The sequence below is a fragment of the Harpia harpyja genome, chromosome Z (genome assembly GCF_026419915.1).
Source record: "Harpia harpyja isolate bHarHar1 chromosome Z, bHarHar1 primary haplotype, whole genome shotgun sequence".
Taxonomy (NCBI): Eukaryota; Metazoa; Chordata; class Aves; order Accipitriformes; family Accipitridae; genus Harpia; species Harpia harpyja.
The window spans coordinates 23,357,967-23,430,055 of record NC_068969.1 but is presented as its reverse complement, the minus strand read 5'-3'; the positions used below and the strand labels follow the sequence as shown (position 1 = coordinate 23,430,055).

The following is a 72,089-nucleotide window of genomic DNA, read 5'->3' as shown; positions in this document are numbered from 1 at the left end:
CATTGATATCACTGGCTGTAGGACATAGATGACACCTAGTTTCTGCAAACAGAAGTGGGGCGTACCTGGGGAGAGACCCACGGGAAAGGTGCTAAGGGGATGTCGGAGTCTGATAAGGGAGGGTTTGCTCTCAGAGGAGGAAGATTAAGAAGTTACAGCAGCAGTGCTGTGAGCATCAGTTGAGATGACTTCAGGAACAGAGACCAGCTGGAGAGGATGACCTTACAGTGAAATGCAAATTTAAAAAGATCGGCTCAGATGTTTTTCACAGGAAAGTGAGACTGTCTGAAAGCAGAATGTCTTCAGCAATTTGTAACTCAAAAATTTAAAACGTATTCTAATAGGAATGAACATATGAATGCAAATAACAAAATGAAGCATATTTAGCTGTAAATAAGCTTCCAGTATTTGCGTTGTACTACCCAGCTAGATATTTTATTACTAAGCATATAACAGATTTAATACTGCTTTTTTTTGGCAAAGAATGCAGCCCAACTCCCACCAAAAAAGTACTGGAGCACCCAGTAGCATAGAGTGTGATGCCCCACTCAGAACCTTGCAGACTCACAACAGGTCCAAGGTGAAATGCCCATCTGCTCGGCATCCACAGACAGAAGTTGTTTTTGAAGTGGGATAAGCACTTTTTTCTCTTTGAAATAAGTGAGCAGTATTTATCCAGCTCATCAGAAACAGCCAGAGAAGACAGTGATGGTGCAGTTGTCAAAGCAGCACAAGTGCTTATACTCTCCCAAAAGCCTTTTCCAAGAGTGCTGGCATCCTACTGGATCCTGTCCTTGGCCATGCATATACAAACCTTGACTGTCGGGCAAGAAGTCCTTGCAGGATAAGGACTTCATGTGTTTTCTTTACAGATTCTGAACTGCAGGAGAGGGAAGCGATCACCTGAAATGGAACATGAATCATTAATAAGGGAGATTCCTCTCCCTGTGTGCTTTGGTGCACAATTAAATTGGAAAGTGTTTGTTCCATGCTCTCTGCCATGTTTTCTCATGTCAAAAGTTACTTAAACTGAATTAGCAGCCAGGTACCTTTGTTTTCTTCCCTAGTAACAATCCAAAGCATTTTTTGTTTAAGATTCAAGCTTTGTCTTTTGTAAGCTCTAGAAAGACTTTGGAGAATCCACACCCAAGCCTTCGTATTACATTTTAATACTTAAGGAGCCCTGATGCAAGAAGGATTAAAGCTCAGAGCAATTCCAAAATGAAGAATCCTATTTGTTCCCAAATAGGCAGTCCAAGGCTTTGGACTGCATTATCTCTAATGACAATATGAGGACAGAGTATCAAATATTATAGGGTAAGCTGAGGATATGCTGAGCGTATAGGGGAATTGAAAAAAACCTAATCTCTAAGCAATTTAATACTAATTTGAAAATTAAATCCTAAAACAATTACCTAGTAATGGAATATTTCTAATGAATTATCTTGTATGTCTATAAAGATTGTGAACCTCCTAGGTATAATTCATTTTACCAGTGTTGTTTTCACAGCAACTCATTTATCTCAGTAAATGAACCTCAAACCATTTGAAAACAGTGCTTACCTTAACCTCTCAACTACATGGGTAGGCAAGCCTGTTTTACAAAGGTAACTGAGGCACAGGAAGGATCCAAGAGCTTTATGATCCCAGATTTGAGTTGTCCATACAGACAGTAGTTTGTGGACTTTGAGATTCACTACTAACTTATTTACACAGCAAAACAGTACGCGTTTCTGCAGACCCAGAATTAAAATCTGCTGTTTATGGGAGAAAAACCTGTAAAAGGCAACAAAACAGCACAAGTTTAAAAATCTCAAATTGCCTCCAACCTATAGACCAGGAACTGTTTGGAGAACATCACATCTAGCAAAGCAACCATGTGCAGTCATAAACTGAAGAGAGATGAAATAGCTAAGCAAGATTTTGCACAAATTATTTGTCTATTTTACTTCTGCAGAAATATTGCTATTTGTAGATCCAAATTTGTGTAAAGAGTGAAATGACAAATATGGTTGAGATGCAGCCACCCGAGCTGCTGGCCTTCTGCAGTACATTTGGAGAAAACTGCGGTTCCCTCCCCACATCCCTTTTCCCCCCACCCCGTCTTATGATGACAGATTTGTGAAGCCTGTCCCATTGCTTTGCAGGGATGTAACAAAGCCTGAAGATCAGCCAAAAATTCTAATAAAAGTAACACAAACAACTAAGAGTACTCAAACAGAATTCAGTGGGTTTGTTTATGGGGATAATATCTTTTCACCAGAGAGGTAAAAGCACAGTTGTTGGCGATTCTGGCTGTTTTTTCAAAAAAAGAAAGAAAAACAAATAGCAACTAATTCAGCACCGTCTGATCTGCCACATACTGAGGGTCATGGTACAAACACAAACCTCGCGCTTCTTTCCTGGCTTATGTTTCTCTTCAAATAAGATCACTGGTGATAAAGTCTGGCTTAGTCTATGCTTTGTTGGGGAAAAAGCTCACACAAAGGAGGGAAGTTGTGCTTTGTATGATGGTGAACACCAGGCACGTATACAGCCCCAAATCTCCTCCTGTACGAGGAAACCAGTCCCGAACCTGGCTGCTGCCCTGTTCCAAGGGGAGAACAGGGGGCTGAAGCCTCTGTCTTCCAAAAAACCACTACTGCCTTCATGGAGAGCTCGTGCTGTGGCCCACCACAAGTATACTGAAGCCAAGATCTTATCCCATAGCTCCAGGGGACTGGTCATTCTGACTTACATTCTGACTTTTTAATCGGTTTTCTAAATGTCAGCTTGGTCCAGGATAAGAAATTCAGCATTTCAGCAGCAGCAGTCCCTCCCATACTTATCAAAAAAGTACTTGCAGCACTCAAGCAGGGCAAGATTTAATACCAGTGCAAAGGACCTGGTGAATGGACACATCTGAAATTCCTGGATGGACCCCCCACTCCTGTACCGCATCAATTCTACATTCACATCCCACTCATCCATGCACCACCTCTCCTATCGCATCCCCTGCCAGCAGATAGCAGCCCATCTCTACCTGGAAGGATCCATTCCCATTCTGGCACTGGTGTAGATTCTCTGTAAATGCTTCTGCAGATACTGATGGCCCAGCACACTCACCTCCCCACTACCCTCTTCTCAGTCAGAACTTTGAAAGATGTTTAGATCCTTTATGCCATGCAAGTAGTTAGTTTAACTTACTGATAACATCCTTGAGAATAATTTCCTGATAAAAAAAAAAGAGGTCCTAGAAATTATTTTATGAGGCATCTGTTAACTAGTTATAGCAGGGGTCTTTTCTTTTCCTCTTCATGCGCAGATTTTTCAGGAAAATGTATTTCTTACCAAATCACAAGAGATACAATTTCTGTGATTTCCCTGAAGAAAGAGCAGGTGCTAATCTAACAACGGATATCATACTGAGCCGGGAGAATTCATATCCATTCATGAATTTGCATAGGATAACTGTGAGTATTGGTGAATAACAATGAGAAAATTTGTTTCTAAAAAGTACAATTAAAAGGGCTCAAATGTTGTCTCAGTAGGCAAGAGCTTCATATATCCTGCAGCACAGCTAATTTGAAGCAACGTGAGTAGCATTGAACCATATTTTGTAATTATGGACAAATGGAATTCATAATTGCATTTAGTTGCCAGCAATATGCCCAACTCCCTGCATATTAGTTCAAGACTAAATAAAGCAAAAATTATTGTTGATATTACTTTTATGCAATGTAACTGCTCATTCTTCTAGACACCAAGTATTCACCTATTACAGCTACACCTTTGGTTCTGTTCTGTCCTTGGAAGAGCTCAACTCCAGATTCACATCTCCTTCAAAAGGCAGGTGCATGCACACAAACAAGAAACCACAGGTGACACGGGTTTATAGCAAAGGAACTAGAGAATAAAAAAGTTCCAGAACAACATGAGTTATGTTCTTTAGACTTATACAACACACCACTAATTTTATAGACACGTCTCAAACAATCTAACACAGGGTATCCATAAGACGACAAGTTCGGTTTCACTGACACGTCACATCAGGTACAGAGGAGAATTAAAAAGTCTGAGTAACTTCCTTTATGATACCTATAGAATCTTCCCTTTCTTTTCAACTACTTTTCAAATAAAACCTCTTATAAGAGATATAACTAGTTAATTATTTTTTTTTACTTTTGCAGGATTTGCCACTCTTATTTATAATTAAAAGGTATGTGAAATACCAAGAGATAATTTGTTCTTTCAGAAGGGATTTAAAGAACTATCACAATAAATCAATGAAAGGGTCAGTATAAACACAGGGAGAGAAAGGGATGCTGTCTATATGAAACAGCAGTGAACTGTAAAAATCAGAATTAGGGTGCTGAGCTCTTTCTCAAGCATGTGAAAGCAATGGCAGGTCAAGCAAGAAATTCTATGTATGCACAGCGATTCAAAGCACCCTTGTAGCACACTTCATCCTGCAACAGAAGTTACAGAAAATGCATCCCCTACCCCTTTAGAACCAGAATTCTTGGGTTACTCCAGCAAGTTCCCAAGCACAGAACCTGGGCAGCAGCTGACACCCACATTTTTAACTCCGAGTTCCCAGTTCAAACTTAAAACATGGGTTCACATGCAAGTAAAATCCGCTGCATGCTACAAACATGGCTTTTTACACTGTGACAGAAAAACTAAACACATACCTGGTAAGCTGACTGTGTATGTTAGAAGACCTTTGGGAAAAATTATCCATTGCTTTTACCACAACCTGTGCAGGAATTCATTTCTCATCAAATTTCCCTGATGTCACAAGAATGACAGGGTGACAGACCCTGCACAAGTTGGAGCCTCACAGCGTGTGGGGCTGCGTAGCCTCTGTAATCAACTTCCAAGAAGTAATAGTGGGTATATCCACATGTAGCGTTATCATCACCTGTATTGCAGTAGCACTAAGAGACCACAATTGAAATCAAAGATCCATTGTTGGAGACTTAATAGATATCTATGTATCCATATTACAAGGAAAAAATGCCATTTCAAAGAGTTTACAACCTAAATGTACAAATAAAGAAAATAGCAGCATCCATTTCACAAAGGGTCAAAAGAAAAAAGTACAGGAAGATTAAGATCTAAGTACAGTTTGCTGGATTTCACCTTAAATGCTCTGACCAGTTCACAGGGAAAGATTGACACAGCTGGGAACAAAACATTGCTCTTCCCAATCTAGTACTACAGATGCAGAGCAACAGATGATGCTTTGCTGGAGGATATGGAAAGCCCAAAATACTTATGAACAATAGAAGTTTAAATTCCTTTCCTAACTTGCAATCTGCAATATTCTATTGAGCAGAAATTAAGCAAAACACCTTCTCCCATCCCTCTTTCAATGTAATTTTCCACTATAGCTGTGAAAAGCCATTTATTGTGATCTCCAGGGAGCTGCACAGACTGCACCTTCTCCATAGCACACAACCACTTTATTTCCTTCTCTATTTTTATTTTTTCAGACAACCTTTTAAAACTGGCAGCAAGCCAATAAATAAAAGCAGGCAGTTCAAAGAAGTAGGGGTTGACTTGTGCCAGCCCTGACATAAACCTTTATTTCAAGACAATTCCCCACAATGGTCATTCAAAAGGGCCACCAAAATGGGAAACGTGCTTGCTGACAGGCTGGTCCAGGGAAGGGCTAAGGGAATTAATGCATTTTCAGAGTATCTGTATCTGCTGCTTTCAGACTCATTGCAAAATCTTGCTTAATAATACTCTGTATTTAGACACAGTTATTCAGCCAAGAACCTCGACGTGCTGCCATCTCACAGATAGCAGCTATAATTCCCCACGTTCCCGTAAGACTGCTATGTACTATTACTCTCTTTTCACAGATGAATTCATCAAGAACCAATTAAGCGATTTGCCCAGGTGCTTCCCAAGGCAGAGGTGCATTCAGGTCTTGAGTCAGGAGTTTGCCTCACATGGCTTAACCTCACACATTTTCACCAGCATCCTCACGCAGCCACAGCAAGGTCTTGGCATCAGGCCAGTGGGTGCTGGAAAACACCACACCTCAGCCGAGTGGGATAAAAGCAGACAGCAAGGCTGAATATAATGAGTACTTAAACCAAACAAACTGTGCCTTCAGTTCGTACCTATCCACTGAGTTTGGTCACAGACAGGTAACTTCTGTAAAACGACTCATTTCGGCGACTGAGCACTTCTGAGCAGAACGTCACGACCGCGGGAGCAGCCGGGTGCACAGGTCCCCCCCTGTCCCGAGGGGTTTGCATGCTACCTCGTTGGGCTCATTTCTCCGTGCATGGGTTGGCAGGAACAGCAATGCCAATATTAGACAACCAAGAGAAGAACAGGCTGTAGGAAATCACTACAGTGATCCAGGAAACCAGTCTTCTCCATTACAGTCATATATAGAAGGATGCATAACTGCACGCTAAGTGTTTTCTAGGGGTCATATTTTTACCAAAGGAGACTGTGTCCACTGGCTTAGACTTCAACCATGTTCACAAATCACATCTGAATAGCAGGTCTTACTGGTCACAAGGTCTAAAGAGATGAAGAAAATTCCTACAATACATATCAGAAGCATTCACTATTTGCCAAAGACATTTCACACCACGTAGGATGGAACCACAGTTAACTACTCTTTTAGTCCTTCCTAAATGATTTTCTCATCATTTTAATAAAAGCCATAATTTTTTTCCTCTAAGTCAATCCAGAAGCTAGTATATTAGTTTATTTTGATCTGCTTCCAAATATAGAAAGCCAGTGAAACCTGAAGTGCTGCAAGAATTTATAACTTTAGAAAACTATGTAAATGAGCACACTCATATGCATATATACAATATTTAAAGTATTCTCCCTGCCATCTGTGGCAATGACTTTACGATGACGCATTTTGAACAGGTATAGATTTATATGGACTTTCTGCTTAATATTTCAGATCTATTCTCTAAACTGTTTTCCTTCCTGTGACAGCAATACCACATTGCTATCACATGGGGTTTTGCTCTTAGCATTTATCACTTTTCACATCCTTTGATGCAAATGAGAAAGAAGGGGCAAGAATGATGGCAAATTCACAGGCATTTGCTACTGTCAAAAAAGGCTTATTTTATTGCCACAGGACCATCCACCCCAAAATCCTGGAGATCATGGGGGATGTCAGATTGCTCTACATTGTACCATGTACAATGTCAAACCAGCCTGCACTCAGAATAAAAGATTATGCCAGGCAGGAGTATCAGGAAGCCTCCCAGAAAGGGCCGCTCTGAAGAAATACAAGAAGATTCATAGGCATGTAACAAAGCATACGGGCATTTCAGGAAAGTCACAATTCTTAACAGGCAATAAAAAAAAAGATGCCTTCACATGTGAAGAAAACTTCCTTTTGTTTTTAAGCAACTGAAAAAGAAATTTGCAGTAAGATACTTTATTCAAATTTCTTTATGCATATACAAGCAAAAGTATTTTGTCTTTTCTGAGAACCATAAGACAAATGTAAATCACTCCACAAAAATTCATTCCATTCCTTCACAGTTTACAGATTATCCCATATTATTTCTTTTCAAAGTCCTTGAGAGAAAGTACCACATACTATTTAAACATGCATAATTCAACAATAGCTCTAGATGTTTAACAGAATCTTTCATTTCCTTTTTTACTCACAATTAGACTTTATACTTATTACTGTAGCCCTCAATTATGAACACAGTTTGACTACATACCTGAAAGAATTTCAGAGACATTTTATCTCCTGATGTAGACCCTGAAAAAAATCCATAATTGCTTGTCATTCAAAGAAAATTAAAAATCATTTTGGGAAAGATATGAATCAAATTGCAATTAATCTCAATAATTTTAACATTGCAAGGAAGAACCCTGCGTATGTGTGTATCAGGGGCCTTCACAAGACAGGTGAAGGACAGCAACCATTCTGTGTATCATTAGTCCCACGGTGTTAACTAACAGGCAGAGAAGGAACCCGCCCTGCTCTTTGGGAGGAGGAGGACCTGAGGTCTGTCACCAGGCATTTGAATTCACTGCAACCCAGAGCATGTCATGAAACTTACCACGTCATGGACTGGTTATATGACTTTAGAAATTAAATTTTACCCTCTTGTGGACCCCATATGACCTGTACCTATTCCCCCCCTTTTCCTTTTTCTTTTTTCTTCTCCCCCATCCTCCTTTTTTAAAAAAAAAAAAAAAATTATTCTCACACAGCAGGAGCACCAGCCCCAAGCCCTGGCAGCTTGGCCAGCTCAGCCTTACATAAATGCTTGGACAAAGCTGCCCTTAGCTTGCAGCTCCTGCAGAAGCCCAAGAGACATCAGTAGATCACAAACAACAGGAAAGATTCTGGACAAAAAACCAACAGTGTTGGACAAGAGTGACAAGTTACCAGGAACCTACATGTTGTATATAATGAAGCTGTTACTATTTTACATAAAAACTGAAAAAAGTACCTGGGTAATATTTTAATTCACCCCACGTATTTAAGATCTCCGCAGTGAAGGGAAGATTATCCTGCTGTGATCAGCAGGGCAGGGCTCAAAGGGGGTCAGACATCCAGCTGGGAGAAAGTCAGCAAAGCATGAGTATGGTCTTTTGGAATTCTGAGAAACATGTCAGCATCTTCCTCAGTGGAGGGTGGAACATGATTAAGGGCACCAATGTGTCTCAGTAAGGAAGCTCAAACGTGTATGAAGACCTTTCTAGTAGAAGAGGGAGTGGGGAAAAAGATATTTGAAATTATTTGGTTGAGAACAGACACATCCAAGCAATGACAGTACCTTCATGCCTCAGCCTCTGAGCTTAAGAGCTGCCTAAGGAAATCCACCAACCACCGCAGCAGCTCTCCGAAGGACGAACAGTTAGGGTCTCCGAGCCCTGTGTATTATTATTCAAAAGTCTTCCATAATACACAGCCGAATTCTGTAGTCTCTTGAAAGGTCGCAGATTTCCCTCAACTGACATTTTGGCTGCCTTTAGACTATATATCAATATAACTATTGTCTTGACTACAAGTTGGGAGCTTTCTAATCCAATTCACCCCAGTTTATTGCTTAGGAAATCACCCAGTCGTGAACTCCCTGCTCTCATGAAGCATGCAGTTGGTTTAGGTTAACACAGCTAAACAGGTGAACAGATAGCTGCAGACTTTCTGTACGAGGACATTATTGAAGCCTGACCTGGAAGAGAGTGCTGGGGCAGGGTAGTAGTAAATATTTAATATGTGGTTTGTATTTCCTCTAAAACATAAAAGAACTCAAACATGCACTAGTTACATTTTCTTAAGCAAGCTTCACTTCAAGCTTCGTCTCAGCCTCAGCAAACCAATATATTGAGATTTCTTACAGTAAAATCTCAATGAAGTTGTTATCTGCCTGTAGATGCTCTAGCAGCCAATAAAAGTAATGAATTAATATATGTGGTAGCCACTCATCCCATCACCTCCCGACTGCCAAAATCCTTCTGGAAGCGCCAGAGCACAGAATATCATTTCCCTGATGTCACTGACACAAAATTGTATGCATGGCAAAACTAATTCATCCTGAAGCGTGTAGCTTTTCAGGCATGTCAAGGGAACCTTCTTGTATTAATAAAAAAAAAAAAAACCAACCAAAAAACTGAACTTTAATGCCTGTCTACATTTCTTTTTTTCTTTAAAGGTTAAATCCAGAAGAAATTGTATATTTTTTCCCTCATAGGATATCTGACCCTGTAATCATAACAAATTTTCCTGTCAGAAGTTACTCAGAAGCAATAATATATTCATTTTCACAGGGAAATATATTTCTAATTGAAGTTGAAGTGGTCAGTGTTTTTAATAAAAGTGTTTATGTTTTAAAGTCATATCAATACAAGTACAGAAAACCCAGAAGCAACATCTAGTTTAAGGCACCCAAAGATTACAGAAATGCGTGACATGACATAACATTGCCTCTGCACTCTCAGCTCCACCATCTTGTGCACCTTCTTTATTTACATGTTTAATTACATCATCAGCATTTTCCCATGTGCTTCTGCCTCCCTGAGCACATGGGATGAATCCTTTTTACTTAATGAGCATGTATTTAATATTTTGGCTTTGCCTCATTTTTCAGTGTGTGTCTGAGGCCTTATCTCCTGCCTACTGTCCAAACACTGCTCTGAATAAAGAATTTTTCATTTCCTTTGGGTTTTTCTCTGCTGTTTGTCACTATCTGTATGCTTCACAACATTAATTAAACTGACAAGGTAAGGCAGCAGTATTATCTGCATTTTACACATGGGGTACTGAGGCACAGAGAAGTTAAAGTCAAAAGTAAAGCTAGCCATAAACTTCACAAAAAATATTATAGTTGAAATACAAATTACAAAAGAAAGCATTGCCTTTAAATGAAAGCATTTAATGAAGACCTGAACAAGAACCACAGGTTTCGGGTGAATGAAGTACAGAGAGTAAAAAGCCAGTCATTCCAGTCCGAAAACAGAAAATGGCATTTCCATTTAGCAAATATCTTTGGAAGTTTGAATTTACAGTTGCAGCCTGAAAACTCTGAGAGTTAGAAACTTTTAAGGTTTTTTGGCTCGATTGCAGTTAAAAATAGCTCCTCGTGTTAGATGTTCAATGTTGGGCTTAGCTATGCAAATGTATTAAAGGAATTTGAAGTGAACCAGCACAAAGGCAGTGTTAAGGGATCTAAACTAAAGGTTTCTAAACCCCAGTGTTGATAAAGAAGCAAACTTCACTCTCTGTAAGTTCAGATAACTAAAGGATTGATTTAGCACACGTTTCTGTACGTGCCTCTGGAGCGGTGCAAACAGCTCCATTTTGGAGCACCGATGCTTTGATGGGATCTTCACTCTTCACTCCACTGTTCAGTTTTCAATATTTTTCATTACCAGAATAAAAAGTCCGATTTAACCTTCATAGCCCTAGAACAATTGAGAGAATGGCACATGCAGCATCTGACAGGTCTGTGACAGACCCCAACATTATTGGCAAAGTAAAAGCAATTTTTTGTGCAGATTGCAAATTTTCAGAAGCCTGCATCTTCACCCAACATGGACAAGAACTACTCAGAGAATAACCTGTAGGACCTAGAAAAATCATGCCAAAGATGACTGAGGGGGTTTTGCATTTTTTTTCAGCTATAAACAGCCACAGAGTGTTATTATAAATTACCTGAGTCTGTTACCAAATATGATTCTGTTCCTTCTTGATGCTGTGAGTGTCTACTCACATAAAAATTCACTGAAACAGATGAATCTAATAAAAGTTGTCCCAATTAGGGGTAAATGTAGGTGTCTGATTGTGGTTTTGCAAGTAACAGAGATTTCTGAACACTCCGGTAACTGTGATCTCCTCTTGACAAGACAGAGCTATGTGACTTTGTCCCAGTATGTGCCTGCATCTGATCTTTTGAAAATACAGTTTCTCAAGGTAATTTACAGACTTCAAAAGCCAAAAACATTTTCAAAAATAAATGACAAAATATGAAGGCAAAAATCTTTAAAATTCGTGCAGAAAGTGGTGGTTTAAGGACTCAAATTGCCAAAGAAATGTCATAACAATTTCTCTGAAAATATTTTCACCTTATTATCCATAACCTTCTAATCAGTTCCAGAATCCTCTACTTTCCCTCTCTACAAACTGTTATTAAAAAATAGCAAGTTACTGATTACAAGAATACACCTCAACTAAATCCCTTAACAGCATGTCAAGTGCACAAATAATTTAACAGCTAATGGCAAATTCCACAGCAATACATATATATTTATTAATTTCAATCATTCAGGCCAGGGAGGTATGAAGAAGGGCACTGTCATTTAGGGCTGTAATTAATCATCTTGGACACTTCATTGTCAGTTAACATAAATCAAGAAGCAAGTGTTTCTCCTATCTGAGTGATATGTAACCAGCATTAACACAGTGACAAAATCTGATGCTTGTCAGTAACTGATATATATTTTATCTACCTTTGACACCTAAGATGCAGGGCTGTTTCATATGAGTGCCCTCCACCTCTGAATTTATTTTCTGGATGTAGAGGACATACTTTAAAAATATTAACAGAGTATAACAACAAGGCTGAAGAAAGAATTTGCCAAACACCAAGATATAAAGTTTCTGAAGAAAAAAAAAAAAATCAATACAAGGCATAACAAATACATGTCAAAAATGGGATGGGACAAATGACCATTTGCAGGACAGTGTAAGGCAATTCCTAAGTTGTAAAACATTTGTAAACCAGCGACCAGTTTAGCTCCATGTATGCCTTCCTTTGTTAAATACCCACTGGGTCGTTAAGAGAAACATGGAAGTACAAACTAGGCTTAAAGCACTGCTTTAGGCTCTGGCTTAAAGCACTGCTAAAAAAAGGAAGAAAACATGAAGAACCAAAGCTCGTTTTCAAAAAAGGTTTCTATGAAGCTGTAGGTATCCTGACCATCCCCATGGTCAGGATATTCCAGGTGCCAGTATAACTGGGCACATGAATCTGGAAGCATAGAAGGCAATGTTTTTAACTGTGTGTGGTCACGAAGACAATTCACCCAAAGAAAGTCAGGAAGCTGAGTTCAGGCCGACACCATTGTCCACCGGAGTTCACAGCATTGACTGCAGGTGGACCTGGATCAGGGGGTGACCACCAGTGACAACTGAGCACCTCCAGCACAACTGTAACGGCGATAATAGTCACTGCGGCTCACGACCCACCACCGAAAGCTGCCATCCCACCCTCTGTCTCACTCTTCAGCCAACACAGCTGTATCCACCTGGCACTGGGAGGCAAAAGCCCTAAATCTTCCCAGGACAGGTATGAAGATGAAGCATCTTAACACTGCACTGGAGCCATCCTACATAAATCTTGCTGAACTGGTGAACTGAATTCAATTTACCGGCAGCAGAGAGACTTAAAATTGTTGAAATACAATGAAGTGTTTAGTTAAACAAAGCAGAGAAGAATAGAGTTACCATATAGCGTCTTTTAAAAAAAAAGTTCTCAAAGCTACCAAGGCCTGGCTCTGAGCCGTGGGGCTCAGGTACCCCTCCGGTTCATGGCAGAGGTCACCATCATTCTCTTGGTATGACGTTGCCTGTATGCCACTCTCAGTCACATGAGAAACACAAAATATGAATGACTAAAATTTCAAATCTTCACTCCTTTGAAAGATTATTTTAAAATGTAGATATACAGGAGCATTTATTATCTTTAATATTTGCTTCGAGCTACCACAAACACACTACCCAAAACATCCATGCACAACCAGGCTTATGAGAGATCTGCATTTGAAGAGATACAAGTCTTGCCCAAACAGCTTATTTGAAGCTCATTCAAAAGCTTGAACTTCTTAAAAAAATCTTGTTAGATTCTGGAAATAACTGTCAATGTCATTTTATGGACAGTACTTCCATCTCCAGCTACCACCACATGCTCCTCGTATTATTCAAAGCATCTCCTACCAGTAACACTATCATTCATCCAAACACAAATTACTTGGGTATTACTCTGATCTACAGTTAGAAGCTGGACCAGGTTTGTGACTGTTACAAGTATCTAAAGCACCTGAGAGAGAAATAACAGTAGTGGCAGGTGTCTCAAAACTCAGACACTTGAGTTTTTTGAAGGGCCAAGATGAACACAGCCCAGTCTATCTGCTCTGAAATAAAACAGTCATAAACACAGCTCATCACCCAAGATTAAACACAGTTCAAGACTCCCAAAGACAGCATTAATCCTTTGGCTTTTAAATATTTGAGATCTCAGCACTTAAATTCTGCCAGTAATGATTCAACCTGTAACTTATTTCTTAGCCTACTTATTCTCAGACTACACAGTTTATATCCCAAATCAAACCTGAATATACTGATTGCAATCTACCACAGAAAAAAATAGAATTGTGTGATTAAATAAGAAATTTTACTATCAACAATATGTAGAGCAGAAAAATATATTTACAACTGTATTACTGTCTATACTCTAAGTGCTAAGGTGGAATTTTGCCCACAGGCAATAACTATAAACCTAGGTCTGAGATAATCCATTTGTAAAATACTAAGCATACAAGACATGCTTTCAGTCTTTGATGGAAGTGTTCTTCTCCAAAGCACAATTTACATTTAAATTCATATTGTAGGGAATCAAATACTAAAAATAAGTGTCAAGGTTTTCTTCTTCATTGAATTGTTTCTTAATCAGACTCAAGTGTTTTGTCTGACCATTTCATGTTCTTATTTCTTTCCCCAAAATTACAAAAATTTCTTTAATTATTCATGATATTTAACTAATGGGAAGTGCCTCAACTTGCTTTTGTTAAGAAAATAAGAACAGGCTGTTTACATTTAACTGTTGGGATACAGAAAATAAAAGGAAAGAAATTCCTACTGATGCAGTAAGTACCAGATAGTTCTGATGAAACCGAGCAAAACCATACACACTCCACATCACGTATTACTCTCCTGGACTTCTCCCCACTCCAGAAGGAAGAGAGCACTCAGGACCTTCCTCCACGGGAACGTGGTGCTGGAGGCAGTGACCCACCTGCCTTTGGCCAGTCACATTTCTCTTAACATCGACCCCAATAAATTCTTTGGCTTAGAAACCCAAACACTCTGGACTCCTTACAGAGGATAACTACAACATTTAAGAAATTCCTGACCACCTAAATGAAAAGAGCTTCTTCAGTGATAAAGTAGCATTTCCCAAAAAGGAATACCTTCTAAATAAACTACATAACTAAAGAGTTTGAGGACTGTCAAGGACCTAGATCAGTCTGGCAGCCGAAGGTGCAGCATGCAAAGCGCGCAGTGGTGACAGGGAGGAGCAGGACCACAACCTGCTCAGGGAGGAGAAGCAGAGGTGCTGCCGGGCATGCCTTTCCAAGGCAAGTCCTGACAGACAAAACAGGCACCTAGAGCACTCATGGCCGTGAAGAACTACTGCATGGTCCAAGCCACTAGATTTCAAAGCATTTTTGCCAAGGTAAGTAAGGAACAGGCAACTATTTTATTCCTTCCTTTGATGGCTGCTAGGACAAAAGATAGGTATTGCCACGGGCTGTTATATGCACACACTGAACAAATATTTTAAGCAGTACAGAAAACTGTTCAGTAGTTCCCTAGCAATATTTTGTTTTGTTCTGGCAAAAGACATAGTAAGAACAAAGTTAACTAACTTCTTTGCAGTTAATGTAGAAAAACAATCAAGTAAAAAGATTTCACTGAGAAGCCATGCAGTCCCTGATGGCTGCACTTGAAAATTGCTCAAGTTAACAAAGCACTTCATACCACAACCCAAATTCCTTCATTACTGTCCCAAGTACCACAAACGAAAAGGTATCAAAGACTGTTTGCGCTCACCAAGCTCAGCTGCAGCTCCAAGCTATTTCAAAACCAGATGTGTTAAGATCTCCCAAACTGATCAGGTTCATTTTTAATTCAGAAAAATCTATTTCTGCACCTGGGCTTTATATCCTATTATGCTTCTAAAAGAACTTAAGACTGCATAGGTTTAACCAACTTACTCTGCCAAGCACATGCTGGTATAATTCCATTCCAGCTAATATCATTAAACAGAGTAATTTGACTCATTGTATCTCATTAGAGTTAAATGTGCTGCTAATTTGTGAAATATTTTGCCTGACCTGTCAAATCAACTGAATACTTTCATGCCCTTTCTTCTTTTTAGCATGATAACTAATTCAAAGTCATTTATTCCACTTCATTAAAACTAAAAGTTGATCTGAAAAACAATACCTGTTAGAGCTTGTATTGGATCAAGCATCGCCTCCTCTGTGAAGCCACCAAATGACAGCAAAAATCAGAATGTCATTTATTTCTAAATGATCACCTCCTTCGCATTGATTTATTTTTCAGATAGTTTACATGTCTTTTCCTGGTTTTACATTTGATCCAAAATGCCCCGCTCAGCAGCCCAGTGCAATGACAGCAAGCCTCCAACAGACACTCTCACCAAACACGGGAGGATGCTCAGCAGGAAAACTGGCTGGGAAGGGGACATCCCATCTCTCCCTGCACAGCAGATTGAGAAGCCTTATCTAGAGGATCATCAGCTATGAACATACAACTCTGTTCAAATTTAGCACACCTTAAAAGCAACCAGAAGCCATTACAACCGCGTTTCCTCATTCAGCCACTCATCCCGATTCACCCGTTTTAGTCCAAAAGCTCAAAGTTATCTTCCCAAAACTTCCAACTCTCAAGGAAGAAAAGAAATAATGACAGATTTTGAGAAAACTCAACGGGCATAGCAAACTACTAAATACAATTCCTAAATTAAGCAGTGTAAAGGTGAAAGGAATAAGAAGACATTGACTTTTCTTGGCACAAGCACATATTTTTCCCTTAACCAAAAAGACAACAGCTGGGTGAAGGATTTTAGGTTTTTTTCCCTTATATTCACTAGTAAGACTTTAATTTGGGAAATATCTGTATTTTCAGCCCAAATTCCTACCTAACAATTTTTCCTCAAATTATTAAAACCTTGGTATGTAGATAACAACATCAAGAAAGAAGAAAAGTTTAGGACTTCTTTTGACGTCATCTCTGGTACTTGGGTAACTGGCTGATGCAATCTGAGCCCTTAGCAATTACCTTTGGAAACTCATGAAGACTGGTCAAGGTCCTCAGTTATGGGGAAAAGGCAAACAAGATCCCAATTCAGAAAAGAAAAGAGCAGCAGGAGGTAGGAAGCTATATATTAGCCAGCTCTACCTCTGTCCCTGAAAACAGCTGGGAACAATCAGGCAGTGAGCAAAACCAAGGAGATGTGTAACAGCTGACATAGTTTTGTCAAGAGCAAATCACGCCAAGCCCATTTCGTTTCCTTCTGCAGCAAGGTCATAGGATCAGTGGATAAAGCAGCCTTAGGTGTGTTAAGGATTTTGACCCTGTCCCACATGATATTGTCATAGGCTAGCAGTAGAAACCCTCGTCTTCGGGACGCTGAACTGCTTGTATAACCCCCTGGGAAACACGAAGAGCAATTACGGATGGCTCACTGTCAAACCACGCGCACGTATCGAGGGAAGCCTACAGGGGTTTGCCCAGCGTCCAGCACTACTCAAAATTTTCACTAATGATTTGGGTGATGGACTAGAGAGTACGCTGATTAAATCTCCTGATGACAGCAAACTCAGAGTGACAACAAATACACGGGAAGGCAAGAGCAGAATTCGAAATGACCTCGCCAAACTTGAAAACCAGCCTGGAGGGGGAAAAACACCCCAGCACCCCAAAGGATGCAATTTGATCAAAACAAGTGCAAAACCATACACTCCGGTGCTCATACGGGGCAGTACCCCCCGCTTGCCAATAAAACCTCGAGGAGCTGATCACACACCCGCTGACTTCGACGACCCTGAGGCTGGCACTAGCAGTGCTTGTCGTTCCAGATGGACTTGTTTCCCATATGATAGAGCCTGAAAGAGCCGACATTTTCCTAGTTTTCACCTCCATCACAAAAGCTGCTGGTTAAAATAACTTTACCTCACAGGAAATAAACTGTGCAGCCACTGTCATTAGCGTTAATGCAATCTTGATTACCAAGCCCTGCCCTGTGGGATGCCTGCTGTTTCTCAATATTTCTGTCTCGTAATGCCATCCCAGGAAAAGTTTGCCTTAATAAATGCTTACTATGACAGTTAAGAATAAGAAATCATACCTCTCATCTCCCTCAGCCTCACACATGCATTGATTACAATCTAATGAAGTTTATAAAAATCAAGTGATCTCCTTACAAATACCGACTAGGAAAACTCTGGAGTAATGATAAATCACGCCTCTAATGTCCTCATTTGCAAAAAAGAAATTATGCCATTAGTGGGGTAGTTCAATCCTGAGCAGTCGAAGCTTCAGTAACAAAATCTGAAACACTTGAAGGCAAGGAAATTCTCTACTTTTTAACAGTTATGCTGGTAAAACCAAGCTTAACCTTAGAAGAGAAATGATTAATAAAAAAAAGCAATGTTCTGTATTTTTTCCACAGATATTTGCCAAAACATTTCTCCAACCTTTAATCCCTATGTCACAAAGCTAAGAAATAGAATTGCTATTTAATTAAAGCTATATTAGGAAGGGAAGACCTGCTTTCAAATTAAAACTGGGGTATGCACCGGTAACTAAAATACGTATCCTGAAGCAGATGTACAGCTGGATCGTGGTTTGCTTGAACAGGCTCATAAACTTATGTTGGCGACATGATGCTTTTCAATTTCAGGTGGCATCACAATAAAAGCAGCTAAGCATGAGGAAAAATCATCATTGCATCAAGCCTCGCTAGAGCACAGGGAACGCTGACGTTGCCTCAAGCGCTCTCCCCCAGCATGTTTTGTCTATGAGCCTTGTGCACACTCCAGGTACCACTCAGACAACCAGAGCCACAGGAGCCCTACATATGTCACCCGGAGCCTCTGCCAGAAGGTGCTGCTCCGTAACAGAGCTGCAAAAACAGAAATCTGAGAAACACTGCCAAGTATTGCTGAGAATGAGTGGAAATGAAGGAAGGTTTGCAAAGCCTAAACAGTGATTTCGAAAGTGCCAGAAAAGGAGGTGATGGAAGAGGTGACTAATTGAGTATCTTACCTGGAAAAATATGAGAATAAATAATAAAATAGTGATAGAGGCATGTTCAGAGTCAGGGAACAGATAAGAAGCACCTCACATAAAATGTTTAAAATTAAATTAGAAAGCATGATAGCAAATGTATTTTACATTAAGAATGGAAAAAACATGGATTATTGAGGACCACATAACTAATTATGTGTTTGTATGATACATGATTTTCTAATACAAGTTTTATAAAATATTGCAGTTATGAACTTTTGTACTGCATCAGATGATAGTCTGCTTATTTCTAACACTGATGATAGCCAACAGAGGATATTCAGAGAGGGGGGGAAATCCTTTTAAAAAAAAAAAAAAAGCAAATATAATTTGGGGTGCTACCTCTTTAATCTTTGGTATTAAGCCAAAAAAGGAATCACAGGGGTGAGCAGTATCTCAGGGAGATGGCTGACTCCCTTCTCTCTCTCTCTCTGCTGTTTCTCACCTGAGCTGGTCTCGCTCGGGAGCCAGGACCCGCACCCAGCATCCTTCCCTGCGGCGGAGGGTGACCGATGCACACGGAGCAAGGGAGTCCCTCGTTCCTCCAGTGGTTCCCATTTGGCCAGACAACCCATATACACGTGCTTTTGGCTGGGGAGGAAAACGGCAAGATCATTCCTCATCCCCTCTAGACCACTAAAGAGAAAATGACACCGACCTAACGCTTCCCGTGAGAGGCAGACCCACCTGCTGCTGAAGACCCCTACCTGTGCAAACCGTAACGCCGGAGGCATAGACAGGAGGGCCAGGGCTGGCTGCCACAAATGTCGAGTAATGCAGGTGACACAAATAAAGGTCCTGAGCAATAAAATCTTTAAACACCACTGGAATGCCACCAACGTTTTTCCTCCTCTAGGTAAGAGGAAGACAACCCATGACTATGGTAGGATTTTCCTTCCCGCTTTAGAGTTACATCACTGCGGGGAATTTTCATTGACATTTACTTGGACAACTTCACAGCAGAAAGATCTCGGGAGCTCTCTCCTGCGCTTTTTATGAAATCGCCTCCTGCTGTACTCATCACAACCAATTGTATATCACTTCCCCATGAGTAATAAAAGCAATTCACTTCAGCCAGGCTTCCAAATTATATGGGAATCATGTTTATAACAGGTTTCTATTATTTGCATGCTTTTATTAGCACAAGAATATCCCCAATGACGAACACAGTGTTCCTTTAAAATCCTGCTTTCAGAGCAGAAAACTTTGAAGGCAATCTCTGAAATATGTAATTTACAAAATTACTGTAATTGATGTAACTGTTATATTGAGAAGTGTATAAGTTCAGAAGCTTCCTATACAATGCATTTCTGTTTTAAAAATGCTATCTTCTTGTGAATAATGGAGCATAGATAATAACCTGTCTTTCACCAATAACCCAAGTCAAGCAAGTGGCAGGGCCAAGTTGCAGAGCTTGGGGAACGTGTCATTTTCTCATTTGACAAGTAGATAGATGAAATAATTCAAATTAAATAAAAATTAGACCAAACCTTTATGCAGTCACCAACCTTTTCAGAGGTGTGAAATTTCATTTGCCTTGGAGTAAAATGTTATGTCTCAGCTACCTGAAAGACCAAATAACTGCTACAAATGGATAGGCATTTTCTGTGGTCAGGTGATAAAAATTTCTTCCTTTTAAGGAGGAAGCTCAGTACTCTTTCCATTATGCCTCTGGGAAGTGTGAAGACCAGAGAGACCTCAGTTGTTACTACATTACTCTTAAATGGTTAAGATCTAACAAATGTTAGTATGTGTCAGTAAAGAGGTGGCCACCATTATAATAAAAATTATACCAGGCATGTGGCATACACACATAACAATATTTTTATTCAATTTTATTGGAAACTACAGTCATACCTTTAAAACAGTTAGTGAACTGGCATATTTCTACAGTCAGCGCTGTCTTAAAGATTGTTCAGAAACCTCTGCTGTTTGAAATGGCTGTTGTTCATTGACTTGCATAAAGTAATTGGCACTATAATTTTATACCTGTCAAAAATCCAATACACAGCATTGACTAATTGCTATTTTGTGTGCTCAGAAAGGTATAAAATCAATTTAACCACTCTGGAAATCAACAAATTCTTTTGTGAAGCTGCAGAACAGTAAACATAATTATATTTACTACTGCCAGTCTTTGTTTTTAGTCTTTGGGGGGAGGCAGATTTGCTTATATCATATATAATCTTATAACAATTCTGAGACCAATCTGATAAAGTGCTTAAACCACTCCTACATTGCCAAGAGCCCTCGAAGCCCATTAGCTTCTACATGAGTTTATGATTTGCACAACTTCTGAAATGATGCAAACTCTCATTCTGCTGAATCCCCAGTGATTTCCATTTTCCTCTCCTGGCCTTCACATCCTATGCCTAAATCAAGGAACTTCAAAAAACAGTAAGCTTTTTAGGATTTGTAAGTGAGTATGTGGCAAGGCACATACAAATTGTGTGATTTGACAGCCTATTGGAAGAGATGTAAAAAATACTGGGAAATACTCCCTATTTCTTGTGCCTCATATTAAACAGCCTTATTCAGTCTCATCATTTGGCATGTGCAGAGCAAGAAATAATGTTATTTTCTTCTTCTTGCGCCTCCTGCTACCATGCTCTAATACTGCTCCCACTGAAACAAGTAACAATGTTTTCCTTTAATGCCACTTCATCAGAGCCTGGAAAGAAATTAATGAAGCTTGAAATGCTACCATCAAATTTCATGTCTGTGTATTTCAAAAACCAATGCATCTGTCCTAATTTTACAATGTGTTTGGGCAGAATATTTTCTTCTGTGAAAATAATGTTCCCAACACTATTGACTGCAGGGTTTATTGGCAATTGAAGTGGATTCTTGTAGATGCAAGAAATAAAGGCAAAGCAAAAATAGTTACAAAGTGAAATAAAAATGTTATTATCAACAGGTAAAAAGAGGAAGGATGCCATTCACTGCAGAAAACAGTGGCACTGAGCAAACGTGCAAGCACAGATTTCCACAGCTTGCAATAATAGCTTTGCAATAAAAGAAAAAAACAAGGGCACTAACGATCTGATAGCTGAGGAAAATAAATGTTATGTACATTCTTAAATAAGTTTCTGTCTCTGATATATCAGTAAGTTATCACATATCCAGCAGAAGTTTAAGTCAGCATCAGTCATAAAAAGAAATAACCCAGAGAGCCGCTGGCGCCCGCAACGTCCCGGAGGGATGAGGCTCAGCCATCGCACGGCTCGTGGGTGCAGATCAGCTGCTGAGCTACGGCAGCACTTGCGGCGTGTGCAACCAGAATTGTGAAAAGGAATTTTACCTTTAGCGGGGTTGCCAGATTTCATACAATAAAAAGCCATGGCTGCTTCACTACCCAGCGCTATCTATTTTTTAATATATAGAAAGCATTTTACTGAAATTAACCTGCGTTGCAAGGGCATAAACATACCTTGGTAATGGAGGCAATGTATAGTTGCTTTTGCCTGGACATAACATCCAGCTTCATCAGTGGTCCCACTTTCTAAGAGACATTACCTGTTCCAGAGGGATCGGTCTTTAAGTAGAAAGCCCCTTCCTTTTCTACTCTTTGATATAACACAAAGAAATCTCTTCTCTTTATATTTGCTGTCTTAATACATTTAAGCAATTAATCCATAATATGACAAAGGCAGCATGAAAACACACTTACAGCTTAGTTTTAATAAGCATTAATACATTTATGCTCGTTTTGGCAGACCGGCCTTCTACTAATACTTGGCTTCCCAGATTACATCCACAAAAATTAATGGTCTGTCACCACACTTGGCTATGTTCTAATGAAGCAGTTAGTCAAGTACGAGTAAAGTCAGGTGTAAGAAGCTGCCTCTTCCCATTTGCAATAAAGCCTTTCTCCCTACTTTGCTAACAAATTAAATTAGTTGAGAGTAAAAATTTAATTACTGTCATGCACCATCTTTGTATTTGTGATCAAATAAGCGTGTCTCTGTGAGCTTTGTAGTCCCCTGCTTTACTGAAATGGGAGAGAAGTAAGATAAACCTAGCTGAATATCAGAACAGATTTTTTAATTACCGTTTTCTCCAAGCAAAAAATTCTTGGGAAAAAAAGTTTTATTTCTTTCATTTAAATAAAAAAGATTCTTTCAGCAGTGTGATAGCAGCATTGCCATTTCATGTCTGAATCAGAGGAACGCAATTATATCTGCCTAATATGCTGTCCTTGAGCCAAACAGCGGGACAATGATTTAATAACAGACATCACCTTTCGGCAGAGGTCCACACTTTAAGGACTGTGCTGTAAGAGAGCATGGAGGATGGCAAGGGCAGCAACCTGCCGCTTAACACAGGCGTTGTGCAACACCTACAGCAACCAGACAGCAAGAAGACAGGGTGAAAACACGTCAAACAAGGCAATCTTCAAAACACATCTTGTCAGCCGTGTCACCACAAATTTGTCTTATCTACTGCTAATCAATTCCAGTCCAAATCTGAGATGGTTTTAGGATTTATTTTAGGACAGCTTTTCACTCACCAGCTGTTTCTGTCCCTTAGGAGCCTTGCCCCCTTGTTTTCTCCGCCTGGGTTAGGGCTGTTTTGCTGACACCCTTCCAGTGGCCAGATTAGTGCTCCTGACCCTGGAACGGCAGTAGCTGACATGAAGTGAGCACGGAGAGGCGACTGAGCCTGGGAGAAGGGCTTGCATTTTCCAAGTGCAAAACATAAAATGGAGATATTTGAATTATGCAGGAAAAGATTGAGTCTTGTTTATGCAGGTATGACTGAGGGAAGTATGTTGGAATTAGACCTAACCATGGGCTAATATACATGTTTCAGAGCAAGAGATCTTCACAATACAACTCATGCCTCAGGAGGTTTTCTGGGACATGGTAAAGTGCAGGAGAAGAGGGCTTTCAGAGCACATCTGCTCAGGGCTAACACATTCAGTTACTGCTCTGAGGCAGAAATCGTGCGGTGAGCCTGTCATTTGCACCATATCATCCAGCCGTTGAGGACCCTTGCTGCCTGTACACTGACAGTGTCCTAGCTGTTCGTTATTTTGATGTCAAAGCCAAAAAAACATCCCTGAGGATCAAGAATAGCATCACGAAAGAGAAAATAATGTTCAGTCCTGTGCTGCGAAAAGAAGATAGAAAAATAGGTCTGAAAAAGGCCTGGAGGCCATCCCGCCCATGATGGACTTGCTCGGTTCATGTCAATTGGCAAGAAGCTCCAGCAATTAAGAGCTTGGCTTCCCCAGGACACACGGTCCACACTTCTCTTGCAGAATGACATCAGCTGCATTACATGCTGTCACTGTTGAATTCATCCTACCTACTGCCAAGGGAATGCAATTAAAAAGACTGGGAACTAAAACAGAAATGAAGTATTTAATGCGTAAACACAGTACTCAGGAGAAAGCTTCTAAAAATATATTCTTATTTGATCACAGAAATATAAATGCTCTAAACTTCTCAATAGCTTTAATACAATCACGTACAATACTAAAATGCCAGGTGACTGGCACTCCAGCATAACATGCATTGTACCAGAAACTCAGAATAACTGAATACGTTCTACTTATTGTACTTTAAAATACATTATGCTTTTCTTCATAATGAAGGGAGCATTTTGTGCTCTTTTGTGCCATTTTCATAGCAATCTGTCATGGTTTAACCCCAGCCGGCAACTCAGCCCCACGCAGCCGCTTGCTCACTCCCCCTCTGGGTGGGATGGAAGGGTGAAAGTAGAAAACCCATGGGTTGAGATAAAGACAGTTTAATAGGTGAAGCAAAAGCACGCAAGCAAAGCAAAACAAGGAATTCATTCCCCACTTCCCATGGGCAGGCAGGTGTTCAGCCATCTCCAGGACAGCAGGGCTCCATCATGTGCCATGGTAACTTGGGGAAGACAAACACCATCGTTCCAAACATCCCCCCCCTTCCTTCTTCTTCCCCAGCTTTATCTGCTGAGCATGACATCCTATGGTCTGGAATATCCCTGGGATCAGTTGGGAGCAGCTGTCCCGGCTGTGTCCCCTCCCAACTCCTTGTGCCCCCCCAGCCTCCTCGCTGGTGGGGTGGGCTGAGGAGGAGAAAAGCCCTTGGCTCTGGGTAAGCACTGCTCAGCAATAGCTAAAACATCTCTGAATTACCAACACTGTTTCAGCACAAATCCAAAATATAGCCCCATACCAGCTACTGTGAAGAAAATTAACTCTATCCCAGCCAAAACTAGCACACAATCTCAATTAAAAAAGTCCAAACAATTCTAAAACCTTTAATTTCTTGCTCTATAATCCTGTGAAAATATTTTCCTTAAATCTGGTTTTCAGTCATATCTCTTAAACAGTCCCTGAAATCTCAGTCAAGACATGTTTCCTGCGTTATGAGGATATATATGTAGCGTAAATATATCCATGCCTTGAAGACCTCACAGTTTAAACAGATGTGACAATCTATTATTAACTTCCCTGCAATTGAAATCAGAACTGTGTTGAACTGTGCTAGAGCTAATAACAGCACTTTGCTGACAGACAGCATCCACAAATCAGCTAATCACGTAAACACTTGGCTTCTTAATTGTTTATGGGTGATAATACTTCTGCATACACATAAAAATTGTCGCATATTAACCCCAATTCAAGAAGTTTTCTTACAAATGAAAAAGTCTAAGGGCAACGCCGAGCTAAATTAACTTGTTACCCTAGCACAGAGGGCTGTAGAGATGGGCTATGCTCTTCCCCTGCAGAAAGGGAGATGGCCGTGCATCGCTGTGGGATTTGCATTCCCTCCTGCTGGTCCTGGTGGGAACGGGGGTGTGCTGGGGACGTTTTCCCGAGCTGGGTGCCACCTTCATGCAACACCATGACACCCCTCAAGACTTTGTGGCCATACTAATACCAGGCCAAGTATGGTGATAAACTCCAGCCATTCAGCTTGTTTTATTTTGATAATCAACCTTTCAACCGATAATACGGCAGCAAATCTTCATGGCCCGTGCACAGCTTTCAGGAAAAGCAAGGAAAATAAACGGGATATTGCATTACAGTCCTGATAATTGATCTTGAAGCTGCCAAGCACCGACGCATGAATTACCGCAGAGTTTCTGTCTCCTCTTGCCGCTGGCAGGAGCTCACCGCTCCCCTGCAGCGTGGGCACGGCCGCAGGCAGGACTCACGCAGAGTCACCGCGGGTTGACCATGAAATGCTGGCCAGGGATGGTGACCACACGTGGTCGGAAGGTCTGCGTGCCAGCAAGCCAAGTCACAGAGGAAGGCAAGGAGGGCGTCCTGCAGAGCACAGACCTCCTCCAGTAGCAGGGGGAACGACGGCCCGGCGGGCAGCACAGGTACGCTCCATGTTTTGAAAGCAAAATAGGCAAGACCCACAGAGATCCCACCACATCCCGCTCCTGCAACTTCCCACCTCCCATGATGGTAAAACTTCTCTTGAATTATTGGGCTATGGTCCACTGCGCTCAAAATCTAAAGCATTTCTCTCTACCTGACTACTCCCAGTCAGATCATACATCAAACAAATCCCCAGGGACAATCCAAACCCCATCAGCCTCCAAGAAGCTTTTCCTTCATCTGTAACAGCAAGACATTTCTGAGAGCTGGAAAAACAGTTATGCAGTTCTCTGCACTTTTCCTCGCTCTGGCGTGTTGGCTATGATTATGTTAACGATTTCTTTTTCTTTTTTTTTTTGCCCCAGTACTGATATGTTTAATATTTCTCAAATCCTTTCTGCAGGAGGAGGTGCCGTTTTGGATGGCAGAACTGAACTAATGTACAACGGAGGAGACACTTGGCACATTCTTTTCTGAAGCCTGGAATTTTATTTCTTTACTTTCTTCATTATTTGTACTGGAAGTGACAAGGGTGGGCTGAGATTTGTGGGTTCTTCACATCAGTGGCAACCCAGACATCACCATCCATGTGTCTAGATAATTAAAAGAAAGAGCAAATAGGGGCTTTCCCCCTGCTAGGCCATTGGAAGTTAGGTGCAAAAGAGTTTCTTTTTCCTTAAACCCTGGATATTTTCAATACTTTGCTAAAAATGTGTAAACAAAGGGCCTTTTTGTTCCTAATCTCGCAAGTCTACTTACCTCTTGATAACTCCAAGAAGTGCCTAAAGACTTCAGTGGGCAGCTGGATGCACATCAGCAACAGAGCTCCAAAGCTTTTCCTCTGAGCTCTATGGTGAGTCAAACACTAAGCTTTTAGGCACTAAAATTCAAAACATGCTTTTTACTCATTGACTGCAGCCTGGACAATCCTGTTACCATTTACGTCTGCGATAATCAGCTCACCTGGAGATTGAAAATCAAAGGCAGTTGAGTGCAGCAGAATAAGCAGATAAGGAAAGTCTTGTTCCATCCCCACAGCTCAGCACCTGCACCAGAGCTTTCCTTATGGTACATGTTGCCCTAGCCATGCTCTGCATTAGTAATTTCCCTATGGACCTTTTTCTATGGCACCGATCATGATGTTATGTGAGTGTTTCATATGCCTTTACTACATTTATTTGCACAACTGCTCTGTGTGGTAAGGTAATATTATTATCCCCACCAAAGCCCAAAATAAAAGGTCAAAAATACCCCCAAAGTGGGGTGAAGAGTCTAAGGTCCTAACATATGATTTTTCAGAGTATTTATCATTTTATAGTACACCACAAGCAGAGTGCAGCATGCAGGGGTTTTAACTGAAGCTGCACATGGTAGAGAGGACTGAGGTAAATGAGTACCTGTTGCACAGACTCTCAGCATCAGGGTATTTTTCATTAGAGCCAATAGTAAAAATTACAGAGAACAATTTGAAATCAGCTTCCATTTCACCAGTTCCTGGGGGAAATACAGTCCAAACCCATCTGTTTTCTAAAAACACCTCTCCCACCTTGAACAAACATCAGTTAATCCCGACAGGACAGCAAACACTCAGTGTTTACACAGCAGCAGAAGTGAAGCAGTAGGGAAAAAATGGGATTTTTAATATTCTCCTCTAACTCCAGCAGCAAAAGCACAGAAGTATATCTATCAAAACTGCTTCTTTGTGAATATGCATGAAACACAGGTAGCAGTGTGGAACAAGCTCTTCTTTCAATGGGTAGCTCATTTTTTCACACACAAAAGAAAAAAACAGCATTAATTTTTTTCAAATAGCCACAGCACATGCCATTGTCTTTTAAATTCAGGCAGAGTATATTGCCAAATACCGAACTTTGAAATCCCTAAATACAGGTAAACCTATTAAAGGTCATAGCTCCCACAAAGCCAAACAGCAATCCAGTAAACCAAAAAGTAATCCAGATCTAAAAGTTAGGGCTAGATAATAGTATAAAATAGACAACTTCAGAAGTGGAAATTTTTTCTCCCAGAATCTTCATCTTCAGGTCTCGCATGCCTGCATCCGTCTCTCAGTCCATCTGGACCAGGCACCAGCCCTGGGTCTCTCGCCCACTCGGGAGGAATGGTAGCCCAAACGAAAGCACTGGGAGGGAGAGGAACCAGCTCAGATCATCACACGGCAAATCTGGGTATGCCATTCAGAATTTCACAGGTTAGGTGACATAATTTGTTTGTAAGATGACATATGATTCCTTCAGTTTTTGCTGTTTATAGACACGGGACTACAGCTGCTCAAAGAAGGTGTCCTAAGCGATGCCCTGCATCAGCTGTAATCATGTCACCAGGGTGAATGACACAATGATAGGTAACCTGGTGTCGCTTCAAGAAATACACTTTATTAGCTGGATAGCATCAACAGCTCTGGTCCAGGCGCATGTTGCGGTTAGAAACTTCATTCTGTGATTTATAACAGTCATTACATCTAAAGCAAATAGTTGCCTGGATACATAAGGAAAAAAATCACATATCCATCGCAGTTCAATTATCTACTTTGCCTGAGGACTCTTGCTTTTTGGATTTTTTCTTGCCCCTCCCCAAGAGTTCTCTATTTAGGATTCCACAAATTGCTTATTCCTTATACATTGCCAACCTGGACCACAGCTGGCTGCATGACTTGGGGTTTTCCTTTCTCTTATTTTTTCTGCTGCTGTGAAATGGTGGGGGGTTTAAAATTAATTTAAAATAAAAGTTCATAAAAAATTGCAGGTCACTAGAACTCAGAAGCTTAGATCTAAAATCTTTCACCTATAATAGTACTAGACTCACTGAAGCTCTCTCCTTCCCCTGCATTTGTGATTCCAGGCCAATCCTTAGACCAAAACCTCCTAAATCCTACACCATTGAAGTCTCAGAGAATGGCACCCTGATCTTCTAATGTCTTCAACTTTTGCCTTTTCTACTTCAGCTTCAAAGCAAGGTCTGTCCTCCAGCTGTGCCACAGCCCAGTTCCAAACCAAACGTAACTGACTGGGTACCTTCAAGGATCCTCTGTCCTTCTGTCTGTGCTCCTCCTCATCCTCATCATCACCCTCTAATACAAGTAGAATGGTGTCCTTCAGCTCCCCAAAAGGTAAAGGTGGGGTTTTTCCCCTTACCACAAGAATTTCTGGTAAGGAAGGAGAGGTCAGGAGGATAAACTCTACCAGTTTTATGAGTGTATGAGCTGTTTTCCTGAAAACTCTTTCTTTTTGTCACATGCCTGAAAGAACACTCACAAATCAAAAAAATAGGACACGAGTTTCAAGGAATATATTTTTAATGCCCTCTAATTTCAATCCCAGGTACCACATCAGGCAATTTAGCAGGAACTTAAACAGTTTAAAGGGCCCTTAAAAATTTCCCTTCACATTCATACAGTGGAGTACATGGCCTTGATTTTTGGCCTTAGTTTTCAGCTGAAATTGGCATAATGAGGGCAATGAATGATGTCTTTTCAGAAATCATCTCAGAAACTCTGGGAAATGACTTACTGGAAACACTTTAGCCATTGTACTTTATCATATAAAGAGGTGTTCATGCAATTTTAAATTCCATTTCATTTAACCAGTCATCTCTGAAAGGTGCTCTGATGCAGACCCAAAACTTTGTTAAAAAATCAGGCTTGTCCATAAGCCGTCCTCCTGCAGAGCTGGGGAAGGTCCACGCCGATCACCCAGCCTGCCCAGCAGTACTTGAAACGGAGTCCTCCCACCCTGAAGATAACTCAATTATGTTTACCAACAAAAAGTGAGGTATTTCTAATCAAGACAGAGCTGGTGTTTTCTGTAATACACGCTAACCAGCATGAACACCAGTGGGGAGCAGATTTTATTGAGGTAAGAGGTTTAAAGATGAGCTCTCGGCTGGTGACAAAAAACTCCTAGATCTCCTCCTTTGTAAGAAAACTCCCACATCTGCAGAAATCAAGTCATACTTCAGGGATCTTGTACAGCCTCCCAAACAACACAGTTTCTCAGAAGGAAACTACACTAAATTACAACGATTAGGCAACAAAACCAGAAATTTTTCAAAAGGATATTTTGACGTAGTTATTTAAACTTTGTTATTCATTTGTTAAGAAAGATGTACAGTCACTTTATATTTCGTAGAGAACAGATATTCCGTCATTGTTTCTTTTACTCAGATAGTGAAATGACAGTTGTCATGACTGTCACAAACAACAGTTGCAGTTGTAAAGATTAATTTGCACTACATCTCACTGCTGTTGGCTGCTCCTCGGGGAGGAGGGAGGGGGGAGAGGGATGCGGTGTGGGAAAACATCCTGAAACATTTCAGTAAGTTAATTAACAATGGAATGCTAAAATCTAATTAAGAAACCATGAGCTCTGAATCTCATTTGTGCTAACACTTACTTCTAGTATATTATGAGATCTCAACTGAGCGGTGCCATTCAGGTTCACACTCACAGTGTGCTCTCATTTAGTGACACATTTTTAGGATGCCGGTCCAGCCTACTATCAGGTCCTGTTGCTCTAAACTCTGACCTGCCCCTTGCAAGGCTCACCTCTCAAAACAGGGATTAGGTGCAGGAAAAATAAACTTAATTGTTTTTAAGCTGGGTGGATATTGAATTTTCAGGCTGTGGATGCTGAAATGAGAATAAGGCATGTTTCAGAGCACAGACCCATGTGCTGTCAAGCTCCCGGGAGGTGAACTGGGCATCACAGCTGAACGGTACCCAAAACCGTACCCAGGGTGCGGCCACCCCATCCCTGCTCGGTGGCCGTGCAGCAGCCTGTCCCCTGTGCCACCCGGCCCTGCAGCCCCAAGCCGCAGGGAGAAGGAAAAGGGTTTCTTTTATATTTACACACACATACCCACAGGGTTTGGATGTCTGCAGGCAGCAACCTGGTGATCCAAACCCAGCACCATCCTGGACTCCGCTCGCACCTTCCAGAGAACTCCGATTTGTCCAACGTCCCTCCTGATTTACACCAGAATACGTGAACAAGAATCACGTTCAGCGACACAAATTCAAACCAGGCAATGGAGGGATGCACAGGGTTACAGGCACAAACTTCACACTGGGTTCAGCAAACCCAGAAATCCCTGTGCAAAGCTATAGAAAAGCCTTTCACTGCTTCTTCTGCTCCCCACTGCTGCATTGCATTGCTCCCTCAGGTAGTGATGCTTTTTATCATGTATTCCTGTCTCGCAGTCGCTGGATTAACCTGCTCCCTTTGTTAAACACTAGACAGATTGTTGACAATCTGTATTAAATTTCTGAAAGTACCTCTTCTGTATCAAAAATCTTTGGCTTACTAACACAGAAAACATTTTAAAAAATCCTCTTCAGTAAATCTCAAATCTCATTAAAGAGACCAGAAGTATTTACTACCCCCAGTTTCAGCATTCAGTTCCTCCGGTGGCGGTCTCAAATCTCCCAAGCCTTTTCAGTCTCATTCTCCTTCTTTCCAAGGACCGTAATTCCTTGCATTCGCTCTCCTCTCTCTCCCTGTTCCCAATGGCGGGGAGAGGAAAGCAAAGCAACACAGCAGCTGTTTTTGCAAGAGAATGTTACAACAGCTTAGCCCAAATGCTCCAGAGGTTTCTCTACAACATTAATGCAGCATGGCGCATTTGGAGGAGCGTTATTCATCGTCTGGAGGTGACGACTCACCCCAGCTGGGGACCCCCGGCTGGAGATTCACTGCTGCTCTCTGGGTGATGCCTCTGTTGTACAGCTTGCAGGAGAAGTTGCCTGCCCCTTTGCATAAGGTATCTGCAAAATTAGGGTCTGCGGTTCTGGGTAATACTTACATGTAAGTGGGAACAGCTGCAGATGGAGGTATTAATAAAAGCCGACACTTGCTTCTTTTTCGGATAACAAATAACAGTTGAAAAGCACATACATACCCCTGCTCCGGCGTCAGCAGCCCCCAGGATGGGGAGCAGAGGACAGCTAGAAATGGTGAAAGCTTCATGCCAGCACGCTATGGGAAGCAGATTCATGATTAAACTCTGAGCATAGAGCATCACTGAGCAATCGGTGTGAAATCCATCCATCCTCACACGAGATTATCTGCGCACCCACCGCCCACCCACCCAGCACCCTCCACACACGCGTGCTGCCACGCACGTCCCCAGCTGGGCTGCCTGCAGCACGCCTGGCTCCACGGCCCAGGCAACATTTTCGAGGTCAATAATGTAGCTGATTAAAACTCTGATACAAAAAATTATTGGTGCTCCTTTTTATACAAGGAACAGGAATGTTGATTTATGCTTTTAAATAAAAAGAAGCGCGAAATCTAAGACAGCCTTAAGCACATATTCTAGTCACCAGCTTTTTTTTCCAGTAAATAAACTGACAAAATGCTGCTGAATCTGAAGGGTTCAAATTCGTCGCAAGTTCCATGGAAATGCAGAAAATAAGCATCAAATTTAAAAGCGTACTGAAATTGGACATGACCTTCAGCCATGCCTGTACTAGCAGCTCTTGGACAAGATACATAAACTGGCATCTTGCACCCCAAAAGTACTCAAAACATGGGTGCAAATACAAAGAAAATACCGCACCCCTATGTCCACACTCCTGCTGCGAATGAATTAAGGTACTTGAGGCATTTCTTGACACCCCACTTCAAATCCATGACCTATATGAGAGATGCAGGAGATGGGTTGCAGACATACCTGAATGCACACATGAATCACAGCAATTAAGTAAATGAAATAAAAATGTTGCCTTTTTACGACCAAAAGCCACGGTTAGTTAGGAACTGTTGATTTCACTTCAATAAGAATTACATGTTTTTTAATTGAAATATTCATGCCTAAGTGGTCAAACGTTAATATTTTAGTAATCTTTACATATGGTCCTACTTTCTCTGTGCTTTTTCAAGTCCGCATTACTATTCATTTGGCCTCTTATTTTTTCTATTATTTATCCTAAACACAAGTTGTTCTGGAAGATCACCAGTAATTCACATAAAATATAGAGCTGTTACTTTTCTTTTCTTAAAAGAAGCATAATAATTGCAAACTGCAACTACTGGAGCTGAAAATAACTCTCTGGACAGTTGCACATGCAGAATTAGATTAAAATGAGCTCATTTTTTTTAAATGACCTGATAATTTGTAGGAAAAAAAAATATCTAACTATTTTCATCACTAGAGAATGCTACAGCCCTTAAAGCAATGGAGAAGTGCCTTACTGCATGCAGATGAGGCAAACACGACCTAGAGAGGCCAGATTAACTCAACAGAACCAGAGGTTTGTAGACCATGTTGAAATAACCATAACTCTATTCTCCTGTAAAAAACAACAGAGGGGCAGAGGGTGAGACAGCTCATCCCACTTAGTGGACAGGAAATTCTAGACAACCTGACACAAAACATTAGGAGAAAAGGATGAGTACTTGCAAGCCAAGATCAGTCTTTTGTTCTCTCTCATCTTGCAAGATCCTTGCAAACACCACAGCAGTTCATGCGTAGCAGGAGCAGAAGACTGAAAAGTTTTCAGATCAATGGTTTTCTCTGACCAGGAGAGCAAATATGACCATGATTTGAATTGGTTGGCCAACTCCATCAAATTTCCCTTCACTAGCATCCTCAGAGCTGCTGTAGGTGCCATAAGAAATATCTGGTCAGCTGAAGGATGGAACCCTCGCTTGCACAGCCTGTGTAAAGCATGAATGAGATCAGACAGGATCACCGTTACGTATATGAATGTCCTGATTACATGAAAAGTACCAAAACACTCAGACCTCAGAAGACCCAGCTGGGACATAGCAGTCTCTAGGAAGCCAGTTTTATGAGTCATTAACAACTTGACTGTTATGGAGTGCCTTGTAAAGCACAACACTATTTTGAGTAAACCTCCTAAAAGTACTTTGAACCAGGCTGGTGAGAAGCAGCCCCTACTTTACTGAGCCAAGAAATGCTTCCCGATTTCTGGGAGACAATTTAAAAGCCAAATCCAGAATGAGAAGACAGACTGTTAAAACCTCAGCTTCCAGGGATTACTATGATGAATTACCATTGCAGCCAGGTACAACTGCTTGCAATAATTAATTCTGACTAGTTTCATGGTTAACCTGTAGTATTGACAATATTACCAAAATCCCCTTGAGTAGGCTTTGCAGGTTTATAAATATATCCAATCATCATGTATTTGATGAGATTTAATTTAAATCTAGCAAAAAATATTCCCAAGTGAATCATCTATTATTTATAACTTAAGATGAATTCAGCCTCCATATCACAACTTTTCCTCCTCCTCCTTTTTCAGACCCATTGCTTCTACATAAATTAAATCATTCACTACATACATCCGAGTCAGATTTCCTTTTAGAAAGCCATATTTTAGAGAAAGCAATTACATTTGGTCATTGATATATCACCCAAGCTTTCAAAGCCCCCAAAAATGGAAGAGGGCTTCTGATGTTAATTTGAACAAATTTTACACTTTGATAATAGCTTGCTGTAGAAGAGAGGCTGCAATATCAGATGAGAAAATGGAGATCATCATCTGATGTAACGCAATCCTTTCAAGACACAGCGATGGGAGGGTTGGGGCTGTGTATTGAACAGGGCTGAGCTACAGATGGTGCCAGTTGCCACCACTCCCCACGGCTGTAATGAATCGTGACAATTTGTGTCAGCAAAAGTTCCCACCCGAGTCATGAGCAACTCGTTGCTTAGCCTCCAAAGCGCCCAGGTATGTCGGGGTGAACAGGCATAGCTCAGAGATCCTCTGCTGACATTCAGGATCCTCCATGCACTGATCTCAGAGGTTTTATTAAAGGTGCAGCTCGAGAAGCCTTTGTTCCTCTGTAGAAATTCATATTTCACTTTACAGCAGTAGCTCTTTTAGACAAAACTGCAACATGTACAAATAACTTACAAGAAGCATCGTTACGGTACATTCAGGGCAACGCTGTGAATTAAACTGTAGCACTACAGGAAAACACAACCACATTTAATTGAGTTAGGGAAGAATGATTTATCAACTGGCTTAGAGGATACACACATCCAAATGAAGAGGAAAACATGACTCATTCGAGAAGCTGCACAAAGCAGAAAATGCTGTTGATCTACAGCCTACAGGCTGAATACATTAAATACACACTTTGCTGCACATATTTTGGGATGAAGAGACCTATCACAGACACAGGCTGCTTATCTGCAATCAGGCCAGAGGCAGGAGGAGGCGGTGTGTGCCCAGCAGCCGCAAGTATCCTGAAGATCTGGCCTCACTTATGGAGGGGAGGGGGACGAGGAGCAAAGAAGTGTTAAGTTTTCAGTTAAATCCTGCAGTACACCCCTGTCTTCCTCCCTCGACCTTTTCTTCCTCTTTTCCCCTTCATTTGTTTGTGCTTTGTACATGCATTTCTCATGTTGCTCGTTCTGTGCCTTCCATGACCTTGCTGTGGCTGCCTACATAGCCTCCGCAGAGACTGCAACACTTCTCATTTCCTTACATTTGACTGTGGGGTTTTCTTGACTGAAGATCCCGTCTGGCTCAAACACCAGCCCAGAGCAAGCTAATTAACCCCAGTGCCCCTGGTTTTGTCTCTGTGATAACACTCACCTAAGCTGTGGGAGACTGACAGGTTGAGAGGATTTATTATTATTATTAATTAAACATTGCTACAAATGCCTGTCCCTTGAGGAAAAGAATTGCTGTTGCATTCCTGCAGCCTGTGGTTACTCTGAATTCTGTGCAGATACAAGGAGGGAGGAAAGGGGGGAGAAGGGCAGAGGACAGCCCTTCCTGCCCCCCAAGACAGCAGTGGGTTCAGCAGGACAAGCCCCACAGTGGGGCTGGGCGGGACAATTCACCCACAGGAGATGGGGCAAATAAACACCTCGCTATTAAGTTGTATTACATTGTCTGTTTACCAATTCATTTTTCTGAGCTGGGAATAATTCTCACGCTTCCAGATTTCCAGACTCTTTGTGCCAAAGGTCCTTGCCAAATTCTCCATCGCCGCTCTGCGACCGAAGACTTCTCGTGGCTCGCCCTTCGGCTGTCCCACCGTCAGGAGGGCCCCACGCAGCCCCTGGATGGGCACGCAGAGCAAGGTACCATCTGAAAGGTTTATAGCCTGCACACACATGTACACAAAAACCAGAGGAACGACTGCATAAGCAGGAGGCGTCCCTATGGGTGCAGGACGCGGGTGCTTCCCTCAGCATCCTCCAGTCCCCCCATCCCACTGGAGCCCCAGCAGACCCATATCCAGGCACATATGGGCAGCAAAGGGTGGTTCAATGTAGGAGAAACCACACTTCTAGCAGCCTAACACGGCGACTCTTCCTTTAGTTGACTATCTAAACTCAGCACGGGTTTTGAAACATTAACAGCCGAAGCGGCGCAGGGTTTCTCAGACGAACGTCCGCATGGGGATGGATCTTATTCTGCGGTGTCCAGACCACAACGTGCTGCTTTCGGTAGACTTCGGCACCCTGGGATTTGCACGGGACATCACCGCCAGCAGAGACACACGATCACAGTGCACCGCAGCCGAGTTCCGCTGGCTCGGATATAACCCAGCCAAGTTCCATTTTAAAATGTAAGAGCAGAGATACATGGATTTCATTAACATTAAATCACAAGTCAATTAAATAAAGGCAGAAACTATGTGCTTTTTGATGATCCTGAATCAGAGGCAATGCTTCTAAGTGAGGATATTTAATGACATGATGGAAAACGAAGCCTTTTGGTACGAGGAGTGGAAACATTGCATTCTTTAGCAGTAGTTACTGAAAAATTAACCTGCACCCCTGTTATTACCTAAGAGTATTTGCCATTAACTCCAACAAAAGGGATCATATGAGGCATGGATATGAAGAAGAATAATGAAAAAAGTGTACTGCTTAGAGACCCTATTGCTGGTATAATACTCAAATTTCTGTCTGAGCCTGATACAGGATACACAGTTTAAATCATTTAACATAAACAGAAAAATTGTTTTATTGCTTATTTCAACTTTGATTCTAGAGCTGAGGAGTTTGACGTGCTAGTGCTGCTGTTAAAAATCACCTAAAACAGGTGGCCTTCCACTTTTTGACCATTAAGTTCAACTCATTTGTGCCACACTTGATCAGACACTTTTTTTTTTTTTTTTGCTGCCAAGATTACAACCTTTTCATGGAAAGGAAAGCAAGAGCTAGGCAGAGAATGTCAAAGCAGCCAGTGATCATCGCTGACATATTGTAATAATGGCCCTTTGGAAGCAATCTCCGACAGTCTGCAATTCACAAAATACACTTTAGTAGCTCGCTGGAACAAAGGTGTCCTCTTTTTCATAAACAAAGGAATATTTTAAAATTATGCATGAGAGGAGTTTGACTCATCTGGTCTTTTATCCATGAGAGCCTACAAGCCATCACAAGGAGAAGTTTTTTTTGTCATTGGACTCATTAATCTTTACTTGCTTGACTAAAAACAACTGAAAATCTTTATTTATGCATTGCCTCAGTTTCTAACAGTTTCAGGCTAAGACTTGGAGTTCAATACTGCAGAACCATCTAAGAGTCAAACATTTTTAGATGTTTGCAGACTAAAGTCAGTTATTATATAGAAACATACACATGGTTATTCAAAATAAAAATTAACAAATCCCATCAGTAATTATACTTAAAAATTTTTGCCAGGTATACCTTATTGTATTGTGTCATTCCGTATAGTTAAGTGACCTTCAATATTGCTGTTTAAGGTGGCCTGATAATTATTTGATTAGTATTTCATGCAAATTAAGAGTTACCTTTCCTAAAACATCTGATTTTCAATTTCATCCTTATTTGCACACTGCATGAAACCATGACATTTCAGAGCTCTCCAGAGTCTTTTACACTGCCTGGCACTATTTTATGTTGTTATCCAACTCTTTTTTCTTCTTAATTTATTTCTGAAATCATTCTTTGTTATTACCACAGCTGAATAGGTACATCACCTAAATGCACACTATTTCATGCAACACAACATTAGGAAGTGAATAGCGAAATGGCCCAGTTGCAGCAGACTCCGGGCCATGGCCTCTTTCCAACAGCAGCTACAGGAGGGGGAAACAAGAGTGTTCTTGTAGAAATAACAAAACACCTTGAAATAATCACATCTAGGAACTGACCAGCACGGATGCACAAACACACGGACACACTCCATTCACACCCTTCCCTCTTAGAGAAGTGCTCACAACCTGGAACGTTACAATTTACATCAGTTTGCAAATTCCGAGCTTATTTTTAGAAATCTTTGATTAGACGTCTGTCCAGACCTCTCTTGTTTGCTGCAGAGCCTTCAAACACTCTTCTCACTGGACAAGATGAATACACTACCAAAGAAATATATCTGAGTTTTAATTATTTGAACATCTTCATGAGATCCTCTACTAAAAATCACGTTTACCCTGTGTGCTAGGCTGCTGCACCCGACAGCGATTCAATAAGCATACAAACTCTCAAATTCTTATCTCCATATTTTTTAAGACTTCTGTCACTTCTTATCATTCGTAATGTAAATAAAAGCTTTTCTCTTGTAATCCACCCATTTCTCCTTATGGGTTTATTCGCCGATGCCTCTCACCTGCGTTCATGGCACGATCATTTTCCATGTAGAAGAGTGGTACATCTCTGCAGAAGACGCCAGAGCTGCTCTGGGGGCAGATGCACAGTCTTTGTACCAAGCTCCTTGGAGGTGTCCTTACAGAAATCACCAATTTGGAAGTTCACAATCTGCAAAATTTTAATTAAGTAAAACAGAAAACAAAGTAAACTAAAGCTTTCTCCTCCCATAACAGTCAGATCCACATGCAAACCTTCTCTGCAAAATTATGGCTCCTGCCTCTGAAAATCAGCGGTGCCAAGTGCTGAGCAGGTTCTGGGGAGCACCAGGAGCGACTGAGGCTGAAGCTGCAGCTGGACTTTGAGATGTTCAGTATCTCAGTGAGACTCCAACTAGCAAGGCACTTAAACACGCAATTACTACAAATAAAGTGCCCGCTGCTTTGTCAGCAAAGCTGGAATTGGTTCACCGGGAAAGCTGGCACTATCACCTCTGTGCAGATGGGGAAACAAGTACTCAGAGAAGTAGATGTAACCTGCCAAAAATTACCCAGCAAGCCCATGGGAGAGCAGGGAAATCCTCACCTCTGCTTTGATGCTCTAGCTTATCACCAAATTGTCTCAAAGGCCCTGAAACCTCATTTTGGAGAAAGCTAGTTAGGTAAAATGGAGGCTCACATTTGCTTTTGACAATTTTGAGAATATTACTCTTGAAGAAGCACCAAAAGCCCATGCTTATTCTTCACCAAACACAGGTAAGAGAAAAAGCTTACTATGAAGACTACACAGACACCTCCAGTATTAAAAGATGTGGAAAACTGCAGAAAGAAAAAGTGGTGCAGGAGGTGCACAGTACTGCCCTGGATAATACCCTTTCCTGGTCATGATAATCCAAACAAAACAACACGAATGCCAAGAGGTCCATCAAACAACACAGTGCAGATCTTCAGCAGTCAAAGCACTTAAGCACCATCAACTTCTGTCTATGAAAAAGAAAGCCTTACCTTCCTACTCTTAAAAAAAACCAAAACAAACAAAAGAAAACATTGAAAGAGAGGCTGGGGGTCTCTCACAGTGCAAACAAAACCAGACTTTTCTGTACAAGGTCTCCAGAACTCAAAAGGAATGTCTGCTTAGGAAGTAACATCTTTTTCTCTCGGTTATTAGTATTTGCATTTGAATAAGAATTCAAAATCAAGTAAAAGCTTCAAGGTCAACAGCGTTTTTATAGAAGCAAAAGCCCATGAGAGGAATTTAAGCAATTATTCTTAGCCAAAGGAGCAGTCAGTTCAAATAAATGTATCAAAGCCTCCAAATTATCAGCAATAAAATCTTATGTCATCTAATAACGACAATGATGACAATAATTACTAGGACAATGATTTAAAGCTCAGCGTTTTTACAGTGCCTAATTTAACAAGTACAGGTTACTTATTTATGGCTTTCCAGACTGAAAAAGCATTTGTCTGGGTTTGTTTATTGTCTAAGATTAGACTTCTAGAAGGCAAAGTATAGCTTCTAGAAATTATCACACAAAGTTCCTGCAGGAAGAGATGCTGACAAAGGCACAATTTTAATAGGCAGAAAGTTTACGGACATCAATCTGTATTTATAAAGAAAATGGAAGAAATAAGAGCAGAGGAGTAGCAAACTTGTGGAAAACAAAGTCAGAATTTAGAAACCAGCTTTGTTTTCAGATCAACAACCATCCAAGTGAATTTCTCATGTGGAAATCATTTAAATCCTCTCTCTGTCTCGCAGGCAGCAATATCTCCTCTGCCTTAGAGGCGAGAGCAGGGAAGCCTATTTACACATGAGTAATACTAATAAATATCTCTTGCATCAAAGGAAATTCAATGCTACAGCCCTTTTGTGGTTCTGAACACACAAACAAAATTCCTTGGGGCAAACAGAGGAGGAACCGTGACTTCCAATTTCCCAGGGTAATTTCAGCATCTAAGAGACCGGTGCAGAGGAGAGAAGCACAATCCCATCTGCCCTCAGCACCCGCGGTGCCCGGCTAGCTCGGGCTCGGGCGCCTTGCTACAGCTGGTTTATTGCTACTGGTTTATTGCATCATTTAAGGCAACATCATCCACACGTTTGCCGGATCCCAACCGCAGCTTCAGGGGAACAGGCAGAGCCCTGATTTTGTGCCCTGACACCAGCCAGCCATGTGGCACAGGGGCCGTGGGAGCAGGCATGGGGCTGCGGCAGGAGCAGCAAGCGTTCTTTCTTTTGGTAGATCATCTGCTAATACCCTAATGCCATTATGAAGTTTTACTCCCAATACGGACAAGAAGTATTTGAGACGTAGTCTGAGGCAGCAAGTCCATGCCTTGACAGAAGAAGGCACTGCAGCAAGCCTGCAATAGTCTCAGAGTCATGCCCAGGAAGTTTTTTCTCTCTTTTAATCTCAGCTACTTTTTAAATGAACCTCATTCAATGAACGTGGAGTTGAAAAGGCTTTCCCTTTTTCTTTTTTTTAAGCATGAGAAATAAAACACATTAAAAGCTGCAGAAATTACCTCTTACTATAGACAAGAAGAGATCAAAGGCAGAATATTACTTTAGAGTGATCCCAAAAGGTCAGCTTTTTGAAAAATCTGGAAAACACCATGCCCTCTGTCTTAATCTGTAACCCACCAAAGCTTCCGGCACAAACCAGTGTTGTGCTACCCATTAGCCTTTCTCAAGTACATTATTCCACCAACCTTTTGCAGTCAAATGATGAATTAACCAGCTGTTACCTTCACTTGTCTTATCCACAGAAGAGACACGATAGGAGAGCATGTGTTCAGCTTTCCTCCAACTGTTCGGGAAAGGGGGAGGACGTAGGCAGCTCTTATGTAAGGTCCTAAAATATAAACCAAAATTGCCTTAAATTAAAGAAGTCATCCCATTCATTTCGGTAGGTTCTAGATGAGGCTTTTTTTTCCCCATGTAATTTAAAATAGCAAGAGGAATGAATGATACTGCATTTGTTGTTTTTTTTAAGCCTGTGCACAGTGAGTCATGCTGAAGTTCCTAAAAGCTGTCTCTGATGCCATTTAATGAGTATGAATTTCAAGTTGTCTGCTTCACCCATTTTTAAGTAGGCCAACTAAAGCAAAATATAACTTCACGTGCACACACTCCTCCCCACCCACCTCGGTCTCACAATACGGGATGTAAACTGACACAGCAAACAAAAACACGAGGATCTAGAACAAGAGCAGAAACAAGTCTCTGTAATTAGCTGGAAATCTTACAGGAGTTTTGCCCTGTATGCTACTCTTGCCAGCATGTCACATCGCTGGGAGAAAAACTCACTTCTCCACGTACACAAGTGCACTGGAATTTGCTGCTGAGGACCAGATCCTGCATATTGCCATTTGCCTACTCCATAAAGTACAGCAATTATTTTTTATGCAGATCATTTGTTTTCCATAGAACAAAAAGTTCAAGATGCACTCTCTGATATTTCAGCTGAACTTGCAGACTCCCATCCTCCTAAGGAGTTCATAATAACACGGATGTCTCGTTCATGCCAACAGAGATGTTCACTTCTATGAATAGTATTCACATCATAACAATTTGCAGGACAAGACCTAACCCAGCTAATTTTTCAAAATATGAAGACTGGAAAATGGAGCATGGCTCTACCAGGAGATGTCAGTTCTCTTGTCTAAATCAGGACTGGATTCAAACTGTACCAATGTAGGACATGATCCCATTCCATGATTTACTAAACTAAAGGTTTACTTTTCCCCAGTAAAGCTGGAGTACTGTATAACCTGCAATACGCACAGGGACAGACTTCTCTAACAAATTCTGTATAAATATTTGATACAATTTTTATATAAATCCACAACATGTATCTGATTGCAGGAATGAACAGATCAGCACGCTGTAGTCCAGCATGGGCATTTTCAAAGCCTCAGGTTGACACCTGTGTACATATATTCAGTATGATGGCTGGACATCTACAGTTATTCTTCTGGCCAAGGAACTTAATCTTAAATTCCTGTATAAGTACCAAAATGAGGTGCTGGAGAAAAGAAGCTCCTAACTTGCTGTTCACCTTTCCTATTTCAATTGGAGGGGTAGGGGGTGGGGGAATAAATTCAGTTCTGTCTTTACATTTCTAAAATACTTGTGAGATGCATGAAGTCAACAGAGCCTGCAGGTCGCTCAGCATTTTTGCAAATCAGGCCATGGTGTCATATGTTGGAGACCAAATGAGTCATACAATAACAGTACGCATGGCCATAATTATTTTAAAGGAAGGAAATTAATCTGTCATTGGGGAATTAATGCAGCGAACCGACTTTCTTTCATGAGAGCTATAAGCAGCGTTCCTGTACCAAAGCCTGTAGTTACACTTGATATTAACAAAACGTGTGCTGTCACCTAGTAGTTAGTCTGAACAGTAATTTACCCTTCGCTCGTGGCCTCGAGCAGCCTCTCATGGGTCCCAGCTCCAGGGAAGGGATGAGGACTGAGGGCAGAGCCCGGGTGCTCCTCTGCTCCAGGCGGTTCCAGGGCTCCTTCCACCCAGGTGAGTAAACACAGAAAAATGAGAAATTAGTTAATTACCATCAGTGGGATGCAAACGTGTAGCGAAAACATTGCCTAAGGGGAGCTGCCCCAGAGCAGAGCGACCTGATGGAGCACCCAAGCGTGTGACGCACCCGATGGCTCACGGCAGAGCGGGATTGCCCTCACCAGCATTGCAGAAACTAAAAATTACAGCTATGAATTTCTGTAACAGTAAAAAAAGGATTTTATACCCAGTTTTCCTCAAGCCCAAAACATGTTTTACATGGAGCAGTTACCCACAAAGCTGCACCAGACATCTTTGCAGGAAAACAAAATCCAGTACAATTTCTTACAGCATACAGTGTTAATGCAGTAAGTCTATGTGACTATCAACTCCAGAGATTTCTCAAAGCAGTTACTGGTAGTGATGAAAAGTGATCTTGTAAGTTATGTCAAAACAAAACCATGGTTTAAGCAGTCTGTGTAAGAACCGGTGCTAATGACACCAATGAATCTGGCTGTGGCCATCACACTGTTTTCAAAAACTGAATTGAATCAAGACATTTATTGACACCAGATCGGTGTGTTTGCCTCAACTGTGAACAAAAATTTGGCGTGTCCTGAAAACAAGCTGGCTGCAGCTTGACAAAACCATGTGGTTTCTGTACAGAGAAGTTTTTTTGCTTCCTTCAGAAGGGGTTTTCTCAAGGAACATGTTTCTGAGTTGTTTGCACAAGCCAGCCCAGCTGGCAGGATCACACCATTCGTTCGCACGACGTTATTCTTTGAGCAAACACTCCTACTGATGAATACATGCCTGCTTTTCTGAGGAACCACAGGAGAAGTTCTTATCATCAGCTGCTAAACTACAACTCTGCTGATGATGCCCTTAGAAGAAGCGTAGGTGGCTGCCAGGAGAGCAGCAGCTTCCAACCAGCAACGAGTGACGGTCGTACCTCTATCAGCAAACAGTGTTTGAGCCATTCCTCGCTGATAAGGCGGGTGGCAGAGGCCCACTTTTCTGTAATAATAAGATATTTAGCAGCAATGTACGGATGAAATGTTTGTGATTGCTAATAAGCAGAGCAGCTGCACTGAGCATGTCGTGTGTGCTGCATTCAGAACCTCATGTCAAAGTTTTCTCGGTTTTGTTATATATTCAATATTTTGTCACTGACGCACACATAGAAACTTGGTATTTCTGAACCATTTCCACACACTCTCATTATTTCAAAGCTCAGTGTTTCTAAACAAACACTGGCCACCAGGAAACAGAAATTAAGTCCAAACCCCTGTTTCCCAGTCCTCAAGAAACAACTAGACCAACCTGGCACTCCATCCATGCTTCAGCAGAGGGTCTTCAGCAGCTGTCATCTCACTTAACATCAGAGGCAATCTCTCAGCCCTCATTTCAGCTCATTTACGTGAATTTCAGAATGCTTTGGTGAGATCATTTTCCTCATTTGATCCAAACAGGATAGGAGACGGATGTTTTTCAAAGAGATTTCAAAAGAGCCTTCTGCAGTCAGGCTGTCATGGAGCACTTGTAGTGCCAAAAGTCCTCCGAGGCAGCTCTTCTGTTCATCGCAGCCTTTGCCCCTCTGGCTTCACAGAGAATCACTCACATGAATTTTATATAATGTTTTTTGTTCTGCTCGCAGTTTCCACTGAGAGGAAGCACGCTCGGGAGGTTTCCTCCGTCTTGCTCTCCAGAGGACACCCACCTCGTACCCACCCCACAGACAACATCACACTGCCATCTCCACTGTTTCATCTGCATCTTCTGTTGCCACCCTGAGGCATCATTTTCATCTCAACAGTATTTCCACATTTCTTTGCCCCATTTCTGGTCTGAGTGAGCCACAAACCCAGACCCACGCTGCCTGGGCTTCGGCTGGCCATCAGTAACCTCACTGAGCAAGAGACCTGTTGGCTCCATCTGGCAGCAAACACCCTTCCACGCACGTTTCTTAACCGATGGAAATTCACAGTTCCCATGAGCGTGCTGGCAAACTGTGGCTTTAGTCATGAATCATATGATACATTTCAAATTTTTATTTAAAATATAAATGACTGTAGCAGGTATGGCCCAGCAGAGCAGTAGCTCCAGCAGCAGAGACACCAGTCTCGATGGCATTTCCTGATCGAGGGCACCTCTGCAAGGAAGAATAAAGATGCAGCAGCCCTGATATTCCTCCTGGGAAGAAAACTACCCATTTTAACAGTGGCCATTGAGTTCTGTAGTTAATAATTTATCTGAGGCTTAGCCAGCATTATTTGGGAAGCAGAAAATGAGCATAAAGGAGCATCAGAGCCGGTCTTGCAAAGGGGTACAGGCACCAGAGCAAAGCCTCTGTGACCAGGAGGAAGACCACAGCTCACATCATTGTGCACTTCTGTGCTGATGCCAGTATCGCTCTCCGGAGTCGCTTTCTGAGCATGGACTGACCGCAGACTAATAAATTATTAACTTCTTCTGTTTAGGAGATACCATCGACATTAATCCCAGAGTGCATTTTCAATGCCTTTGGCACAACACATCCAGGAGAGTCAGTAAAAGTGGTGTCAGTCACTCTTACAGCCCAGCCGGCGTTTGGGAGCTGCTCTCCCTCAGGTACCATAGCACAAGCAGGGCTGCGGGCACACCTGCAGAGCGTCCTGGTGTACTGGGAGGGCTGCGAGCACCCTGTCCTGTATCCCTGCATCCTGGAGGGGACGTGACCCCCATCACTGGATAACTTGTCATCGGCGGCACGGGCACTCCTTCGTTTGGGGCAATTGTTTCTTTTGTTTCTTAATACTTTTTTGCTTCTCTGTAGCTTAGGTTTCTTCTGAATGCTCAAATTACTACTCGTTAACATGAAAAAATTAATTTCCATTTGGCAATGTTACAATGAATAAATCATCACTAATAACCACTGGGTTAATAATCTGCTTGGGGCTATAGGTGCAGACCTTGAGAAATGAGAACAGAAGACCTTGAGTGGTATTCAGGACTGAAAAAAAGACAGCGACTTCCAATGTTCCTCAGCTTGGAGGAGACCAGGGAAAATTTTCCATTGCTGAATATTCACATTACAGGCGTTTTTGAGCTAATCATTTGGTTTCAGAATTTTTGCACGCTGACTGCCAAAAATAAATTACTATGAAAATGGGGTGCTGTATATGTATGAGCTGGTGTAACGCTGCACATTTTGGAGGTCAGTGCAAAAAGGGAAAACACGAGCAGCCAGCCCAGATGAGGCATTGGCCCAACATCAACCCCTGCTTATGGAGGCACCCAGCACATGGAAAGGAGGTGCAAGAATATCACAGCAGATGAGGAGGGCAGGGGGTTATCCATCCATTTAAGTGGTCTCTCCTTGATTTTTTTGCAGACTGGTTGAACTATGGAGCTCAATATCCTCTCTGAAATATTTATTACTCTAGGTTTTAGGTTTTCATACCACATAATTGCAATCCTTTTTTTTTTTTTTGAGTCCTGCACATTAGCACATCCTAATGTGGCAGGAAATTCAGCTATTTGATTACAGGCTGTTTCTAATTAACATGGCATTCTGATATTCTCCATGTGATCAGGGTCTCAGGTCCGTATTGGAAAAAGCTCAATCTCTTCACTTTAGATATACCTTTGGTAGTGACTTTCCTATTGCCAATTCGAATAGGCACACACAATTGCTTTTGTAATTCAAGACAATGTACACAGGAGTTCATGCTCTGCTCCTGGCTGTTTGCCATATTTCCCTACAGCTAATAACATTCTGTCTAGAAACAACCAAGCCAATAATTTGCACCCATCAACCTCGTGTAACATAATGTGCCAGCTATTTAGTACTGGAAAATTTATCACTCAACAAGAGTCAAGGATCTTGTACCAAGCAATACTCCCACTTTCTAATTCCTGTCATTTCACTTGCTCTACACAATTTGCCAAAACATCTCACTCCCTAGTCTCTCCACAGATTTAAGACCAACATTTGTATGTATTAGACTGGTCATAGAAAGCCAACCATAAATTTATCTATAAAAGCTAGCCACGCAATGTGTAACAGAATACTCAGACGTGAGTCATATGTACAAATGAATATAAATATTGAACTTGGACACCAGAGCAATTAGACACTGTCACATTAATGCCACCATCTCCTCCATATACGGGAGGGAAGGAAAAGGGAGGGTTTTCTTTCTGTATGGGACTCTAGCCATTTGTCATACGAGTGGTGCAGATGACCAGTAATAAAATGTGGGAAATTCATCATCATAATGAATGACCATGAATGCAATTCCTTTTCATAAAATGTTATAATTGCAGTAATTAACTACCTGATTGTTCAGTTGCGTACCGTTGCTGTTGCACATAATCCATCACAGTTTCCCGTGGTGACAGCACATTAAACACATCCTCAGCTACAAAATTCAGTAGCCTTTGCACGGCAGTGAGTTGCCAACCTAACTGATTAATCATAGAATCATAGAATCGTTTAGGTTGGAAAAGACCTTTAAGATCATCGAGTCCAACCGTCAACCCAACACCACCATGCCCACTAAACCATGTCCTGAAGTGCCACATCTACACGTTTTTTGAACCCCTATTAAACTGTAATCTCTCCAGGAAAATCTGAGGTGGAGACAAATGCTGTGACGTAAGTGCCCCAGTGTCCAAAAGCAGCAAAAGCGACTGCAAAGAACTTTAAAAAATTTGCAAGAGGAGGAGTCAGGGCCACTCAGAGCCATGTGCCGTGTGTCTGCCGAGGACTGGTGACTTCCAGGCGAGAGGGAGGCATTTCTGCGGCTCTTCTGCCATGCTGCCGGAGCTGCCGTGGGCACGCTGAACTCGGGGTCTGGTGCTAGGAAGTCCAAATTCACGTTACGTTTCATAGCCATGCATGACAAGGGGAGGTGCCAGCCCTCTGGCATGCCAGGATTACATCCAGGGGGGACCACGTCCTCCCAGAGACGGCAGCCGAGCTGGGAGGCTGCAGCAGGCACGGGCTTGTTCGGAGGAGCCCCAGTGGCAATGGGACACCGGTGTGCTTTAATACCCCCAGCATCTCTCTGCGTAAGGCCAGCCCATGTTTCTGTCCTTCACATATGGTACACGAGCCCCCGGTTGGGCACTGCCCGCGGCACGCACGGAGCTGCCTCGGGAGGCGGCTGCACGAGCAGGGGCTGCCGGTGGGAGCTGGAGGATGCCCTGCCTTGTGTGATCGCAAATACAGTCTAAATATTAAATAATAAGCCTTACCATTATAATAGAGGACTAATAGGTTTGCTGTAATGGATAGCACATTTCTGTGCTGCTCTGTATCAATACAGTTGTATTGCTCCAGGCAATACGAGCAATTAAGCTGTAATGAGCCGCTTCCTCTGCACACACAAACCTGATCCTGAATTTCCTAAATTAAACTGTAATGAATGATCCAAACCAAGATGGGTCGACAGGGGACAGCACAGGGGGTCTGTTGGGCATAAATCCACTTGTGCTTTTTCCTTGATTTCTGGGCAACACTGGGATGGGCAGAGGGGCTCTGGGGCAGGCGGGGAGGAGGGCTGAGGTATGCGTGTTATTGGCGTGACCAAACCACACCTCTGTCCCCATGCACAGCGCTGGGGACCGTGCCACCAAGGGCAGGGTGCTGCCACCGCACGTGGGCAGCCGGGCCAGGGACCGCTGCTCGCAGCCCCAGCCTCTCCTTTCCTGCATCCCCATCCACACAGCTGCGGATGCAGCAGTCCGCAGCATGGGAAAGCACAAGAGAGTTCAGTAAACATTTTTTCCTGCAGGTAATGGAAAGAAGGTCAATGGCTTTTCTGTCTTACAGAGCTGCTTTTTAGTATTTTTACAAGTATTTGAATTCTCTGTTTTCCATCCTTCCTGAACAGGGGAACTTGGTCATGCAACCAGCTGCTGCTACAGCTTCCATCTCCTTTACAGCCATGAAACTGAGCTTCATAGCTCATTCTTTGCCCTAATCTTATACACTACTTCCACCTCTAAGAGGATCTCACATTTATTCTGATGAAAGGATTAACTTGGAAGAGAGATTTTAAATATCTCGGGCTCGTGCACATCTGGTTTATTTTCCATAGTACGTCATTTCCCCGCAACAGGAGGAGTTCAACTCAAAGAAATATCCAAGGGGTAGATGATAAAGAAGTACAGATGAGAAGAAGGTTGGACAAAAGCGTACACAGTACAGTTACATGATTGCCAGGAATAAGAAAAGAGTTGATCACTGCAGACAATTAAGATTAACACAGCAAGACACTGGATAATTAAAACAGTTGTCCTTATGCAAAATTCAGCAGATATTCCCAAATGTCAACGCCAGACAAATTGCACCATCTGGTCAGCGAGATAAAGTCTTTTAACAAGAACTTTGTAGACTGAAGGTTCTTATCCATAAAAACAGGTCATGCTGGTACACTATGATTTTCCAAAACGAGGGCAATCTACTCTTCCTCTTCTCTCCTACTTCATTCCAACTTTAAAAAGCACATATGGTGCATCCCCAAAGTGATACTGTCCAAAAAAAAAATAAAGGATCTGATCTTAACTCTCTCCTTTCTTACAGTGATAATTCCCTGTTTAGCCTGATTCCAGTTGCCAACATTACCATTGAAAGACCATTTGTCCTGTTAGGAAGCCGTCTAAATAATAAATGTAATAAAAATATAACAAATATATAATATAATAAATATATATGATATATCTTAGTATATATGCTTTAATATTATATCATTATATGCTATTATGAAATAGTTTTATATTGTAAGAATAAATGTAATATAATAAATAATTAAAATATATGTTTCTTTACAAGATGCAATGATGTCTAAACTATCCATGTAATTTTGACCAGAACAGTTTTCTGATCTGTTTGGAGTATTTGATTCCTTGAAGGCCTTATTTGTTATGTCTACCTAAAACTATTCTCTGAACTGCCATTGACTAACATAAACAATTTTCCCGATTCTCAGCAAAAGTGCTCTCATGGGGTTGCTGCCTGCCAAGGCAGCTGAGGCTCGATCCTGCTGCACAGGATCCAGCCCTGTTTCTCTGAGGTTGCCGCAGGGTTTTGTCCCGCTGCCTCACACCCAGCGTCTGACATTTGCACGTGCCCTCATGTGCATCATGATTTCCAAAGTGGACTTCGGGGTGTCTCCAGGACTTCTGGAGAAGAGCTGGCAAGTTCTGCTTAGGAAACATTTTACCCTTTTGTATTTCTGTCCTTGGTTTAGCAAGAGGCAAGTCAAACGGTGGAGCCGCTGGATGCAGACCCGCACCTTCTCATCAGCCGTTACCCCTCGGACATGGTGGGTCCGGTCATCTGCTGCACCGAACCTTCTGCAGAGCCACCACACTCACACGTGGGAAAGGCAAATAAAACTGCCCTCCACGAGCCGATAACACCGTAAGACAACTTTGCTCAGCCCTCAGGACACAAAGCATCCGGGAAGCAGACCACAGGCACGCGAGGGATTTTTCCAACACTTCTTACATCGAACAGCACTATTAGAGGGGACCTCTGCGTACCCAGAGGTGCCGGCCACTCCCAGATCGCTGACAGCAGGGTCTGAAACCCTTTCGGCACTACCTGTGTAACCACACGTGAATTTTTCATGCCATGTCTGCAAAACAAGCCCAGGAACCACAGGGATCCCCTCCTGTTAAGACCCAATAAATAAGCCATTTCAGGAAAAGGCAGAGATAATCCTTCCATTTATCTCAACGCAGCTGGATCAGCCCGTGAGACATAAAACCTACTGGCCTTCCCACATCAAACATCTGTAGGTTGGCCATTCTTTTGGCATGCCTACACATAGCTCATAAGAGTCAGCCAATTAGTGACAAACATGAAGCATTTACCTGAGATGCTGATAATGCCAGGCTATCTTGAGAGAGTTGTTTGTAAGTGGTTAAATCTTCAAAATTCATTTTGAAGAGATGATGAATTAACACTACATAATAATCTCAAAGGCTGAACGTCAGGAGCACTGCAACAAAAAGAAACATCTTTATATGGGGGGAAGTTCTCTTACATCAGTATGGGTTCAGAAATCTAACAGTTTTAGTTACAGTTTTATACATAGTACTAATTCCCTTCATTATGCTGTGAAATCAAAATACCTACTGAAGACCTTTTTCCTCTCTAAAAAAAGCCTTCAAAGTAAATATTCATACACATCTGCCCATCTGAAATGAAAGGAGAATGAATCAATAATTTTCATAGCTTAGTAACCTCCCACCAAGTGCACTGTTATTTGAGATTTTTATGTGGCGTTTGTCATTATGAAATTCTGTTTAATACAAGTTTAAAAGTCAGACAAGCATGGTACACTAAGTCAAAGCTCTTTTCTAGGCTACACCACATGGCAAAATATCCATCTGTTCTCTTAACACCACATTGCAAGCTGGTACATTCATGGCAGAAAGTTATTTTCAGATATCCAGAGCACAGCTACAGCAGTGCTGTATCCATTAAGACACCTGTATATATCCTCATTTCTATACGCTGAATAATTTACTATGCATCGGAGGCCAGCCCTGTACATGGCACTGGATTTGTTACCCCGTTAGAAGTACAATGGGAAAGACAATCAAATGATGAACTTAGAGATCTGCTTCAGATAATGTAGGTGGCCTCATTTTTACTGACGCGCCTTGAGATTTAGGGTGCAGAGAAGTGGTAATTAAAGAGGCATTTGAAAAGAGAAGAGAGACTACAGGTGGTGCTCGTATTTCCAGGAGCCGGAGGGATGACAGACCACAGTGCGTCAGGAGAGTGTAACCGCTCCTGGAGAGGCTCTGGGAGGACGTGAGTATATTTAAAGATTAATTAGCGGTGCAAATCTAACTACTCTTTGTCACACACAGTCTTGTAACGGAACTGTACACACAGTACTGTGGACGAGACTAATCAGAAAGGTAAATGCCACTTGTGGCTTTTTTTTCTTCTCATGACTTTTGCAGTAGCTCGTCATGTTCTTGTCTGGCTCAACCATCCTGTTAGGCCAGGAGAAGCGGCTGGATATTCTGCATGCCCAAACTGCCAGGAAATCAGGGGGAATGAAGGTGGGGGGGATGTCACTGCAGGTGAGCAAAACATTAACGAAGCAAAGGACAAAGCCCACAGGATGAGCGGAACCTGCAGATTCCCAGGGGAAGCCAACTCCACGGTACAACATGTCAGATGTCCTGGCAACACGTCACTGCAAAACCTTGCTGTAAAATCAGTGACTCTGCCAGCACCTCCGGTTCTAAGACAGGGTGATGATTTCAGGCAGTCATCAGTGAGCAGACTAATAAATGTAAAACCCCGGGCTTTACCAAGCAGAAACTCCATCTTGACCTTACGTTTGCAATCAGATGCATTGGAAAAAGTCAGTAGTTTCATGGGCAGGTTTATGAAAGCAATGGTATGGGGGATATATATGTACATATTTTATATATATATATATATATATACACACACATATACATATATATATATATATATATCAGGAAAAGGAAAATCAGTCTCATTCAGAACCAGATGCCGGACATGAATTCATTAAGATGAATGAAGCTACCTCAAGCACCTTTGATGCCTGGAGGTTGAAAACTCAGACAATCTCACTTCTCCCTAGCATCAAAGTGCTCTATTTCTCCCCCTTAAGTTCTCAACAATAATTTATATGTCTGTGTCACATTGATCAAACCAGTCTTTGAGATCCTGTTCTTTTGTCTATATCTTCTCTTATAATCAGCTCCCAAGACCATGGGGAGGTAAGGTTTCTGGCAGAAAAGATAAAAACTATGTATTGTACTGACCTTTTTGATTAATACGTAGTAACTATAAAATCATTTTTATCATGTGAACATAATGCCTTTCAAGACAACAAAAGGGCATTTCAATTTTTTATCAAAACCTTCAGTGAGAGCATAATCCCCCAAGGTGAACTTCTTCTGGGACAACCCAAGTAGCCAGGAGTGAATAAGCATCTTATAACTTTGGTATTAACCAAGAATTGATTCACGAATCAGCAGGGATCCTTTGAAGGAGCCAGTCATTTCTTATCCCTGGCTATGGAGAGCGGTGGCTAGCGTGAACCTGTGCTGCAAGTAAATTAAGTCAGGGGCCAGCCCCATTTCAAGAGGAGTTCAGCCCGTGTGGTGCGCAGCAAGCTGCAACACCTTCGGTGCCATCAGCCCTCTCCAGCATCAATCCTTTCCCTGCCAAAAATAGCTGCGTGAACGAGTACTACGTGGATTTACAGCACATCCAAAAAGTAAACAAATACGTGCGAGCTCAAACTAGCAGGAGAGGAGCAAGCAGTTCCTCTGCGAGTGGGAGCCGTGCAGGGCGCGGGAGCCTGCGGCATGGGCTGGCAGCGAGCACAGGGTGCTGCCACAGCAGCAAAGCTGAGAAGGTGAAGCTGGGACGCAGGAGACCTTTTGAGCAAGGTTTGATTTGCAGGTCCTTCGTGCTAAGCTGGTAAAACCGTCAGCAGCGCTGGTGAAGTGCACGGGGAGCTGGATGAAGATGGGCATGATTCGATGGGCGTTAAGGCAGGCAATGCTTCGGTTTGCACGCAAAACCTTTTGAGCAAACTCAGGAGCACTCTGGATTTTCTAAATAACAATGTTCTCAACTATACCTCCACTGGGCTTCCTGTTCTGAAATCTTTCACTTGAGCCTAATAAAGTAGATGCTAGTTAGTAGTTCTGACTATGTACTAGACTCTAAAAATATGATAGCAACCTTCCATTTCTCCCACAGTACTGCATGAAACCTGTTTCCCAATGTTTACCAGGTACACAAATTCCCAGCAAAAATCACAGAGTTGCTTCCATCGATTTCTATGGAAACCAAATTAATACATACAAGGCACAATCCTACTGAGCATTTAATAATCCAATACACATTAAAGTTTGCATAATTCAAAAAAATACATTTTAAATCACTCATTGAATTCATGAGTACTCAGTATCTATTAACAGTTCCCTAGCTGTTAATAGATAGGAGTTAACAGATACAGAGAGAAAGCAGATCACTGAGGGAAAGGCATAGCATAGAGGAGACGCAGGGAAGGCAGCCAGGGGCCACAAGCGCCCTGCATAATGATACATATGCACCATTAAGCTCTGTGCTGGCACAGTATGTATTTTGAACTGTAAAACATGAGTATAGAAAAGGCTTGTATTGCATTAGTGAGTTACAACTCTTTTGCTGACCTAAGTACACCTTTCACAGCATTTCCCTTCCATGGAGAGATGGCACAGGCTGGGGCTGGAGCAAAACTCCAAGAAAGGACTGGTCTGTGATGGTTTTTTCCACTCTGGAAGATATTAGGCAATTACTCAGAGGTGGGTACAGTGTCACGGTCCCCAAACACGGTGCTGTTCTGTGCAGCAATAATGATTCTTTTAAAAAACGGGGCAACCTTGAAAGTATCCAAACTGCACATCTTCTGTCACATTGGCTGCTATTACAGTGAATTGAAAAGGACAAAAGAAAGCATCCAAAGCACTTCTGTTGCCAACGTCTCCCGTTACCTCCATCCCTGTGCAAAGGGGCTGAAGACAAATTCCCCAACAGCAAAACCTGGAGCTGTTTTTCTGCAGAGCTTCCCAGGCTAAGGAGAAGCTCCTTGTAAGTGGGGAGAATTGACTTGTACTTTTAACCAACATCATTAATCTCTGAGCTCCCACCAAGCCACATGAAGTCTCTCGTTCACATCAAATGAACGAACACGCCTGACTAACAAAACCCACAAGTTAAAAGCATTATTATCTCATCAGAAATACACTGATTAGCGCATCAGGACTCAGCTCCTGGTAGCTGATCCTCCACAACAAGCTGGAGAGAGCAATGCTTTCTCTTTGCTGCTTTGTAGCACACAGCAGACGCTTCCCACTACTTAAAAGTTGCTCAAAATTAACACTTGTGACCTGAGACCCACCAGACGGAGGTTTCTAGCTGGAGAGGGGCTGTGTGTACTGAGGCATGCTGAATTCTCCCAGACACCAGAAAACTCTTTGTCTCTCTGAGACTTACCTTCCATTTTGATGCATCATGACTATATGAACAGAAATGCACAGACCTAGCTATGTGAGGCTTTAAAAAGTGACAATATTTTAAGGCAAAAGGGGCCTTTTAATAATATTTTTGAGCACAGCGTGGCTGAGATTCCAGGCTGTCGTAAGAAAGCAAAGATCCTCTTTTGGTGGAGGGCTATAAAGGGCACTATGTCAGACAGTATTTTGTCATCTCTGTACCCATCAGCCTTCTAAAATCAGCGAGAGCAGACGATATGGAAAGCAGATATAAAACGAGGCCATGCCGGATGGTCTGTAGGTGGAGGGGGTGGAAAGAGGCCCCAGAGTATTTGGACCCTCCCTGGGGGTTTCTCTGGTTAGAGGGTGCTGGGTGTGCTGGAGCTCCCAGCAGCTCCCAGCGTAGGGAAGGAGTGGGCTGCCTCTCGTCCCGTCGCCTCCTGCGCCCCGAGAGCCATTTCCAAGTCTCGCCCACTCAGGGGCATAATTATGACGACTTTGGAAATCATTCCTCTCTGCCCGTCTCCATGCATAATTTCAAATCAGCCTCCCAGGCAACCAGCAAGAAGAGCTCCACAGAGAACTGTGGCAAGCTTTGAAGTTCAAGTCTCTGTTCCGTTTCCAGAATGATTTTGATTTAATGATAGATGCATACTCTGCCAGAAAAGAAATTTCATAATGGAAAGCAAGTTATCTGGGTATAAATATAACCCGACTGCCGAGCTGCAGCGTAGAGCATTCCCCGGAGAACAGGCAGGGCTTTGGGCCGAGCTCAAGTCTGGGGCCTGGAAAATCTACTTCTGTCTCCTTTTCCAGGGCTATAAGGGTAGCAAAGAAAGGAATAACCTGAGCACAGCTGTGAACCGAAATGTTTGTCTAAGTTGTGCGAAGCACAGGTTGATGCCAGCGGTTGTGCAGCAGTCAGCCTGACCTGCAAGCATTAACCTGCCCCAGTTTTAATTCTTTCTGAGGACTGCATGTGTACGTCTCAGTTATTCAGAATGTGGAATGCCTGTAAGATGTCAGCAAATCATTTAATTGCTCTTATAAGTTACTTTTTATTACTGCTTCAGTAACTATAAATTCCATCTGGTAACATCAATTATATTAATATAAGCACCCTCAGTTTACTCATTATAATTAAAGCAACTCTTAAATAACTAACTTAAGAAGAAAATGCCTTTCTTATGCTAAGTAAAGCAGAGCTTGGGTTTTGCCTCTCCTTAGGCATTCAGTCACTTCGTTAAGCCATAACAAAGTACACAAGGCTAATTACGAGAGCAGTAGTTCTGAGAAGCACAGCCTTCCACTAATTTAAAACGCACTGAGCAACCAGAGTCAGCAGAGACTTCGCCTTTTCTAAAGACATTTTGCAGCCTCCACCAGGTAGATCACAACGAAAGGTGTTAAATGGGCGATTTGGGTAGTCATCAGCCACTGATGGCTTTAACTGAGAATAGGGCCACGATTATTCAGATCACGATGATTATTTAGGTCACGTTTACGTTAAGGGAGCCTTTCCATTCCCTTTCTTGGGGACAGTTTGGGACCATTATCTTTTTTAAAGGACTATTATGAAGCAAACAAAAAGTTCTGGTGGAAGTTGCAATGTCCAAAGCAAGCAAGGGTTAGCCAGGCTTTGGGTACATTTTTCACATCTGTCATTAATTCTTCAGCTCATTTCAGTCTCGCTTCACCCTACCCTGGGGCTGGAACTGGGCTTATCGACTTTTTTTTAAACCACTTTTGCAGAGGTGAGACCACCAGCTCATTTTGCCTCTGAAGCCAGATTTGAATTGTAGAATCCAGAGCTAAAAGGCTGGTGCTCCACAGTCAGTGCGCAGTATCCTCTCAAAAAGACTTACACTCCCTTTTCCCCCCACACATATACAAAAACATTTTTCACACTCTATGACTTTCTGGTTGGGCTATTCTTGCCTCTTATCTGGGTTTCCAAAACCTTCACCCTACCCAAAGTCCCAGGGACCACAGGCTTGCTGAGGAGCTGCTCACAGATTACAGGACAACTGAACTTGAACAAAGCCAAGAAAATGAAGCCGGATCTTTCCTTCTGCTTGCATGGATTGACATTATTAGAGCAAATCCCCAGATGATGCAGGAGGAAAAAAAAAAAAAAAAAATCTGTGTTCTTCACCTAAGCATCAGTACCTCTTAATTTTAATAGCAATTGAAGGTGAAGCTGTCTGTGAGAAATAAAGGAATTTTTTAGCATGTACTCTCATAGCACTTGTGCAGAGCCCACCAGCTGGGACAGCCAGGGACATGGCCATGCAGGGAGAAGCCCCTCTGCCCAACGACTTGCACGCTGAGGCACACGGCTGGCAGGCACCACCAGCCAGAAGCATCGTCCTCGGCACCCAGCAGAGCCCCGCCGACCCTTCCACACCCCTCGCTACTGCCTCTCCCTTCAAAAGCTCCCCAGCCTTTTCTTGAGGACTTCGAGAAGCAGAGATCTCACCAGGCTTACTGCAGCAATGAGCCCGCATCACCGTTTGGGCTGTGTGCCTGCTTTCTGGTTCCATTGCTCTGGTTCCCATCACCACGCTGATTTCTGTCAGAGGGCTGGGCCAGCATCACGTCTTTCATGTTCAGCTGTAATCACCTTTGATCAGCTGAGACTAGAAAGCTCCTTTAATCCATTCGGGGGGAAATAGCCTAAGAAACTGAGAAACTACTGCAAATGGGCATCACCCAGCTGGTCTACACAAGCTGCCAGAAACTGGCTGGGAAGGAAACTCCTCTCCCAATTCCCCACTTTTTCCCCCACGCACAATTGTGTGCAGCTGTAACTGCATTTGAGATGTGCCAGTGTAAAACCCCCTTCCCTTATCTTTAAAGATGTATCTTCCAGTTCATGCTTGTGGTGCTCATATTTATCTTAAATAACACCAGCAAAATGAACTCACCATGACTTTTGTTTTTCAGATACAATATTCTTGTCAGCAGTAGAGTGCTTAAGCGTTCTTTCCTTTCACACCCATTAGGCTGGAACAAGCTTTAAAAGCATAAATAACCTTCCCCATAGCATAATGAAAGGCCTTATTACAGCCTGGGATTAATTTTTCTAATCTATTTACAAGCAAAAAGTCAAACTCGAATTTGACACTGAGGAAGGAAGGCAGGAGTCATTATCTCCAGAAAGACTCAGGAAAATGGATGAGCGTAAACATATGATAGTTTTGGACCCTGACTCTGTGTCCCAGCTTCTAATTAAAAATTATTCAGCAAAGCCCTGCATTGCAAACATCATTAGCTACAGGAAAAATGAAATTCCTAATTCCTAAGCAAAAATGTTTTGATCTCAACTATTTATTTATTTTTGAAAGTGATCTTAACTGCTCAGAAACGTGCTCCATTCCCTTTCCTTCTCCACGCAAGAAATCTGCATTATCCTTCTCTCACCGCTGGATCAGCGGGACATAACCACACACGGAGCAGAGTTTCTCCTAGGCATTGCACGCAGGGGCCCTCGCAAACCTCATCTCACCGCCCACAAAGCCCGTCTAATTCCCCTCATGCCAAAGGCAGCAGGAGCCCCGCTTGGCCGGCCGCGGTCCAGCGCGGCGGCTTGGCCGGACAGCCCCGGCACACGGGCAGAGGGAGGGGATGCTGCTGCACGGCTGCTGCACACACGCTGCTTTAGGCGAGCACCCAAGAAAGGGCATTTTTGCAAAACAAATCTCACCCCAGAGATTTGTTAAAGGGCTGGGTTTCTGCCTCCGCATGCAGCACTCGGCTCTGCGGTTCCTGCGGCCGTGCCTCCCTCTCCAGCAGCCCAGGAGCTGTAATTGCTGCTGGTTGTCATTTCATCAAACCTTGCTCCGAGCAAAAGTTAATTGATGTGGGCTTAAGGTAGCCGGCAATATCTGCTGGACAGCCCGCACGACGGCTGCGAGCGCTGCTCGTTTCTGTTGTGGGTAACGATGCGGACAGCCTGCCAAACGGCTCTGATGGAAATCATCTCATGGAGCATGAGAGGTGTCATGCTGAGCTCCAGCTCAGGCTGCGAAGCTGCAGAATACAAAATACGAGACCGCTACTGGTGTTTTTCTAACTGGGTATTTTTGTCCTGCGTTCATGACAGCTTTGCTTGAGTCTGCGGGATTTCACCTTGCGATGTCTCAATCCGCTGCGTTCCCACGTCGTGTCCCCCAGCCCGTGCTCTCCAGAGGGTGCAGGGCAGGGGCACAGCACCTTCCCTTGCCCTCCAGCAGCCCTCCCAAGGCTGGGGCACGAATCCTGCCAACACACACACACCCCTACCTGAATATCAGAATTCCTGCTATGTTTGCCATCCTAAAAAATTCCACGTGCCCCCATGACAGGGATGTCAATGCTCCCTTTCCCCTCCCGTGTGACACTTAGGCACACCCATAGAGCTTTTCCCACTTATTTCTCCGAACTTTACTTGTAGGACTTTACTCCTAATTGTATTCTTGGGAGGAAGCCCAGCAGGGATTAGCATTTCTAGCTGCATGGCCTCTCGGGGCAAGCTCAGACCCCGCCAGGTCTCTGCCCCCAGACAGCATGAGCAAAGCTGCCACCGCCAAGCGTGCCCATGCAAAAGCAACCCTAACTCATTCCTGGTCAGGTCTGGAGGGGAGTGCTCTGCAAACGTGCCAGTGAATAACACTAAACAGGTACCGAAATATACTATGAACAGGGAAAAAAAATCGTTTTATAAATATTACTCATTTTCTTCAGCTGCTGGTTAATAATATTGAATTTTGTCCTGCGTACAGTCTTCACTGCTACTTAAGAATAACGCACATTCTTAAATACCTGAGAGAGTGCTTGATGCTTTGCCCACTAATAGCCAAGGACTGTAATAATTCTGGGATAGTCCAGCAACCAAATAAACCAAACCCCCTGTTTAATAAGCCCCCTCCCAAAGAGCACTCAGGGGTATGTTCACAGCCAGAGCGGGGCTGCACCACTTGATACACTTACTTGCATTAATACTCCTTGAGTAGCTGACTACAATCCTTGGACATCAGAGGGAGTCAAGGTACAGGGATCGTATGTATTTATTCAGTGTGTTAACTGTATTTGTATGTGTTTATTGCATTTATGTGTATACTTAATGTATTTATTTAACTCTATGAAAAATGTGCCAGGAGATTTTTCAGTTTGTATCCATCTCCACCAAATGTAGCTAAAACCAGACTCATTATGAATCCTGCATAGAGCACTGCTTCCATTCGTACTGAAAATTGATGCTGCCAAAATGGATATTATCTTATTTCTGCCACAAGAATCATATGAAATGATGTTGCCTAACAAAGCAAGAAATAAATGTAGTAGGAAAACAGTGTCCAGTGCTCCCAGAGTTGGCAGTGTAGCCTGTGCAGAGCCCAATACACCATTGTATACAATTCCTACCGTAAGAAATACACAATATGCCACTTATTTTTATACCTTCAGGCAGAAGGATGTGGCTACTGGGAGCACGGAGGGTGGAAGTGCATCTCGTAGTAAGCTGCATTCTGTGAGCAATCTAGGGAATCATATATTAATATAAACCAGTTGCTTTTTATATTCTGCTTTTTAATACAAAGAATCAGTTTTTATGCATTTGAACAGCTGATCTTTGAAAAGGATGGGAGACGATGGCTGGGTCTCAACTGCCTTTTGCCTGAGAAGTTGAAATAGGGACCATGAAGGAAGACATCCCACAGCTCCAGCCGTCAGAGCTTCTTTGCGCTGTCACTCGGGGGAAATCAAAACCCCCCTCAGCTGGAAAACACAGCCCATACACAGCACATTGCTCATCTCCCGCGTTTCTTCCAAAACCCACATTGCTGCCGATACTGAGCATTTTGGGGGACCTGAACCACACAGAATAGACTAAAAAGCACTAATCTACTAAGACAAGCAAAACCATAAAACATCCATTTTACAGACTATGGATATGTGCTTACGTGGGATCTCCCTCCTCCTGCATTCCTCAGGCTCTTATTCCCAAAGAATTCAAGTACCTGGAGAAAGAGATGAGGACTTCAGTAATTAGTCCTCTGGCAGTCATGTTGGGTTTTATTCTAAATAGCTCTTGCGATTCCTTAATGCCAAAGAAAGGAGGAGGGGAAGAACAAAAAAAAAAAAGAAAAGCAGGTATCATGAGGATTTTTATGTCCCAGACTAAATAAACATGCAGGATTATAGACACTGCCTGAACCGAACAGGTTTCCTGCCTGGGGCAAGGAAGGAAAGGAAGGTGAAAAAACTTTCTTACAGCACATTCAGTGGCATAAATCGGAGCAGCTTTTGGGTACAATGTGTTTTTTCAGGCACCACACATCTCTGTACTGAGTATTGACTCTGGCCTCACCGCTACTTTGCTGGGCATATAGATGGGAGTATTGAACTGCTGAGCCAGTTTTCTGGATTTACTACAAAACCCATACTTTGAAAACTTCATCCCTACTGTGGGCATAATCAAGGGATAATTAGGACTTAGTGAAGCCTACAACCTTTCTGCTCTCGATCTTTCTCTGCTTTTCATAGAAGAAAAGAGCTTGCACAGCATGCCAAACTCTTTTCCTTTATTTTTGTTATCACCTTGCTAACTACTTTGTGGTTTCCAAATCAGACCACAAAAAAAAGCTCCCTTTCCACCTCCTCCCCACACCCTTTCCAGAGCACAGTAAAACTCTGCACCAGATTTCTTATGATTATCACTTTTTCACTTTCTAACATGATTATCAGTAAATGGCTCTCAGTAACTATTTGAAAACATTTTCAAAGTTTACTTCTAAATTAAGATTTATAAAGCCCATAAAATTCCTTTCCAAAATCCAGACATCCATTTATGAAAACAAGACACTTCTGAAATAGCCTGTTATCGCTATTTATGTCTTCATTTTTTGACTTCACAGCTCATTTTTTTGACTTCTCTCCCATGCCAGCCGAGAGAACCAAGCCCAGCAAGCAGATCCAAACGCTGCGGGACCGAAGGAAGCAAGAGGACCCAAAACTTCAGCCCTGAACACGTTCGTCAGATTAGCAGGGCATCATTACATCTGAGGCAATATACCTTTCCTCTCTGTTGGGCTTACTAGCTCCACTCGGCGACCCAACACACATGTTGGTGATTAAAGAAGTGGTATCGGGGTGCAGGGGTGCCCAGGAGTTAGGAACCCCCAGACATCGAACTCCAAGGAGTGCAGCCCAGCCGCGGGCAGGCGCAGATGCTGCGGCATGCGGGAGCGCAGACAGAGGCATCCTGGAGCAAAGGCAGAGCTATTACCCGAGCAGATTGCGTCGCTTTACACGTGTCCTTTCCAGCAATCCTCTCAGCTATTCCAGCCTGTTAGGATGGCTCACAGGGTGTTTAAACAGTTTGGCTGTGTCCTCTGGATAATTATAATGAGCTACAGCCTACCAAAAACCCCCATAAAATGTGATTCTACTCGTGCTGACTTATCTGACTGCAGCACTCATCCTGTCTCCTGGGAATACTTCCAAGAAGTAGGAGACCTCTTGCCAAAACAGGGGAAAAAAAGGAAAAGGAAGACAGTCGTCATTGTTCGCTCACCTTTCTGTACACCTGCCTACCTGACACCTCCTACAGCCTGGGGAAAACCCACTCCAAGTCACAGCAGTGCGCCCCATGGCAACACAACTGCCGTTTATTACCAATTAAATTCCTGCAAAGATCCTTTTGGCCTTGCAAATACTGAATGTAAAGTGACTATAAACGTGAATTATTAGCCTTTTATAAGCCTGAGCTCTCCATATCTGCAAGTCACTTCTCTGACAGCCGCTGCCGCTGGCAGATCAGTACACAGGTCTGGGAGGGTTTGCATTCATTTTGCTCCCCGTGCTTTTCCGCGCAGGGCTGGATTTTTGCTCGGGTTTGCTTGAGATGGCTGCTCCATCTGCCGGCTCCAGAGATGGGATTGCCTCCTTCCCCTCGGCAGGTGCAGGTCCCCAGTGCGGGGCTCAGCCCGCTGCAAAGCACCAGCTGCAGCATCTCCCCAGCCTGGACAAAATGCGCATCTTCCTCCCACCACAGTAATAAACTTTAGCAATCCTCCTGGGTGGGTGGTTACGCTGCGGGAATGGGGCTCTGGAGGCACTAGAAACAGTGTGATTCCCCACGGGGATGAGATTTCATGAGAACTTCACTCCCACCCAGGCACTGCTGCTTTGGGAGGAAATTGTTTTTATGAAACAATCACTCAACTTAACTTACATTAAGAAACATATTAGCAGGCTCTGCTGCTCCCAAGGTGAATTGGACATGAGCTTTCCCATGGTGTGCCACCTGCTTTTAGCCAGGGACCCAGGAGGGACAAGAAAACATGGGAAAAGTGCGGGATACTGTGCAGTCATCTCATACTGCAGAACTGTTGTGGTTTAACCCCAGCCAGCAACTAAACACCACGCAGCCGCTCACTCACTCCCCCCCACCCAGTGGGATGGGGGAGAAAATCAGGAAAAGAAGCAAAACCTGTGGGTTGAGATAAGAACGGTTTAATAGAACAGAAAAGAAGAAACTAATAATGATAATGATAACACTAATAAAATGACAACAGCAATAATGAAAGGATTGGAATGTACAAATGATGCGCAGTGCAATTGCTCACCACCCGCCGACCGACACCCCGCCAGTCCCCGAGCGGCGAATTCCTGCCCCCACTTCCCCGTTCCTATACTAGATGGGACGTCCCATGGTATGGAATACACCGTTGGCCAGTTTGGGTCAGCTGCCCTGGCTGTGTCCTGTGCCAACTTCTTGTGCCCCTCCAGCTTTCTCGCTGGCTGGGCATGAGAAGCTGAAAAATCCTTGACATTAGTCTAAACACTACTGAGCAACAACTGAAAACATCAGTGTGTTATCAACATTCTTCGCATACTGAACTCAAAACATGGCACTGTACCAGCTACTAGGAAGACAGTTAACTCTATCCCAGCTGAAACCAGGACAAGAACTGAAATGGGGAGCAATTTAGTTGGCCGGGACCAGGAAATGGCAGAAAGATCTTTCTGCAATGGCAGGGAACACCCAAGGACACATACAATGCCATGGGACTGGTCAGCAGCACATCCTGTGCAGTGGTGTAATCCTATTATTATTATTTGTATTTGTATTTTTCTAGAAGCAAACGTAGACATGACATCCAGCTGGGGACAAGGATGGCATTGTACTAAGTACAAGACCATCATTAATGGATTTGGCTGGCAAGGCACTGAAAAACAATTCATTAACAATCCCTATCACCATCATCCTTGGCCAGCTATAATGACTATATTACTATAGCATAAAGAGCAATCCCATAGATGCATGATATATGAAGTACAAAATGTGTTTTCCTAAACATCTGTGAGGCAGGCAAGCAACAAATTAACTTGTTGTAATTAAGTCTGATAATGCGATGATTTGAGCATGACCTTTGTAAAAAGGGCAAAAAAAGTCTACCGTCATTCATTAATGTTATTAAAGCAGTTGAGCTCTACTAAATAGATGTCCATCAACAGTACATTGCCAAATTGCTACACAGGTAGTCTTAATTAGTGTCTAGCAGGGCAGGTCACGCTACACATGGGCTATATAGCGAAGAAGAGTTCAGTTTTAGGCATTAAGAACTGTATTGATATCAGAGACAAGATAACACCTTCACCAGTTTGTCACCCAAATCCATACGGAAACGGCTGGGGTGACCCTCCGCAAACACCCCTGGGACAAATCCGAAGGAGGCACGGGGAGAGCTGCAGCTTGGAGCGATGGGAAGTAATTGTGGGAGGGAAACAGCGTGGTTTTATGGAGATGGCACCATCCATCAAGCGACCAAGCACAGCCAGCACCGACCCGGGGCAAACAGAGCTGCCCAGATTCAACAGAAAAAGCCTTTGCAGGAATTCTTTACATTTGCCTTTTCTTAAAAACAGATGGGACTTTGTTTAAGCATGTCACAGAACATTTTAAGAAGAGCACAGAAACTACCTGGACCTCTCCTGTTTGCTGCTCTGTGTGGAAGGTGCCGAGGCTTCGGTAGGGACCCTCCGTGCTGGCTGGGGACTGAGACCCACGAGGAGCAGGCAGACAACCCAGCAACACGTTATACCTGTGGGAGCCGTGAGACCACCCGAAAATGGTCTGAAACACCTGAAATTAGGCCAGCAAGGCACCACTTCATCACCAAGCTGGGTCTTGATGCTCCTGGCTGCCCTTCTGTGCCAAGCCCTAGCACACCACTTGCCAGCATAGCAAGAAAAACAGACGGTGTAAAAAAAGCCACCCCTGAGGTGTTGCTTCACAGCTCAGTTCCTCATCTGTGGTGCCCAGGGCTGCTGGCGGGCTCAGCACCAGAAGCCGAATGCATGCAGAACCCAGCCAGAAACCATGGCTTGCAAAAAATCAGGCACCAACAAAAGACGCGACAGACCGGTTTAATTAACAGCAACATCCTCTCTACGTTACTCAATTCTGTGGGACAAAGGTGTGACTTAAATAATTTTTAATGGGTGAATAACTAAGGAGAACTACAAAGCTATTAAAAAAAAACCCCTTAGCTGTGCCCGCACCCCGGTGCCGCAGAATTACGATCCGCAGCAAGCACACCACGCCGGGGAAGCAAAAGTTGTATTGTGAGACAACAAAAAAGGAGCGCATTAAATCACTCCTGTGCTGTGGAGGGGTGCAGTGGGTTTGTAAAGCCTAATTTCTTAAAAAGTAACTTTGGCTGATAGAGCGGATACGTGGCCGCATGCCTCCTTGATAGGAAAGTTCTCCCCTGTCAGTGTGATCTAATATTTGTTACTCGCTATTCCTCTTCTTTTCCTGTGGCATTTCAGCGCAGGGCCAGGGCTATAAACAATAACAAGGGTTTTATGGCCAAACTTTAGAGCGCTTTCACCTTCTCTACTGCTAACTTTTTTATTTTTTTTACGGGAGAGGGAAGGAAATGAAGGTGGCAGCATTTACAACACAAACACAGCACTAAATTCACCTGAGAGCTGTTCCTGCAGGGATGTGGGGCTGGAGTCACAAGTGCATCAAGGTAAGAATGAGGCAACAAAAACAGCAAAAAGAAATTAATTTTGCTCAAAATGAGAAGAAAGACATTCTCTAGAAATTAAATAGGTTCACATCCTCAGGTGTAAAAAAACCGCAACTTGTAAAAGTGTGCTTTGATGTATAAAACTAAAATACATCTAAATTATTTCTAATTATTAAAATTATAAATATATTTTACTGTGTTAACATAAACAATACCTTACCCTAGAGGGTCCCTTGGAGGTCTAAGTAAGCTAATTTTTATTATCCTCTATTTTAGAACAGTAACAAGCATCTGCTTTCTAATTTGCACAGCAGAAACACGACCAAGGCCAAGAAACTTGCTCCTGCCTGGGAAGCGCCAGATCAGCTCGAGCTCCCAGCCACCTCCCTGAGGCCGAGCCCCGGCACCTTCAGCACAAGGTCCCCGCTCCCACTGGGCTGGGGTGCACGGGGGGTGCAGACCCTTCTTTCTAATTTAAAAGCAAACCAGGCTTCAGCTGGTTTATCTCAACCCATTTTCCACCACCGCTGGAATGCCCAATTACTGTGCTGTACCCTAACAGGAGGTAAGGATCCCGCTTGCTTTTTGCCTTGGAAAAAAATAAAGAGAATATTGCAGATTTAAAATATTTTTTCAAGGCTGGGCTGTGCAGGCTTTACCCACCCCAGCGCATGGGGAGCTGCCAGCAAGGGGGGTCTCGGCACAGGCGGGCTCAGCAGCGGCACCTCCGCAGGAGGATGCTCGACTGCATCGCTCAACATTTAATGGTCCTACGTACAGCACCACTGCCCGTAACCAGAACGACCCCCGCTGAAGCATGCAGCAAACTCCTCACTTCGCTGACTTTCATTACAGCAAATTTCCAGCGACAGCCAAGACCCCCAAACCACCTCATCTTTGAAACAGCCAGAGGCTAAGAGGTAAAATACAAACATTGTCAAGACAGTTTGGTATTAGCAGTCTAACATCATTATAGAGCTAAGTGCTAGGGAAGAAATCCAATGAGCCATCTGCAGAAAGAATAGGTATTACACACCCCTAACAGGCATGGCCAATAAATATATTTATCAGTTTAGAAATGCTAAATGAGTCTATGAGTCTGTTCCATTTCATTTCTCTCACAGAATATTTCTCCAGATAAATATAAGGATGTTGAAAGCTTTTCATCTTTGCAGCTTGTTAGGAATCTAGATTTAAAAAAAATTTAAAAATCCAAGGGTCTCTGCAGGGTTTTTTTCTAAGGCTCACTCACTGTGGGAAAATGCACACGCAGCCCTTTGCTTTCCCTTGCTTTCAAGTTCGTGAAACATCTCCTGAATAAGCTTTTTTGTTATTATTAGGATGCAAAATAATTTATGAAAAGAGGGCTGTGGACATACACCCTAGTACAGACAAAATATCTCCCAGTTCTTACTGAGACCTATCCTCAGGCACAGTCCCTATCCTGGCAAAGAAGTGCTGTTAATATAACTATGGGTTTATTGTACTCATCCTCAAATTCCCACCACTTACTTTGCTGTTATGTCAGGAGCGAAAGAAGCAGGTATTTTATGGCTTGTGGAGGTACGATGCTGGGAAATGTCCCATGTCCAACGTCGCTTAGACACCATCACATTTGAGCCTCTGCCTCACCTCAGCTTTAAACCTCCTTTTGAGCAGCCTCAGTGGAAAGGAAGATTAGCTGTTTTTATGCTGGCAGAGATAATACATATCCTTTCTATTTATTAAGGTTCAGTAGCAGTTTGAACCACAATGGTTTTTATTCATAGAGTGATTTGCCTTTCAGACCTGTCAGGCAGGTGGCTGCGTTAGTGATCCAACCTGCTTTGCACCGAGTGAAGGACAAGGGCTGATTGCTCATCCCCGATCTTTTGGCAAATGCATCACATATTTATTGTAAAAGGTGGTGAGAAGGGAACCTTTTAAAAAAAGTTGTGGTTTATTTTTTTAACTACTTTAAAGCAATTTGTCCCCAGAAAGAATTGTTTAAACATGAAGGGCATAAAAGTAACCATATTCATACCCATTTTGTCTTCAGGAAATGAATCCTAGGACTTCAAGCCTTGTGTTGGAGATATAAAACTCCCAGGACCCATGGAAAGCAGGTTTCCTCATCCCTTTAATTGCACCCGCCTTCCTAAAATTGCAGTGTGAATGCTAGACAAGTGCTGGGTCCCACATGGAAATGGCTTTGTAATCCCCAGCACCCAACAGGTCAAGCAGATTGTCTGGGGTGTCTTTATTCACAGCCGTATAAATGATTGATTTAGTTCATCTCTAATACAGTGGGGAAAACTCAAGTTTTGCTTGTATGATATTCATAAATGATGCATCAATGCAATTCATGATTCATTTCTACAGGCTTTTTACATACCTATCCATCACTTCAAGCATCGCCGGGCGCAGAAGCCGCGCAGCCTCCCCAGGGGAGTCCCCCGGGTACCTCCAAAGGTCGGGCAGCTGTAAATCAGAAGTATGCTTTGCCCTGGGAGCTCGCTACATCGTGCAGAGCCGCACCACAGAGCTCCGAGCACAGCACCGAAGCGAAGGTACGATTTTCAAAGGAATCTGAGCAAGTCGTACATCCCAGTGGTATTCCCAGACACGCCCTCCCTAAGTTCCCAGCCCAGGTGCTCAGACCCAGCCGCCCCGAAGCTGTCATCCATCACTGCCGGCAGCCCACGGCATGCAAACCTCGCCAGACCAGGCGTTCGGAGCTACCGTGCAACAGCTGTGATTGATAGCTGTCTGGCAGATTATTTCACTTTTTACATGGGTAGTGGATGAAGGGGGTGTGTGGCTAATGATTTAAATCTGCACCGAGCTTTCTCCCCTCTCTTGTTACCCTCCTGGGGAATCAAAGGACAGGATTCACACGGTGAAGGTCTGCGTTTCCACCTTGAACTCATTCACTTCTGCGACCAGCTGCCATTTTATATGCAAAGCTAGACAAAACATGGCACAAAAGGAAAAATCAGTAAACACTAAATTGCACTCACAATTCAAAGGCTGCAAGAGAAAAGGGTATGGTCCTACAAATGAGACACATGTCCAAACCTCTTTCAGAAACACATTCATTCAGACGAGTTAAACCACCTACAACTGATGTTAGTAAATCAGCCACGTTGTTGAACTTACTTAGGCACCAGGGTTTTGAAAATTACCCCAGCTTAACTGAGATATTTTGGCAAAATCGTATAATAGAGAGGGACAGATCCCTCCCTGGGTGAGAGGGGAAGCCTGCGTCCCACCAGCGCACTGCAGCTGTGGCTGGCGATGGATGTTATGGGCCATAATGTGAATGCATTAGCCACATCACCGGGAACCACTCACCAGAGTCTGATTAGGCCAGTTTTACTAAATCATCAGTTTTACCAAAGTCTGCAGTTTGGCACCGTTATTAGTGAGCTCTGCTCTGAACCGCAGCCATGGAGAGCCAGGGTCAGCTGGACCTTGGCAGACGCTGGACCAGGAGCTGCTCCGGGAGGGGATGGATGCTTCCAGCTCCTCACACCACAACCACGACTTTGTATGCTCTGTGCTTTTTGAAACGTGGACCCAAATAATCCATTTCTGCAGAAAAGATAGGCCTATGTAATTATCTGTCCTTTGCCAGGCAATATATATTAAAATGTTTGAATAGAGAATACTGCAATAAGTCCAGTTTCGATTTATTTTTTGCCTTCTGGAAAGCGTAAAAAATAGGAGTGAATAGAATATCCAATAAAAGATAAAAATTCTTGTCTTCTTTCTTTTAAATTGAAGTTTACCTAAGTTACACAAATGCAGCATTTTAGCAGCACCTTTTACACTTCAAAGGATTTCTATGTTTATATTAAAACCTTGATCAGTGGGATTTATTATTTAGCTAATTCCATTTGCAGGAACAAACCAGAGATACAGCAGTCTTCATTTTAGTGAGTTTTTCTTTATAATATGTTTTCCATTTGGCAGGCAGAGGAAGGGAAACCATCAGTCACCAAGCACTACAGTCCATTTTATCAAACTCAGAGAGCTTTGACTGAGCATGGACTTGTAACACGCTCTTCCCTGCATCCCACCCTGAGAAACACAATTGCTAAAATTACTGAGCGTGCAATGTCCACCGCGCTCTCAGCATACAACTTGGCTAACTCAGTGGGGAATCACATCCAGCTTGTGCGGTGGTTTGGGCTTTAAAATTTGTATGGAATAACCAGAGCTTAAGTATGATGCAACGAGAGCTGCCGCGCCAAAACAGTCCATGGCTTCACAGAAACAGCGTTCGAAACTGCCTGTCTCTCTTTCTCGCAGAAGATCAACAGGAACATCCCGATCCTTTGAAAAATAAGTAGCATTTAAAAAGGGATATTTAAAAAAAATGCACTCGAGGGTACTATAGTGTTAAGAGTTTATCCACCTGTGTCAGAATGGAGGTGCCGGTGGGAAGATGGGGCAAACCACACCGGGTCTGCAAGTCCTCGCAGGTGCACGTTAGAGAAGCAGTGAAGATAAATTCATACAGACCGCACTCGTGCTCTACGTCCTCCGCTGTGGGGAAGCACGCCTGTCTCACCTGGTTTATGCAGAGCGGTCCTGCTGCCAGGCTGGGGTGGCAAACGTCCCCGGCGGTGGCACAGTGTTCAGCATTCGTGCCCAGCTGTCGCGGATGGAGTGACGCACTTCACTCCTAGGAGAGAAATTGCAATATGTTTATTGATACAAAACAGCGATTTAACAAAGTTTGATAGTATATGTGACAGTGGTCTAACAAGATTCAATGGCAAGGTTCACTTAATATTTACTGCATAGAGGACAGGGTCAGACAAAACTGTCTGGGAGACCCTGCCATTGAGTCGGGAGGTTCAGAAAGGACCCCCTGTGTTCTCAACTCCTTCTCAGAGTGGACCCTAGGTGCGGCTGGATCCAGACTTAGTCCCAGAGTTGGTCAACAGTTTATGCCTAAAGGGTTATATATGTGCAATTAATCCTTTATATCACTTAGCTAAGATTTCAAAGTTTCAGCACGCTTATTCCCGATTCACTTACCGAATATCTGATGCGATAAGGTATCTCTCAACCTCGAGGAGTAACCTTGAGAGGCGTCCCACCTCAAGGGGAGACCCTGGTGTGCAGCCCACTGCCGTGCAGGAGAGCTCAATGGGCTGTCCTCTATTTACGGAGTAAGATAATTGAATTACAGTCATATTTACATACCAACTACAGGTGTTAGTTTCTTAGAAATTTGTCTTGACTCAGACATTGCCCAGCACTGTGGTTGGGTGGGTGCATTGTTCAAATTAGCCCTTGGCTATTGTGTTGTTATCTGTCTCCCCCGAGTCCCCTTTGAGACGGTTGCAGCCATCACAACCAAATACATCCATTACAATCACCACTGGTGGTTATCGCTTGATCAGAGTTATGGGAAATGCAGGTCTGGTTGTGGGGTGGGGAGCACACTGCCACACCATCATAGTTAGCACTGTACAGTTTTGCTGTAATTATATATTTGAGAAAATAAACCAAAGTTATATAGTTGTTTATACTAAGCTTTCTTTGGATGCTTTTATTTTGACATAATGGTAGAAACATGTAACAATACTTATTAAAAAATAAAAGGCAAAAACCTACATAAACCAGAACTTAACAGGGATAAGTCAACATAGCTCAGCTTAGTGCAATTAACCTTACTCCACTTGCCAAGGCTATTGTTAACCTTAAAACAACCTGTTAACCACAAAAGGACCTGTTAACCCACTTTCTCAAGCAGGTTGTCAAAAACCTCTGAGGGAATGAAGTGCCGAAGTTCCCCCAGTCTCAATTCACCCCTATGCTCCTTTGACACAGTTAGGCTTTCCCCGTTGGGTCACCCAAGAATAACTTGTGATGAAACATCAACATGTAATTGCTACCTTGGTCAGAATTTACGTCTTGGGAAAGTGTCTTCAGGCAGGATTTGCCCATGGAAAAGTTGGGCATATGCAGAAGTCCTGCACAAACGGTCCCCGGGAGGTGGGTTGGCACTCATTCCCTTAGTCATTA

The 72,089-nt window shown here is 42.7% G+C and overlaps 1 long non-coding RNA gene across 1 annotated transcript; it reads right to left on the bottom strand.

Moving 5' to 3' along the window:
• Positions 1-40,972: 40,972 nt before the first annotated feature.
• On the bottom strand, positions 40,973-67,665 carry LOC128137005 (uncharacterized). The gene is made up of 4 exons (XR_008233534.1): positions 67,581-67,665; positions 50,875-51,002; positions 42,904-44,025; positions 40,973-41,340 (listed from the first exon to the last, which is right to left on the bottom strand). It is a non-coding gene; the product is annotated as an uncharacterized LOC128137005 (long non-coding RNA).
• Between the last annotated feature and the right edge of the window lie 4,424 nt (positions 67,666-72,089).